At 40.4% G+C, this 72,089-nt stretch overlaps 6 protein-coding genes across 7 annotated transcripts; 3 read left to right on the forward strand and 3 right to left on the reverse strand.

Annotated features, from left to right (window-relative positions):
• The first annotated feature begins 3,984 nt into the window (after positions 1-3,984).
• LOC110939521 lies at positions 3,985-5,055 on the forward strand. Its single transcript, XM_022181081.1, has one exon. It carries the CDS (start codon positions 3,985-3,987, stop codon positions 5,053-5,055), a length of 1,071 nt encoding a protein of 356 aa, XP_022036773.1.
• A 2,122-nt stretch (positions 5,056-7,177) lies between these two features.
• LOC110939522 lies at positions 7,178-7,636 on the forward strand. The gene has a single exon (XM_022181082.1). It carries the CDS (start codon positions 7,178-7,180, stop codon positions 7,634-7,636), a length of 459 nt encoding a protein of 152 aa, XP_022036774.1.
• A 1,060-nt stretch (positions 7,637-8,696) lies between these two features.
• LOC110938388 (glutathione S-transferase T3-like) lies at positions 8,697-10,247 on the reverse strand. The gene is made up of 2 exons (XM_022180753.2): positions 9,634-10,247; positions 8,697-9,509 (listed from the first exon to the last, which is right to left on the reverse strand). The coding sequence occupies exons 1-2, from the start codon at positions 10,118-10,120 to the stop codon at positions 8,728-8,730; spliced, it is 1,269 nt and encodes a 422-aa protein (XP_022036445.1). The 5' UTR covers positions 10,121-10,247; the 3' UTR covers positions 8,697-8,727.
• Positions 10,248-15,879: 5,632 nt separating this feature from the next.
• LOC110939569 (ACT domain-containing protein ACR4) lies at positions 15,880-18,048 on the forward strand. The gene is made up of 6 exons (XM_022181125.2): positions 15,880-16,125; positions 16,220-16,265; positions 16,378-16,492; positions 16,583-16,650; positions 16,867-17,466; positions 17,548-18,048. The coding sequence occupies exons 1-6, from the start codon at positions 16,052-16,054 to the stop codon at positions 18,007-18,009; spliced, it is 1,365 nt and encodes a 454-aa protein (XP_022036817.1). The 5' UTR covers positions 15,880-16,051; the 3' UTR covers positions 18,010-18,048.
• Positions 18,049-33,805: 15,757 nt separating this feature from the next.
• On the reverse strand, positions 33,806-36,381 carry LOC110938389 (transcription factor GTE7). Of its 2 annotated transcripts, XM_035986733.1 has the most exons (3): positions 35,962-36,381; positions 34,134-35,123; positions 33,806-34,061 (listed from the first exon to the last, which is right to left on the reverse strand). In XM_035986733.1, the coding sequence occupies exons 2-3, from the start codon at positions 34,392-34,394 to the stop codon at positions 33,885-33,887; spliced, it is 438 nt and encodes a 145-aa protein (XP_035842626.1). In that variant the 5' UTR covers positions 34,395-35,123; positions 35,962-36,381; the 3' UTR covers positions 33,806-33,884. The 2 variants fall into 2 exon arrangements, with proteins under 2 accessions (XP_035842626.1, XP_022036446.1); XM_022180754.2 differs by having other exon boundaries at positions 34,134-36,381.
• A 2,428-nt stretch (positions 36,382-38,809) lies between these two features.
• LOC110939570 (photosynthetic NDH subunit of lumenal location 5, chloroplastic) lies at positions 38,810-41,060 on the reverse strand. The gene is made up of 7 exons (XM_022181126.2): positions 40,914-41,060; positions 40,643-40,846; positions 40,167-40,317; positions 39,970-40,058; positions 39,612-39,666; positions 39,288-39,373; positions 38,810-39,167 (listed from the first exon to the last, which is right to left on the reverse strand). Exons 1-7 carry the CDS (start codon positions 40,935-40,937, stop codon positions 39,015-39,017), a joined length of 762 nt encoding a protein of 253 aa, XP_022036818.1. The 5' UTR covers positions 40,938-41,060; the 3' UTR covers positions 38,810-39,014.
• Positions 41,061-72,089: the final 31,029 nt, after the last annotated feature.

Genomic DNA, 72,089 nt, shown 5'->3' on the forward strand with positions numbered 1-72,089 from the left:
CTAAAGATTGTCGAGTTGATCATGATAAAACATATTCTTATATTCATTATAAAGTTATTTTTGATGATCAAACTGATTGCATGTCATCTACATTACCATTTATGCCATATTTTGCAAAAACACTTCCTGTTGACTTTTTAAGAACAACTTTGACTCGACAAATAGCATGCTTAGAGTGGGAATCAGAGAATACCCTTTTGAGGGTTTGTTTCCCACATAAATACCAACTTATAAGTGGTTTCAATTTGAGAAATGACAGAGCCAAATTCGTTTAATCGAAAAGTCAAACTATATTTACTACGGATTGACTTTTGGCTAATAATCTATGATAGAACGAATTAGAGGAAGTTATGGATGCTTACAATAGTCCTAATGAAGCTTAGGAATCACTATGAGGCTGCCTTGTCGATCAGAATGCTCCTGGAAATGTCTTGTGAATTTTTGCAAGTTGTGGTGTTCTTGGTTACTACACAAGTGCCTCAAGAATGATGAATTTGATCTGATTTATGGAGGTTTCAGGTGTTGTAAGAAGCCCCCAGGTGTCCCAACATGCATGGCATTCGATTGGTGCAAAAGGGAGGTGCTGAAAGCTGTCAAGCACTCAAAATTCGGACCCAACAGCAGCTGGTCGCGAGTTCTGCATCCGGGCGCTGGGTCGCGGCCCGCGTAAGGCCTCAGGCGGGCGCCTGGGGTCTGCAGCTTCCAAACTTTGCTTAAAAGTTGCAGTTTTGGTCCCTGTTCTTCGTATACGATGTTTTTGCTGCTTATCTTGACTCGTAAACCCTAAATATTGGTTTTTAGGAACCTTGGGACATTTACCAACATGGTAAAGTCCTCGGTTAACTTTGCGCTCACCCGAAAAGCCATGAAATTCGACGTTGACGCTTTTAACCCCTCAAGTACGGTTTTGGCCATAACTTTCTCATACGATAACGAAATTTCATGAAATTTTTACCACATATTCTAGTGAGTATATTCTAGCATTACAAAGCTTCGGGGCTGCCAAAAGTTCACTCAAAGGTATAATTTCAACATGTTGACACTTTTAGTCCCTATAGTTTGTAATTCCTCACTTTCGTGCAATTTCCGCTTCGTATGATCCATGATCTATCCGTTTAGGGTTATAAACACCATGTAGGGTTATTATAGAGTCTATTTATCCATTGTTGACACTTTGGACCCTTACGTTCCATAGTTTTCATTGTTTGTCAACTTTAGTCCCTCTAAAGTATGTTTTCACATATCCAATGCCCATGACACGTGTCAATGCATTATTGGACGAAATTTTCGAGGTGTTACACATATATAATACCAAACATTACCTTAATAACATATTCTAATAAACTTATGATGTCAACATATGCACATGTGCATACCAATATATCACACAATACAACACGAATTCCAAATCAACAATATGCAAACGACGTAATATATATCATATAAAAAAAGTACAGACGATTTGTATAAACTTGCAAACGTGCTCGATTTACATGACAATATAAATGTTATAATGCACAAAGTATATATGTTACATTGCATAATATCTATGTTACAATGCACATTATCAATGATACACCACATATTCGGGAGATTGTATTGCGATTCCGATGGTTATTCCTTAATATACTGTCATATTGACTATTATTGTAATCACGTTGCCCTAATTAGTCCTAATTGCGAACGGATTATAAATCCACAGTGTTTACAATCACGTTCCCTAATTACGAATGTAAGAAAAAAAGTACGATCTGTGATTATGTTCGTAACAAAGTTTATACGACTAATTTTGTACAAAATTTTGGGAACTAACCTCGATTATATGACGAAATCTGAAATATATGCTTGTAAAATCTCAAATCTCCGATAAAATGTCAATCCAAATGCTTCGATATGGTGAATCGATTGTAATCGACGAACTAGTGATGGTGAAATGTTGAGAGATTCGTATGTAATCAGAATGAAATGCAGATAGATGGAGTGGAGAGATAGAGAGAATGTGTAGAGCCTGTGTATAGTTCGGACGTGAAAGGCTTTATTGATTATAATTGAATATATGATTGAAGTCCGACATCAGGTGCTTGTTTTAAAAATTGTTTGGATATTTGCAAAATTGCCCCATGTTCACATTGGTTCTCGTGGTTCTCGCATGAACCCTTATATATATATATATATATATATATATTTATATATATAACTCTTTTAGAACTTTAATACAATATTCACTCCTTGTTTTTCTGCAAAACTAGTAAAACCGAGAGGGACACGTACCACATTTGCGATTAGGGTTTTCCATCCGAAGATGTCGGGGAGAGACAGGTTTAAGCAGGATACTTGGTATGATGTTCCGTCCAAGAAGGGCAGGGGAAATCGGCATCAACACAACGAGAAGGAAAAGGATCCAGGGGTGAAGTTCTTCGTTTCCAATCTTCCTCAGGGGTGCGCGTCTGCTGATTTGGTTAGGGTTTTCAAAGAGTACGGTAACGTTCAAGGTACGTATATAGCCAGGAAGTATGATCGGTTAGGGAAACGGTTTGGCTTCGTTACGTTTGGTAAAGGTAGAAACATGGATGATTTAGAATTATCGCTTAAAGACGTCTGGATAGGGTCTTACAAACTATTTGTAGTACCGGCTAGATTTGTCGATGGTAAACAAATTCCAAGAAAGGAGGAGAAGGTGTGGCAACCGGTTAGGGGAGATGGTAGGAGCGAAGAGTTTCCGGAGGTGGTGAGTGATAACAATACGGCGCCTGCGGAAAATTTTATGCAGAATAGGAGGACTTTCAAAGATACTCTTTTAAACAAGGAGCCTGTGATTATTAATGAAGGGTTGGAGATTATTGTGGATAATAATATTGTGGCCTTTGGGGAATGGTTTGACCGTGGTATCATCGCTCACATGAAGAGTTTGCAAGCCTTAACGTCTCTGCGGTCTTGGCTGAAAAACATTGGTCATGATGTTGTAGAGATTAAGTACGTTGGTGGTCTTTGTGTGGTTTTGCTGTTTGATAATAGGGATGCAAAGAACGATTTTACGTCCAATAAAGATGCATGGGGAACTTACATTAATTATATTGAGGAGTGGTATGGGCAAGCGTTTAAGGTGAATAGGATTGCATGGATTAAAATCCATGGAGTTCCATTGAGCCTATCTTGTTCAGAGGTATTCGACGATGTTGCTTCAAGATTCGGTGAGGTTATTCAAACAGCTTTGTTTCCTGAGGAAGATGGCGACCTCTCTGTTGCATGTGTTGGCATACTTCGTTCAGAGATCGATAGGGTAAACCAGAAAGTTAAGCTTAAGTGGAAATCTTATAGTTTTGATGTGTTGGTAGAGGAAGAGATGGCTGACTGGATCCCGGATTGTTTGGTGGACATGGAGGAGGAGGAGGGTACGGAGGAAGAGGAAGTGGATCATGTAGACAATCTCGGTGTTGATGAGGGTTTCGACCTAAATGTGGAAAATACGGGAACTTTTACTGTCAATGAATCGGGGCTAGAGGTGCATGAGGAGAGAGATAAAAGTGACAACGGGAAGAAAGTCGGTAATGTCTCGAGTATAAAGAAAAGGAAAGGTTTTTGTAGGAAGAAAGGGTCTCGAAATAAATCGGTGTCACCGGGTGGGAATGATAGACCCAAAAAAAGACAACGTGATGGTGAGGATTTGTTCGATTTGGACCGGTTTATTTTTACAGTAAACGAAGGACAAAATGCTTTGGAGAAGGAGGCAAATACGGGGGCTCAAGATATTCTTCAACAGGGAGGTCGTTTTGAGCATGTTGTTGGGGTGGGCTTGGATGACGTTAGTGGTGTAGATAGCAATTCTAATGGGCCGCTTAATGGGTTGGGAGATCATATAGAGGTGATTAAAGAAACGGAAGCTACAGTGACCCTGGCTAACGATTTGGGTGTTAAAAATATGGTTAATTTTTCGGATAAGCTGGCTCAGGTGATTGTCAATGAAGGTTTTCAAGGCGTTGATCAATGAATTTCCTCTCTGTTAATATTCGTGGACTGGGTAGCGATGATAAAGGTACATGGATTCGTAAACTTAGAACTGCTAATGAGATTGGTTTTATAATGCTTCAGGAGACACAGTTTGCGTCTCTTGAAGGTTTTGATTTAGGTAAATTCTGGGGGCAAGGGGTTTTTGATTGTGATTGGGTTGACGCGACAGGCAGGTCGGGTGGGCTGGTTTCTTTATGGGATCCGAAAAGATTTTCGGTATCTCAAGTCATTAAGAACCGGCATTTTTTATGTATTCGTGGTGTTTCTAATGATGACGGGAAGGTTTTCTCAGTGGTTAATGTTTATGCCCCCCAAAGACTTAGAGATAAAAGGGTTGTGTGGGCTGATATTGAGGGTATCATCGCTCAAGACTCTGCTTTTTGGGTGATTGGTGGTGACTTTAATTGTGTTCGTGATCGGACCGAAAGAAGGAACTCTAAATTTAATGCTTTGGTTTCTAACGAATTTAATGAGTTCATTGATAAGGTGCAGATGCATGAGTTTTCTTTAAAAGGAAGGAAGTTCACCTATGTGTCTGGGAATAAGTGTAGTCGCATTGACCGCATGTTCGTGTCATGGAATTTTGTGAATGAATGGCCTAATGCGGAGTACCGGGCTCTTGCGAGGGAGGAATCGGATCATTGTCCGTTAGTGTTAAAAATTGAAGCTCGGAATTTTGGTCCTAAATCGTTTAGATTCTTTAACTCTTGGCTTCAAAGGGAAGGTCTAAGCGATTTGGTTGAGAAGGCGTGTTCGGAGGAGGTGGGTAATGCTACAGCTCAGATTGCTTTGATGCAGAAATTCCGTAAATTGAAGGCTAGTATTATTGATTGGAAAAAGGGTTGGACGAGTGTTGAGGAGGAAGAGGAAGTGAACTTGAAGGCAGAGATTCGTGATTTAGACGAGATAGTTGATGATAGGGATTTGACGGAAGCGCAATTGTGGGTCTTTGATGAAGCTAAGAATCGTGTTAGGGAGTTGGGAAATTTTAAAAAGAAAGATATGCAACAAAAATCTCGTATCCGATGGGCGCGGGAGGGGGGGTGAAAACACTAGTTTCTTTCATGGTTGTGTTAATATGAGAAGGGTGGTTAATAATATCCCGGGGTTAAACGTTGATGGCAAGTGGATTTTTAAGCCCTCCGAAGTGAAAAAAGAAGTTTATAAGTTTTTTAAGAATCGTTTCACTGAGGATACGGCCGTTCGGCCGATGTTGGAGGGTCACGGGATCAAAAGGTTGTCAGACCTTGAAGCCGAAAGCTTGGTGGAGGCGTTTAATGAAGCAGAGATTAAAGCGGCGGTGTTCGATTGCGGGAGCGATAAGGCTCCGGGTCCGGATGGTTTTAACTTCCGGTTTATAAAGAAGTTTTGGCCGCTTTTTGTTAATGATTTTGTTAAAGTTTTGCAGGAATTCTTTGATACAGGCCATATTAATCGTGGAGCGGGATCTTCTTTTATAACGCTTATTCCTAAAGTTAAAGATCCGGTGGGCCTGAACGAGTACCGACCTATCACCTTGATTGGAATGATTAGTAAAGTGATTTCTAAAGTCCTTGCTAATCGTCTAAAAAAGGTGATGGGTAATATTATTCACGAGACGCAATCGGCTTTTTTGTCTGGGAGGTTCATTCTTGACGGACCGCTTATTATTAATGAGGTTTATGCTTGGGCAAAAAAGACGGGGAAAGAGATATTCTTCTTCAAAATTGATTTCGAGAAAGCCTACGATAACGTTAACTGGGGGTTCTTGATTTCCGTTATGAAGCAAATGAACTTTCCGAATAGATGGTGTAATTGGATACAAGGCGTTCTTGGCTCGGCTCGTTCTTCGGTGCTTGTGAACGGGTCGCCTACCTTTGAGTTTAATTGCGAAAAAGGTATTAGACAAGGTGACCCCATATCTCCATTTCTTTTCTTGATTGTTATGGAGGGTTTGTCGTCTTTGATTAGAATGGCGTGCGAGAAAGGTCTGTTTCAAGGTGTGCGGTTGAATAATGATGGCAATATTATTTCTCACCTACTATACGCCGACGATGCTTTAGTAATGGATGAATGGTCTCAAGGAAATTTAAATGCTTTGAAGAGGATTCTCCGAATTTTTCATATGTGCTCGGGCCTTCGAATAAACTTGCACAAATCTAATTTGTTCGGGATTGGTAAAAGCACGGAGGACATTGATTTTGGCGCTAGGGGAATGGGTTGTAATCCGGGGGCCTTTCCATTTAGATATTTGGGCATTATCATTGGAGCAAACATGAATCGTATATCTAGTTGGGATGTGATTGTTGATACCTTTAAAAAGCGCTTGTCTTCGTGGAAGGCTACTGTGGTTTCGATGGCGGGTAGGGTGACTCTTATCAAGGCGGTATTGGAGAGTCTTCCGACGTATTATTTTTCTTTGTACAAGGCTCCGGTTACGGTCATTAACAAGTTAGAGATCATTATAAAGAGGTTTTTATGGGGTGGATGTGACGAAAAAAACAAAATACACTGGGTCGCTTGGGATAGAGTGACGAAGAGTATTAAAGATGGAGGGTTGGGGTTAGCTAAGTTGGAGGATAATAATTATGCGTTGTTGCTTAAGTGGTTATGGAGGTATCGCATGGAGGACGGAGCGTTGTGGAGAAAGGTGGTGGACGCTATACACGGGTCTAGCAGAAGATGGGAGACTATCCAATGTAATAACCGTTTTGCCGGTGCTTGGTCCAGGTTAGTCAGAGCTGGTTACAACCTTAGAGTTGACGGTAATGGGTTTGTTAATTCGATAAAAGGGGTGGTGGGTGACGGTTTGACTCTCAAATTCTGGATTGATCCATGGCTCACCACGGAGCCGTTAAAGTTCAGATTTCCTAGGCTGTTCCGTTTGGATGGCGATAAGCGTTGCACAGTTGCTGACCGTATTCCTGAAGGTATCGGTTCTGGCACGATAGGCTGGAACTGGAAGCGATATCCGAGTAGCGAGTTGGAAATTGAGGAGCTCATACAGTGCCACCGTTATCTCTCTAGTGTTGTGCTTAGTACCCGCGAGGATTATTGGGTGTGGTCTCATGATCCGGGAGAAGGTTACTCGGTTAAAGAGGCTCGGAGATGGATGAAATAGAGCAACCAATCCGTTAATAATCTGACATATAAATGGTGTACGTGGGTGCCGGGTAAATGTAATATTTTCATGTGGAGAGCTAGCTTGGATAGGCTTGCTACCAAGGAAGCTCTTCGGTATCGTAACATTAATGTTGGAGTTGGTGCGTGTGCCTTATGCAGCGAAGTAGAAGAGACGGTGGATCATTTGTTCTTCGGTTGTAGGGTTGCTTGTGGTGTGTGGGACGCTATCGGGTCATGGTGCAAGGTCCCTCGGTTCTTTGTTTTCTCGTTTTCTGATGTGTTACATGCTATTGACGATTTGCCTTACACAAACAAGAAGAAGGAGATTCTACGCGGCATCATTGCTATTGCTTGTTGGCAAATTTGGAAGGCTAGGAACGAAAAGGTTTTTAACGGTTTAGATATTAACGTGGTGCATATTGTCTCGGATGTCAAGTCTTTGGCGTATCTTTGGTTTAAGAGTAGACATAAGGGGGGTTCGATAGCTTGGAGAAATTGGTGTATGTTTGATTTTCCGTTGATGTAATCTTTTCCGCGGCTTTCCGATCTCGTTCTTAGAGATCGGTGGCGCGGGTTTGTGTTTTAATGAAATTCGCCTTTCAAAAAAAAGATAAGGCTTTGGGACCTTTAGGTTCTGAGTTCGATTTCCACAAGAGGGTTTTTTTCAGATTGGGTTTCCTCCTAAATTGATGTATATGCGTTATGTCTAGTGGAGATGGATACGATCGGATGGTTCCGCTGATGACACGATTATACTCTAGTGGTCCGTCAGTGATCCAAATTTACCGTTAAAAAAAAAGATTGTGTTGGTTCAAATACATTTTGATACATGAATGTAGCACGAAATATGATATGTAAATCATGCTTTTTATCATAAGCAACACTCGATGTAGGTCTTTTGTCATCATGTCATTAAGGAAAGTGTGTATATGTGTGTTCAATAATAGTTAGTCGTGTTGACAATCAACGTGATATACCTATCTCAAAGATGCATCCCATCACATGATTGGCATGTTTGATGGATAGTATATAACGTTATAGCCTTACTATAACTAAACCCCTCCAAATTATATAGGTTGTTGATAACATGAGTTTGTTTTGTCACAAAGATAATATTGAAATTGTTGTTTTAGCTGCTTTATTTATAATAATAAAGAATCTGAATTTGTTAAATGTTATTGTTATTGTCATCTATTAAACAAATATACCATGACTGTAATCATTAATGCTCACAACAAATAAGTAAAAGAACTTACATGATGAACATTGGTATAAAAATAAGGCTGGAAGGTATGGTTTGGCTCATCCCCACGGGGATGAGCCTCCACGTAGGCGCCACGTAGGCGGCTAGCATGGGATGAGCCAAAATGAAGATGGAGGGGGATGGAGGATGGGGCCCCACCACATATTTTTTATTGTTTAATTTAATAACCAAGTTAATAAACTTTATAAAATTTAAAAAACACAACATAAAAAAACATAAATAATTTCATTTCATAACATAAAAAAAAATTACATTCCCTAAAAAAAAGAAACCGAAAATAAAAAAATAAAAAAAATTACATTTCCTAAAAAAAAAAAAGAAACCGAATATAAAAAATAAAAAAATTACGTTTCCTAAAACCTACGACGTCCATTTTTTTTCACCTCTTCTTTCATCCTCCGATAAACCTCGCGTTCATCCTCCGGAACCGAGTCGAGATCCAATCGCATAATCCTAAAATCTTCCGCTCGAGCATAGTCGGACGACACGTTTTTCTTGTGAGAATACTTTTCGGCCGCGAACTGTTTGAACGAACGGAATTCGCTTATCAAGTCGTCCATTTTTGACGATGCCTTTTCGCCCCTACCTCCACTCGAGCCGCCACCTCCACTCGAGCCGCCACCTCCACTCGAGCCGGCCACTTTTCGCTTTGCGGCCGCTTCTTTTTTTGCTTTGTCCCTCCCGGGGGGACGTTCCGACTCGTGAACGGGCAAGACATCCTCGTCATCTTCCGGGTCGTCGTTTATGTCGATTTGACATCGAGCGGTGGAGCCTCCCGCACTATAACTTCCGGACTCGGAAGTTTTAGTGCGTTTGGCCGTTGCGACCTCATTTGGAATCGGCTTCCATTTTTGTTCTTTACTTACAACTTTCCATGCTCGGAAGTGCGGGAAAGGCGTTGAATTTTCAGAGTCCCACTTGGCGATAGCAAGGTTAAGAATGTCCGCCTCGTTACTCCCGCTTGGAGGATTAAGGTAAATTTGGTTATAAATTTGATTAAAGGCGTTGACGACCTTGATCATTTTTCGCCACTTGGCCGAGACGGATTCGATATCACGAGCCGGACCATGCTCCATAATCGCGTTAAACCTCGCCGTTGTCTTCCTCCAAAAACTAGTACCCGATTGGTTGTTTCCTAAATTTTAAAAAAAATAGTGCATTAGTAAAAAAAAAGAAACCGAAAATAAAAATAAAAAAAAATAAACCGAAAATAAAAATAAAAAAATAGAAACCGAAAATAAAAATAAAAAAAATTATACCGACTATCGGGCAAGTAGAAGCCTTAACATACGCCATAGCTAGCGCCTCCTCTTCTACTTTCGTCCAAGGTCTCCCACTTCGTTTCGGTTTTTCCGCGGTTTCGGGTTCAACAACCTTCTTTCCCTTCCCCTTGTTTTTTTTACGCGTGAGCTCTTGCGGTGGTGATTCGGGGACGACTTCTTCATCATCATCTTCAAGTTGAACCGGGGGTTGCGATTGCGATTGGAGTTGTTCAAACGTGTTGCGTTGCATGAATTGTTGGAGCGCTTGATATTGTTGAAGTTGTTGAAGTTGAGACATTTGTGAGAAGGCGTTGGGTGTTTGTTGAACTTGTTGGAAACCCGAAAACGGAAATTGCGAAGTCCCCCACGAAGGATCCATAGTCGGAGTGTAAGCGGGACTCGAAAAAAAATTAGGTTGGTTCGGATTGGGATTATTCGGGTTGGGGTTGTTTGGGTTGGGGTTGTTTGGGTTGAATGGATTCATGTTTGGTAGAGAATGGTATAAAAAATATAGAGTATTTTTTATAAAAAAGGATGAGAAATGGAGAAGAATGGGAGTAGAATGAGAGAAAATGGTATAAAATGGATTGGGATTATGGTATTTATTAAAATGGAAATTGAATTTTTTTTTTTTTTAAAATCTAGCCGTTACCCAACGGTTGTTTTTTGGAGAAGTGGGGCGGCACACCCGGCTGGAGCTCGCCGGTTGTGATGCTTGCCGGGCCAGGGGGGCGGTGTGGGGGTCCGGCGCCGGGCCAAGCCGGCCCCCATACCTTCTAGTCTAATAGATTTAGTGGGTATTTAAGTTAGTCGTTAAAAATACGTTAATATATAATTTATTTTAAGTAGCTGGTGAACCATTTATTAGTTAAAATTAATATTAAGCATCTTGTATTATATATATATTTTTTTTCAAAAGTACTCACCTCATGTATTTTTTTTCGAAACTAGAAGATTCATTCGTGCGCGTTGCGCCGCGGCCAACGAAATTGACATGCTGTTGATCAGATTTACATTTACAATATGTTAAAGATGTTTTTATCGGTTAAGTCTGTATTATTATCTTATACAAATAAGTAATTCACCAAATAAGCTCAATACAATTAATGGTATCATAATTACTATGTTACATGACTTGTATCCATATAAATAACCTATTGTATTAAGCTCCCCGCATTGTGGCGGGGGCGTAAAACCGTGACAAATAGCACCAATGCCACACTATAGCCAACGATCACCAACATTGAAGTGGAAAAATCAGACCAACATATAAAACATAGAAAGTAATAACTAACTCGATTTAGGACTCGCGCATTATGACAAACTTATTAAACGGGAAAAAAAATAGACGACGTAAACACACTGAACCACACACGTACGTTGTCACATGTTAACTCGCAAAATTTAGAACGAAACGTATAACAAAACGTAAAATCGTTGAACCACACACACACACATGTGTCGTGTTAAGTCGCAAAATTTAGATCTAAACGTAAAACGGAAAATTTTGCAAAATATAAAGTTGAAAGTAAAAAGGTTGTGAGGTTAAATTGGAAAAACTAAAAACTTTTGGTTTAAAACTACAAAATCAAGTAGTTTTGGGTTTAAAGTGAAACATCATTTTTTTGAAAAACCCGCAAAACATGGGACAATGCATTAACTTGTTGTAAATTTATATTTATATTATGTAAAATTTTGAACAAACTGGATTAGAACAAAAAACCACTAAAGCAATATGTATAACTCATATATGCACAATCTTGTTGCAAAATAATAGTATATAAATGCTTGAAAATCGATTAATACCAAGTAAATTTCAACTACATAGATAGATGTATATAATTAATAATTTTATATTCATACAATGTTCGTTAATAACTTAACTAGTGGGGATTTCCAGAGCTATCGTGGCGGGTTTTCAATCGGTGTCAGTTCGGTTTGTTACACTGTCGGTATGATACAGACACTCGGTATACTATCAACACGTGTTTTACACTAATCGAAAACCTTAAAACCCCGCACCGGTACTAATATTTCCAAGCGCTATTGGTTCGTTTCGTCATGGTATCAATATCGATATGGGTACCCGTATAATAATCAACACGTGTTTTACATCAATCGAAAACCATAAAAGCGAACACCAATAATGCTATTCATATATCGTCGCAGACAAGATTCTATAAATAAGACACTATCAAAACCAGAAACCATAAAAATGAATACGAGCACTGATACCGACATTACTAAAAGATAAAATAAATACTTAACAAAAGTTATCTACTATTCATCGTTGTCGCGGACAGAGTTGTATAAATAAGGTACTATCAAAATCGAAAACCATAAAATAAATACTTAAAAACAGTTTTCTATTGTTCATCACAAATTCATTTAATATGTATAACTAGCAAGATTCTAACGTGCTTCGCGGCGGGTGCCGCTATCGTACCAAACCGTATCGAAACCGACTGAACATCATCTATATTGGTACCTGTATTTTTTTTATTGATTTTGTTTTCGATAAACTGACACTGTATCGCTATCATACCATACAGTACAAACCAAACAACATCGTTACTTGTATGTATTCTTTTTACGGTTTTCTGTTTAATAGCGGATATCGTGCCGTTACCGTAGTAAACTAAGTGAACAACATTGGTTTAGTTAACAATAATTTTTTTTCTTTTGATAAACTGACACCATATCGCTACCATACCAAACAACATGCATGCCAGTACTTTTATTCATTTTTGTGGTTTCCGGATTTCAAAAAAAAACATTAATACAAGTCTGTCTGCAACAATAAATGAATATCGGTACAAGTATCGTGATAATCTAAACCGATTGATCAATCAATGTCGGTACCGATGTTCGTCTTCATTGTTTTTTACTAATGTAAATCACGTGTTGATTTCTATAAAGAGCGTATGTATCGTATCGGTATTGTAACGAACCGAATCAATACAACGCCCGCGGTAACGCATCGTCACAACACACGGCCAAATAACTTGGAATGTTAAAAAATAAATAAGCTTAGATACGAATTAAATATTTTAAAAGAACGCAAGATATTACTAAAAACAAAATGAATAATAAATAATAATAGTTAAAAACAAATACTTAAATATTAGCAACTATTATTTATCACTAAAAAAACAAATTATATAATAAAATTAATTACTACAAATAATAAAAAATAATAAAAAACTATTAATTAAGAGTTTATTTTCATATGTATAATATTTTTTTGTGGTTTCTGGATTTTTAAAAAAAATCATCTATACAACTCTGTCCACAACAATAAACGAATATCAGTACAAGTATCGTGATAATCTGAACCGATTGATCCATCGGTGTCGGTATCGATGTTCGTCTTTATCTTTTTCGACTAATGTAAATCACATGTTGATTTCTATACATAGTGCATGTATCGTATCAGTATTGTAACGAACCGAATCGATACAATGTCCACGGTAACGCATCGTCACAACACACGACCAAATAACTTGGAATGTTAAAAAATAAATAAGCATAGATACGGTTTTATATATTTTAAAAAGTTAAAGAACGTAAGTTATTACTAAAAAACAAATTTTAAAACAAACAATAATTTAAAAAAAACAAATACTTAAATATTAGCAACTATTATTTATCACTAAAAAACAAATTATATAATAAAATTTATTACTACAAATAAAAAACAAATAATAAAAAATTATAAAGTACTATTCATGTGGAGTTTATTTATCACCAAAAAACAAATTATATAATAAAATTTATTACTACAAATAAAAAACAAATAATAAAAATTTGTAAAGAACTATTCATCAAGAATTTTTTTTCACTAGAAAACAAATTATACAATCAAATTTATTACTACAAATAAAAACAAATAATAAATATTTGTAAAGTAGTACTATTCATCAAGAGTTTATTTTTATATGTATCATAATGTTGTATTATATATTATCAATATTTAGTATTTAGTATATAGAAATGTAATAAAATATTTCAGTTTACAGATAGTTTTTTTTTCTTTTAAAAAATTCAATTGAATTTCATAAAAACTTACATTAAATTGTGTATGAATTTCAAACAAAGTATAAATATTATATATATATATATATATATATATATATATATATATATATATATATATATATAGATATAGATATTAACCTAACACAAAATTCCAGTCCAAAACACAATGACATTTAGCTAAAATGTATTTCTGAAATATTTCAGTTCACATATAGTTTTTTTCTTTACAAATATTCAATTGAATTTCATAAAATCTTACAATAAATAGGGTATGAATTTCTAAAAAAGTATGAATATATATGAACCTAACACAAAATTCCAAATGGTCTTCTTAGGACAACCTGAATGATTAACCATTTTAATCCACTGAATTTTATAAATGTAAAACTTTATTAATTATGCTAGTATTTATAAATTAATTATAAATTTGTTGTTTATAAATGTAAAACTTTATTAATTATGCTAGTATTTTTTTTTTTTTTGAATAGCCAACCAAACCTTTATTAAAAACCAAACAAACCGAAACATACAAAAAACAAACCCAGCCAGGAGCTGAGCTGGACCAACAGTACAAAAAAAGATACAGGGAAAAAACGAGACTGACTCGAAACAGAAAATAAAAACAAACCGTCTGCACCCTTAGGCCACTTTTATATTAAAATTCCACCATTCTCGCCTTGATATTGAGTGAAGTACATTTGTTGTTGAATATCTTACACCAATATTTTTAATAAGAAAATTCTGTATATCAAAAACCATACGTCAACAAAACAATAGATGTCTGCTTTGTTTGGGTTTCCTCATTTATGTTGCCATTCTTTTTTAAAATAAACCAACTTCATACAAATTATACGTTTTAGTCTATGGAAACCCCCCACATCCTTGTTTGTTTGACTTGTTTCTGGCAAAAACTACCCGTAAAACTTTGTTCTCTGTAATAAACCTAATTTGGGTTTATGTTTAAAAAATGCATGTTAATACTCTAAGTTGAAATATGTATATTATAAAAGTAGATCATTATGTGTCAATCATAGCAATTTTAAATAAAATATTTGTGTTCCTGTTACTGTTACGATTTCAGTAATTATGATAATGTTTGCTATACTGTTAAACTTTTGAAGTGTAAATAATTGCATGATAGCAAACATACATTCATTAAAAAAAACAGAAATTAATAGATATATTTTAAAACATTAAACATACATGCTTGGTACTTCCATTTTCATATTTATTCTGTCAATAAGATGGTGGTGGAATGATAAGGAAAAGATTTGGTGTTCTAAGGGACCCAGCCCTCAGGTTTGATTCCTGCTCTCCTCATTGATTGTTAATTCGATCCTTGAACTGAGCGGATTTTACCTCACCGCACTGTCATGTCTTCAGGCGAGTGTTCACGGACTTCGGCCTTAGGTGAGAGTTTTCTCCGGTTCGAAGGCGAATGTATCCCGATGCGGTGAATTTCGCCAGTAACCCATTTGAAGAATTTGTTGGCCATTCAAAAAAATATTATGATTTATTCTTCTAGTTTTTTAATCAATGTAACTAGTGTAACACATTTTCAATCAAAACTCATCCATAACAACCAACCAATAATCAAGCGTCACGTCATTTCAATAAAAACAACCAAAATCCATCCTAAATCAATTATGAAGGTGTGCAAATTAGTAACGGGGCCAAAGTCAACCAGATATCAATTTCCATGACAACTTTTGGCCTTCTTTAATGATGAGTCCGGGTTCATGAACCAAAATTTCCATTCCAAATCTCATCCTCATATATTATGGGAACGATGATTTCGATACCAATCCATCCCAATCCCATCCAGAGTCATTTGTCCATTATTGAATAAAAAAAATGTTAGATTTATAACAAACATCTTAAATCAATACCCCTAAAAATTACATGATCAAACGTGTAAAAGTGAATATAGCAATATAAGCACATGGTATTATAGTTTAATAAGATAAGGCTTAAAAACAATTAGGTACTGGATAAAAGAAAAAAATATTGCATCATAACCAAGTCAAAATATTATATGCACAACGGAATACCAAAATATCTGCTTTTGAACAAAAAAAAAATCTTAAAACTTTAATTTAATGGTAAAAAAACATGTTGAAAATAGTAATCCAATAAAAACACATTAATTATTTTCTCAATATGTTCCTTATTATTATTAATATCACATCTTAAAATATTTGATTAATGGACCAACCAGTTCAGAGGCAGTGCAGTCAGTAGTCCTCAAATTCCCATACACTCGGCATCCTCTTTCTGCTTGCTTGTGTTCTTGTTTGTATCTATCTATCTATCTATCCCACCTACCCTTTCATTTCACCAACATATACAATTCCCATCTCAAACCTAATTCAACATTATGGAATCTTGGTCTCCTTCTTTAGATGTTCATCAAGAATTTGCCAAACTTGTTAACCGTATGCATCCCCCCAGGTATTATAATTATAATAATTTTATATCTATTTCTTTTTTTTTTTAGTTAATATTTATGAATCTCTCTGTTTTAATTTGGTTTTTGTGTTTGTAGGGTTACTGTTGATAACATCACATACAGAAAAGTCACTTTAATTAAGGTAGTATAACTTTAATTTTTTTATTTTTTTAAGAATTATAAAAATGTATTTAATTATTTGGTTCAGATTCAATCATTCAAACTGTTTAAGGTTTATTTAATGATGTTGGCAGGTTGACAGTGCCAACAAAAGAGGAAGTTTGTTAGAAGTTGTTCAGGTTTTAACTGATCTCAACATACAAATTAAAAGAGCTTACATTTCTTCAGATGGGGAATGGTTTATGGATGGTAAAATTATATACATTTATATACATATATTTTCAATCATTGTAGTCGAATTGCCGCTAAACATCGCCTTATTCGATTCATGTTTGACAGTATTTCATGTCACTGATCAGTATGGCAACAAGCTCTCCGAGGATAATGTCGCTGACCGTATCCAACAGGTCCGTGGCGAATCCAGAATTTTTTTTAATGTGTTCCTTTAGATGGATTATCACTATTTTTTCCACTATTTTTTTCCAAACTGACTGGGTTCCTAGGAACCCACAAAATGTGGCTAAATCCGCCGCTGTTTATACTAAATCTGCATGTCGTTATCATCGTTATAGTTATCGTTATCGTTATTGTTATAGCTGAATAAACTATGTTATGTGTTATAGTCACTTGGACCTAGAGGTTGCAGTTTCAGATCATTAAGGGGTTCAGTTGGGGTCCAGTCAGCTATGCAACACACAACGATCGAGTTAACCGGGCGTGACCGGCCCGGTTTACTATCCGAGGTTTTCGCAGTCCTCGCGAACCTCAAATGCAATGTTGTGTCTGCCGAAATCTGGACTCATAACTCAAGAATTGCTTCAATTGTTTATATAACCGACGATGAAACCGGACTCCCAATAGAAGACCCTGATCGACTCGCCAAGATCAAACATCTTCTCCTTTTTATTCTCAAAGGGGGTAGAGATCGACGCAGGGCTCAAACCGCAGTCTCCAGGGGATTTACGCATACGCAAAGGAGACTGCATCAGTTGATGTATGCAGATCGGGATTATGATACCGGAGAATATAATCGGTTGGAGAATTCCAGAAGCGTAAAACCGTTAGTGACGGTTGAGAATTGCAGTGAGAAAGGGTATACCGTTGTGAATTTGCGGTGTCCCGATCGGCCTAAGTTGTTGTTTGATACAGTTTGTACACTTACTGATATGCAATATGTGGTATATCATGCCACTATTATTGCTGAAGGAGTTGAAGCTTCTCAGGTATTAATTTAATTGTCTAACAGTTTTGCTGTTGGTGGGATTTTACCGAGTATAATAATGTTATATTTGTGTTGTTTTAAGGAATTTTACATCCGTCATACAGACGGATGTCCAATCAGCTCAGAAGCCGAGAGGGAACGTGTAATCCGTTGCCTTGAGGCAGCGATCAAGAGGCAAGTTCCCGAGGGTGTAAAGCTGGAGCTATGCGGGGAAGACAGGGTCGGGTTGTTATCAGATGTGACTCGGATATTTAGAGAGAACGGGCTTTCGATCACGAGGGCGGAGGTGACTACGAGAGGATTGAAGGCAGTTAACACGTTCTACGTGACGGATTCATCCGGAGATCAGGTGAAAAGCGGAATGATTGAAGCGGTTCGTGATGCGATCGGCAAGAGTGTGCTCACGTGGAAGGAAGACAATGTGTTGAAGACGGGGAACTCGCAGCCGACGACGAGGTTTTCTTTGAGTGGATTGTTTCGATCTAGATCGGAAAAGTTTTTGTACAACTTGGGATTAATTAGTTCTTGTTCCGAAGTAATCTAATCAAAATTCATTGTGCGTCTAGTGGTATGTTGTTTGCCCCGCAAAAGTAAAGTGGGTTCAAATGAAACAATATGTTGGGTAAAAATACTATGTTTTAAAAAGAATATAATGAGAAATGTAGTATTTGTTGACGTTCTAAAAAGTTAGTATGATGTTACTAGAAATTGAAAAGTACGGGTCGTGGACCGTCACAGATGACCATGAGCGATCGTTTTCCCGCTAGTGTAAAGTTGGTGTGGCACTGTGTGATTAGGCAGTAGAAAAGGGACAGAATTTAAAAAGAGGGATGACTTTATGGCAGTCGCAGCTTTTGTGGGAAGACCGTGAAGAAGGGTCACGTGAATAGAATCATGTATTGTATGTCTGTATCTTCCTTGATCATTGTGCACACTAAGTATCTCGGAGGTATCTAGAAAAAGAGATTTTCTTTAAATTATAAGACTGAGAGGTGTGTATCGGGAGAGGGCATCGGGAGGGTGGGGTGGACAACCTCCCCGACCGGAACACCGCACCGCCCCCCCCCCCCCAATCTATCTTCGGCGCATTTGGTGAATTTCTCCCGATCGTCCCGAGAAGAATTGTTGCCTTTTTTTGACCGTTAAAACCCAACGGTTCAATTTCAAAATAAAAAAAAAACTTTATATTTATTTTCTATTTAAAGGAACCTAAACCAATTTTCTACGATTCTCTAAACATATTTACACCCATTCAAACAAAAAAACTCATGGATCCGAGCCGATCAAACCCACGTCCTTTCTTTCCGAACACACCCGCTACTCCTTCCACTCAATCTCCAGTTGTGTACCCCACGACACCGATGGATCCATTTTCGTTTGGTGGTTTTAGCCAAAATCCAAATGCTTGGCAACTTCAATACCAACATCAACAACAACAAATGCAAATGCAAATGCAAATGTCGGCCTCAACCGTCGAGTCAACCCGCAACCGAGCATGACTACGTTTCTTTAGCCGTAAATGACGATGTTATACCCGAAACGCAACCACAAATGACAAGTGCAAAAAAAGGGAAAAAACGCAACCACAAATGACAAGAGCATGCCTAATGAGATGGGGTAAATTTTTCACCCACCCAATCATATTGTGTCATGTCATTTCTCCTCCCATTCTCCCCTCTTGCCGGTGGTTTCTCCTAAACCATTTAAAAAAAACAAAACATGTAATTGGTTGATATAACTCTGGGCTCCACCACTTACCCTCTCCCTCTTCTTTGCCGCAGGCGGCATTCTTTCCCCGCAAACTCCTCTCCATCATCTTTGCCGATCGGTAACTCCTTGTTGGCGGTGGACATGTCGTGCGGCATATGCATTTGTCGATGCATTTGCCTAACCCACCCCGTATACCCTAAGCCCATCCGTGTTAGGGGTTATATAGCGTTATATTGGGCTGTGACGCCCCATAGCGCCCCGGAACACCATCCCATCCAGCATTATGAGTCGGGTTATGTGTCAGTCGCGATATCTATAATGGGAAGAGGGGGGTTATGGTTTTTGTTTCTCTCACACACATATATATACATACATATATATATATCTATAATTTCTCTCACTTCTATATACATACATGTTATATAACTCATCTTTCCACTACACACTCAAGTTATATAACCCACTTCTCTTACTTTTTTTTACAATTTGTCACATAATCCCCCTTATGGGGCTTGACCACTACACATGGACTAATACGATACAGTGTGTGGGGGCGTGGAACACGCGTGGAGGTCTTAACCACACCGTTACTCCACCTTGTGTATGGCGTTGATGTTGGCGTGGGAGAGGGGCCGCTCCGATTTTCACCAGCGTGGAGGGCAAATGGGTGGTGACGTGTCGGCTGAAGACTCAAGAACCAGTTGACACGACCTGGTCAGAGTAGAGCTTCAGATGACCCGGCAAGAAACCTGCAAGATCACAAGAGACAAAGCACACCGTTAGCCTCGTCACAGGGAGGGGGGCCTCTCTGTGACCAAGCTCGGGCGTGAGAATAAGTATTTGCGAGGAGGAAATAGGTCAGGGAGAGAGAGAGAGGAGAGTTTAGAGAGAGAAGTAGCGATTACCCCTTGCTGGAAGTCTTGGCGGGGTATTTATAGCTTTTGGGTGTGCTGATGTGGCAAGTTAGTTAGAGTCGGATCAGTCGCTATCATGGCGGTTATGGAGGTGGGACCCAGTTAGTTATGTCGCACCATCGTATATGTCCGATCCGTCTTATGGTGCAAGGTCCGGTCCGACCTTAGTACGCCGTGATTCGGTTCTATTTATGACGATGATTCGGTCCGGTCAGGGACGTATCCTCATCAAGTCCCCCTAGTTCGTAGTGTTTCTTAGATAACAGCTTCGAACTACGACGGCGCAATTTTGGCGGTCTAAGTCTCTGATTTGCCGTTTCGTAAAAAATTTTTGAATTTTAAATTTCTAGGCGGTGACCTTAGTTGGGTAACCGACAGTCACTTTATGTTTCCCGTCTGATGTGACGGTTGGTGTGCGTCAGCTGTCATGACGTGTCACCGTCTGATTGGTGGTTTTAAGTCGGTTCTATATCCCTATAAAAAGGGGGAGAAAATAATCTTCCGATTTTACTTTTCACTTTTCACTTTCCACTCTTCATCTTCTTCATTCCTTCTTCACTGAAAACAGGCGATCTGCAAAACAGGTCAGTTTCTTCCTTACATGGCGACGAAAAACAACCTGTCCGGTTGCTTTAACGCTTTGAATAAAAATGGTTTAGCTTGGTATGTTGAAAGATATGCAATCCCTGCATCTCTGCACCCTGTTCTCCCCAAAAAGGATACGCCTATTTATCCGTTTCCTCCGGGAAAAATAGGGGTTTACACCCGTTTATTCGATTATTGTAACTATCGTCTCCCTCTGACGAAGTTCTTGATCGGAGTTCTTACGTTCCACGAGGTTCACATTTCTCAAATGAACCCCTTCGGCCTTGCCAAGGTGTGTCATTTTGAGCTGGCGTGTCGTGGTTTGGGGTCCGACCCGGACTTGGATGTGTTCCGGGCTTTTTACAAATTGAATCGGTCCGGCAACTGGTACACCTTTGAGGTCAGAGATAAGAATTCCTGCTGCTATACATGGATTACCACTAGCATAAAGGACTGGAAAGAACGATTTTTCTATGTTGACGACCGGTGCGTTCCGGAGTTTATGGTCTGGAGAACCAAGAAGATGAAGCTCCCGTCTTCTCTTCCTGAGGACTTTGAATTTAATAGGGACTTATACGCAAACTTGATTAAGGAAGCAGTTCGCATACAAAGTTATCCGGAACACATTCTTGCTATGGGACGGATCAGCACGATTTGGTCCGAGCTGGCGTGGTACCCTACCCTTAGGTGGAACGGAGAGGGTTAGTCATGCCTTTTACTTTTGACATGATGCTCGTCGTGTCACTCGCATGATTATTTTACTTCTACTTTTATTTTTTCTTTTATTATACCGGACTTCAGATACTACTTGCTTACTTTTTTGCAGTTATGGGTTTGAGGGAAGCTTTAAGATTGAAGTCCTTCGACTCCAAGGAGCTTGAGATTCGGGCCACAAGGACATCGAAAGATGACCCTCCGTATTTAAACGTGGTGCAGGAGAATTTTTATCAGATCCGAGAACCGGAAGTTCCGAATGATCAAGGAGGTTTAGCCGGTCAAGGGGGTTCAGGCCCAAATCCTTCGGTACAAACAGCGAACGTCGCTCCGGCTCAAATTGTGACGGCGACCAGCAGTGGTAAGGGTAAGGGTAAGGGGACTGGTTCGATTGGGTCGAAAGGATCCGGCTCCAATTTTGTGATCGAAGATGAGGGTGTCCACCTATCTGTGGGAGACGAAGACGAACGTGCTGAAAATTTAAAGGAGGGTGGTGATGATGGTGATGAGGAGGAGGAGGAGAATGAAGATGAGCAGCCTCAGACTAGCTTGAAGAGGAAAAAGGCTCCGTCTAAGTCTGGTCCGAAACCTAGACAAAAGAAGATAAAGACGGATTTTAAGACTATTACTCTGGATGACGATGATGACCAAGCTACTGGATTCTCTACTGCTGGAGGCGTGTTAGAAAACTTAAATGCTCATCTTCATGGGGGTCGTACCCCAAGGGACCATCCAAAAAACATTTCATCGAGTCCATTGTCCTTCGGGGGAGGGGCCACCAAGGTTGTTGCTGATGTTCTTACTTCCGATCCTAAGAAGATCGAACCTTCTCCTTCGGGTAAGTTCACCACGGGGGTTGCTTCTAATGTGTCAAGGCCGAGTCCCAAGCCTGTTGACGGTGGGGACAGTGCCTCTTCGTCCCCTTTATGGTTTAACACTGAAGCTATTTTCTTATCACGGGAGTTAGGTTTGGGCGGCATTGAGGATATGGATTCGACCCGAGCATTGGAGAAGTATGTTCCGGAGTGGTCGTTGACGAACAAGGATCGGATAGTGGATGCTTTGTCGGCAAAAATGGCGTTATTTCATTTGGGGACTCCGACGGAGCACTATCATTATCGGAAGATGAGTGGCCCGGAGCTTGGAAATGCCCTTATGATAAACCAAGCCCAATCTAATTCATTGGTGGTGGAGTCGTATAAACGTTGGATCGAGTCGGAATCAGCTTGTAACAAACTCCGACGCGAAATCGCCAGCTTGGAAAAAGAAGATAATGTTCGCTCGAAGACGAAACAAGAACTGAGCTCTCTTCGATCTCAGATTGATCGTTTAAAAGAGCAAAAATAAGAAGCAGAGGAGGTTAACAAATCGACCCAAGCTTCGGCTGCGGTCGCTTATGAGGCTCGAGATAGAGCTCTTCAAGATTTGAAAATTTTTAAGTCCAAATTTGCTGACTTGGAGAAAAAGTTATCTGGTGTGGAGAAGAAGCATGCGGCCGAACTGAAGGAAATGCAGACATCTCACGATCAACTTCTGGCTGATTATCACCGCCTGGTTGATGGTACGTTCATAATCCACTTATTTGTTACTGCTTCCCTTTCCGGCTCATTGAATCTTGTTTCTCTGTAGTTAAAGACGAATTAGAGAGAGCTCGCGACAGGGAGATCGAGTCACATAAAGCAACGATCGACGATGCGAAAGGGATGTTGGTTCGGTGTGAGCGCGATATGATTGAATCGTATGCCCAGCTGTCGGAGCTTAAACTCACCAAGCAATGGTTCTTACCAGATGGGGTCGCGTGGGTTGTCAAACTGGTGCATCAAAGCCCGGAATTGGAGAGAGTTGTTGCGGATTTGGTGAATAGTGTTAATGCGGTTGGAGCGAACGAAGGTATTAAGCATGGCTTTGAAGCCGCGAAGGGCCCTGCTCGATCCTTCGAGGAAGTTCCAGGGTATGATGGAGATGCTCAAGACAAATTAAATGCTGCGGTGAAAGCTTTCGAAGATTTCAACATCTCCGTACTTGGGAAAGTTGCTGATTTGGTAGACAAGCCTTTGTCCGTCATCAAGCAACAAAGTGAACTTCCCATAGTGAAAGAAGACTTGGAAGCTTGAGACTCGATCTTTCTCACCATATAACTTTTGGCTTTTGTTTGCTATTGTAACCGTACAATTTTAAACATATATTTTCTTTGGCATGTAACTAATACAACTTTCGCTTGAAATATTCAACTGGCATGCTTTGTACGGAATCAGACCTTGTCATTGGTTGTTTACTCCTGGCTACTTAGTCTTTAGTTTGCGTCCAAACTTAGCTGTTCGACCAGGTTTTTGGTTCGGTCATCATAGGTGACCGAAGCCTAATAGGAAATCCTTTGATTTCTTTGCTCTTAGTTGATTGGTTGTAGTCGGACCGTTTTAAGTACGGACCGTTTTGCTCAATAGATTTTATGATTTCTTAAACTACTTGAGCCTTCTCGATCGGCGCGAGGCATGGGTCGAGGCCCGTTTGTGCACGTTTTGAAAAATTGTTCGAACTTATAAATATGCTATTTTATACTTATAAAAGTACAGATCGCTTTATTCATTAATTTGCAAGTTGTTGGTCCGGGGAAAAACCCTCCCGGTTACAAAGAGAACGGAAAAATATCGGGGCATTACCCTCCCGGATTACATACGGAAATTGGAAAATAAAAAACAAAAGATAGCGATCTTCTTAAGCCGTGGCAGGCCGCTCACATGAAGCATTTCTTTAAATGCACCCCGTTCCACGTCTGGGGCACTGGCGTTCCATCAATCTTTTCCAACACATACGAGCCCTTATCGCTAGCTTCTTTTACTCGGTACGGTCCCTCCCATTTTGGGGCTAGCTTGCCGGGAGCTTCGACGCGGCTCGCATCGTTGTTTCGGAGCACGTAATCTCCGACCTTGAATTTGTAGAGTTTAGCCCGGGTGTTATAGTATTTCTCAATCTTCTTCTTGTATCGGGCTTCCTTGATAGCCGCGATGTTCCGGCGCTCTTCTAACAAGTCAAGGTTGGATCGGAGTTCATGTTCATTTTCCTTCCAATCTTTGCACCTCTGGTTTGGGAGTCCGATCTCAGCGGGAATTACTGCTTCGGTGCCGTAGGTAAGACTAAACGGCGTTTCTCCGTTGCTTGTTTTGTGCAATGTTGGGTGTGCCCATAAAACGTTTGGCAACTCGTCCGCCCAGCCTTTTCCCTCGTAACCTAGCCTCCTCTTTATCCCATCGACGATTCGTCGATTTATCTGTTCGTCCTGCCCGTTGCCCTGAGGGTGAGCAACCGAGGAAAAGACTTGGTTGATTTTTAGATTTTCACACCAGCGTTTGAATGGGTTCTCTGCAAACTGCTTTGCATTGTCACTTATGATGTAGAGTGGAAGGCCGAATCGGCATACTATTTGTTCCCAGAAAAAACGTGTCACATTGTAGCCAGAGATGACTGTAAATGGTCGAGCTTCCACCCATTTGGTGAAATAATCCACCGCGACTAACAGATATTGAGCGCTTCCGTTTGATCTTGGAAAAGGCCCGACGATATCAACGCCCCACTTTTGGAAGGGCCATGCAGCGGTTACTGATATCATTTCGTTCTTGGCTCGGAGGCTGATTGGTGCGTGCCTTTGGCACTCGTCACACTGTTGGAGCTCTTTTACGGCGCTTTCATGCATCCCGGGCCAGTAATACCCTGCGTTTTTGACTTTCGTCACAATCATCTTAGGTCCGGCATGGATACCACAGATGCCGTAGTGTATTTCCCTGATGATATAACTAGCTTGCTCCGGGTCCAGACACTTTAGCAGTGGTCCGAGAAAGGTCTTTCGGTATAAGCCTCCTTCCTGCATCTGATACTGGAGAGAGTTGACTTGGATCTTTCTTGCTTCCGCTTTATCGGTCGGCAAAACGTCATGCACCAAATAGTTAATTATTGGCGTCATCCACGTTTGCGATGGTGCTTCGACCTGCATTACTTGCGGAGCTGCGATTGAAGGCGTAGTTAAAACTTCCACTCTCACTTCCTTGGCTAAGTGACTGAACGATACCGATGCCAACTTGCTCAGAGCATCAGCCTTCTTGTTCTTGCTACGGGGAATATGTTCGACCTTACATGCTTCAAATGATGCCATTGCTTGCTTTACTTGTTCGAGATATTCAACCATGTTTGCTTCCCTCGCCTCATATTCTCCATTTACCATATTTGCTACGAGCAACGAATCCACATGGGCTATGACATTTTTTGCTCCGACTCTCAGCGCTAGGCGTAGGCCAGCTAAGAGGGCTTCGTACTCAGCTTCGTTATTTGAACTCTTGAATTCTAGCCGGAGTGCATACGTTATATCCGTTCCGTCTGGATCGGTGAGAATTAGGCCCGCTCCTGCTCCTTCGGCACTGGAAGCTCCGTCGGTGTACAAGGACCATGGCTTTTCCGGAGCTTTTTCTACCTCTTCCATTCCTTTATCTTCCGGTATTTCGACTAAGAAATCCGCTATTACCTGTCCTTTCAACGGACCTTTAGTTCGGAAGGTGATGTTGAATGCGCCCAATTCAATCGCCCATTTTTCCATTCGACCCGAGACCTCAGATCGTCGGAGAACATGTTGGATCCTTTGGTCTGTTCGTACCTCAATTGGATGGGCCTGAAAGTATCGGCGAAGTCTTCTTGAAGCATGGACTAGGGCCAGGGCTAATTTTTCCAAGTTTGAATATCTTGTTTCGTAATCTTTTAGCGTTCAGCTTACGTAATAAATGGGGATTTGTTTCCCAGTACGGTGAGCGACTAACACTGCACTGATAGCTCCGAACGATGCGGCTAAGTATACCGTTAATACCTCATCTTCTTCCGGTACGGTGAGAGTTGGCAAGGTGCCCAAACACGTTTTAAGCTCTTCGAAAGCTCGTGCGGCCTCTTCCGTCCATTTGAACTCCGATCTAAAGCTTTTTCTGAGAACATCCATGAACGGGAGCGACCAGTCTGCTGCTTTTGACAAGAACCGATGGAGAGCAGCCAATCGTCCGTTTAAGGACTGAATTTTTTAACCGACGCCGGAGGCTTCATTATAAGAACAGCATCAATCTTATCGGGGTTGGCACGTAAGCCTTTCGACCCGACCATGACTCCCAGAAACTTACCCTCCTCTACCCCGAACGTACATTTTTTTGGATTTAGCTTCATGTTGATGCTTCGGAGTCGGGTAAACGTTTCGAGTATGTCTTCTAGCATGGCGACCTCGTCGTGACTTTTGATCACGATGTCATCAACGTATACCTCTACGTTTCGCTCGATCTGATCCTTAAAAGCTTTGTTCATCAGACGCTGGTACGTAGCACCGGCGTTTTTCAAACCGAACGGCATTTTAGTAAAGCAATACACTCCTTCATTGGTGACAAAGGCCGTCTTATCCTCATCTTCGACCGCCATTTGTATTTGATGATATCCCTTGTAAGCATCCAGAAAACACTTTAACTGAACATAGCGACGGAGTCAATCTTCTCATCAATCTCCGGTAGAGGAAAACAATCTTTCGGGCACGCATTGTTTAAATCGGTGAAATCGATGCACATTCTCCACGAATTATCTTTCTTCCGTACCATGACGGGGTTTAATACCCATGTTTGATACCGAACCTCTCGAATGATTCCTGTGTCTAGGAGGCTTTTAACATCTTTTGCAATGGCTTTGGCTCGATCCGGCGCCATTTGCCTTTTCCTTTGTGCTATTGGTTTGATTGATTCTCTTACGTTCAGGTGATGTTGTGCCATAGATCTGGGGACTCCTTGCATATTGGAGTGCTTCCATGCGAAGACGTCTATCGAGTTGCTTAACAACTCCCATAAAAGCTTCTTCGTTCGTTTTGGGAGCTGGGCACCAATAGCTACTTGTTGTTCGGGAAAATCCGGGTTGATTGCCCAAAGTTCCGTAGGTACTTCGGACTTTTTGGAGTTCGTTTCCGCTGCGTGTCTTACTTCGGCGACAAACGAATTCGACTCTGAGCAGATAGTGGCAACTCCGGCCTCGGTAGGGAATTTAATAGCTCCGTGTATTGTCGAACTGATTGCTCCGAGAGCTCGCAATCCGGGTCGCCCAAGTATTATGTTGTGTGAAGAATGAGTTCGAACAACCAAGAAAGTTAGCGGTACTGTTCTGCTCTTGTTACCGTCTTTGAATGTGGTCGGGAGAGTAATCTGTCCTATCGGACGGACTACCTCTCCTGATAAACTTATCAAAGGGGTAGATACCTCGATCAACTTCCTTTTTGTTTGGGGATTCAGCTGTTGGAAACATTGGATATACATGATCTCAAAGGCGCTTCCTCCGTCCACATAAATTCGTCGGACCAGGTGTCCGGCGACAACAGCTGAAATTGTAATCGGTCCGTCCCGGGCATCATCGGGATCGACCGGAGGGAAGTACGTTGGTTGGTGCATCCATGCCGCCATATGCTGGTTCGACCGCTTTACCCCTCTTGGTACGGCTGACCGGATCATATTGATTCCGGGCTCGGTGTTCGGATTATCAACTGCTGTTGCTGGCTTCTTTCCATCTTTTACTTCTTTTACAAGGTGTGAGAGTTTACCGGATCGAACGACCTTTTCGATTTCTTGCTTTAGAGCCCAACATTCATCAGTTGTATGGCCTTTGTCTCGGTGATATTCACAATATTTCTTGGAGTGCTTATCCGAGGTGGGTCGTTGCTTCGATGGCGTAGGGAAACGAGTAGTTTCCGTGCTGAGGATTTCGCTTGGCGACTTTGTTAACTCGGAGAAACTGTTGAATCGTACGTTTCCTGTCCGAAAACTGCTTCGATCGGTCTTTTGATACGGGCCACGGTTTCTGTTCCAGTTATTGTTCCTATCTTTTGGCGGTGATGCGTTCCGTCTCCATGATGTGGTTCGTGCTTTGGAATTCCTGGCAGTTGTTTCATTCGGTTGGCCGCAAGCACTCTTCCCTCGAACAAAAGCTCGAGCCCTTTCCATGAGTGTCTCCATGGTTTTGGGGAGATCTTCGTGAAGTTTTTCCACCAACTGATTGTTCCGTACCCCGTGACAGAATCCCGACACTCGGAGCTGATCAACCGCCCCGCTTATCTGCATGCTTTCTCGGTTGAAACGGTCTATGAAATCTTCCACAGATTCTCCATCGCGGCGCTTTATATGGTGTACTTCGGTAATATCTTTTTTGCAGCGATGCTGCTGACAAAAGTTTTGCAAGAATATACGTCGGAAATCCTCAAAGTGGTCGATCGACCCCTCTGGAAACCCATCGAACCAAACTCTAGCCGATCCGGTGAGAGTTTGGGCGAACATAAGACACCAAGCCGGCATTGGCCACTGCTCGACCTTAGCCGCTCCGGCAAACGCGAACATGTGGTCGTCCGGGTCAGACGTACCATCGTAAAATTTCAACATGGGGGCATCTTTAGCTTAGCTGGGAGTGGGGCATTGACAATCCGTAATGTAAACTTTGATTGTGAAGTCATAGACGTGGGATGGTATGGCATGAGTAGCTCTTGGTCCTGGGGGTTTAAACCCAAAGATCCCTGGAGATACAGGTCGTTTAGACCGTTATTCATCGGAGCGCTTGTTACCGTGGAAAATTGTGTAACGTGTGGTATAGGAGTAGAGATCATAGAACTTACCAGAGATCCGGAAACGAAAGGTCCGCCGGAGACAGGGTTTCCTCCTGAGTAGGCATGGTAAACAAGTTTGTTCGGAGACTTTGCAGCATCTCATCTCGCTGTTGCTGCTGCTGTAACTGACGCAACAGATCGGCGTTCCTCAAAAGAAAAGCGTTGTCGAAACTAGGTAACGGCGTGACAACTGGGGCAGTAACAGACAGCGTGGTGACAGAACTTCCACCTACAGGATTTGCAGCTGGAGGAACCGACGCAGAGCCTATCGAGGCTGCTGAGGTGACAACTGCTGCTGGAGCAATTGTGGAGTTAGCGTTTCCTTCCCATATATCATTGTAAGATGGGAAAGTACTGGTGGAGACTGCTATTGTTAATTCTGCCATAACTTCGAAAAAAGAACGAGAAACACGGAAACGAATTATGTGAATTCGAGGGGATGGCGCCACTGAAGACTCAAGAACCAGTTGACACGACCTGGTCAGAGTAGAGCTTCAGATGACCCGGCAAGAAACCTGCAAGATCACAAGAGACAAAGCACACCGTTAGCCTCGTCACAGGGAGGGGGGCCTCTCTATGACCAAGCTCGGGCGTGAGAATAAGTATTTGCGAGGAGGAAATAGGTCAGGGAGAGAGAGAGGAGAGTTTAGAGAGAGAAGTAGCGATTACCCCTTGCTGGAAGTCTTGGCGGGGTATTTATAGCTTTTGGGTGTGCTGATGTGGCAAGTTAGTTAGAGTCGGATCAGTCGCTATCATGGCGGTTATGGAGGTGGGACCCAGTTAGTTATGTCGCACCATCGTATATGTCCGATCCGTCTTATGGTGCAAGGTCCGGTCCGACCTTAGTGCGCCGTGATTCGGTTCTATTTATGACGATGATTCGGTCCGGTCAGGGACGTATCCTCATCATCGGCATTTATTAGTGAGTGGATTTTGGTAAGTTTTGCTTTGTTATTATTTATCTATTTTATTTTTTTTTAAACATCCACTTTCACGCTCCTCCATCTCTGTTTATTTTTACCACGCTTTCTTACTGATGTGGCTGTCACTTAGCGATTAATGCCCACTTTTCATGCCCTCCCGCAATGTATAGTCCAAGAATTAGTGGTAGATCCGTTGTGATATACGGTGCGTGTTATGATGGATGGGAACTCGGTTTGATTAGGTGCAGCCTGTAAGAAAGAAAATAGATAACTCTAAGACAATAGTCGGACCAACATATGTTCAATTTATTGGTTTTTTCTTAATTTTGAGTTTTAGTTCGATAATAAAAGGGAAACCTATTTCAATATATATATATATATATATATATATATATATATATATATATATAGGGTAAGGTTCATGCGAGAACCACCCTTATTGCGAGAACCGCGAGAACCAATGTGAACATGGGGCAATTTTGTAAATACCAAATAACTTTAAAAAACCCTCTTACCTGCTTCCGTTTACTACCGGACTTCAAACAAAAGTTAAATTACATTTAATACAATTTTTCACGTCCACTCTCATTACATCAAAGTATCTCAGCATTTCTCAAACCGTATCTATCAAGAATTCGTCGATTACAATCGATTTCATCATCATCTCGAATACATCATCACTTCACCATCATCAGTTCACCATATTGAAGCATCTGGATTGAGATTTTATCTTAGATTTGAAATTTTACCACCAGATATTTCATATTTCATCATATAATCGAGGTTAGTTCCCAAAATTCATCCAGTTATTATAAGAATAGATGATTCAATGAGTGTGTCACTACGACGGTATCGCCGGAATTAGTCGCCGTCGGAATCACCGCCGCCAACCGAACCGTTGACGGATTTGTAATATAGATATTTTCAAATTAATCGACCGTGATAATTCTGGTTACGTTAAGGTAATTCTTATGTAATATGTGATTATGCACATGTGCATAGATTGTAATAATATGATAGATAATTTTGTCGATTCAAAATTCGTTTTGTATTGTGTGATATATAGCTATGCACATGTGCATATTTTGTCATCATAGGTTTAACAGAATTGGATATTAAGGTAATTCTTATGTAATATGTGATTATGCACATGTGCATAGATTGTAATAATAAGTCAATATGCACATGTGCATAGTGTGCAATAACATGTGAGGATACTGAACTTCAGCTATTGGGTGAAGCAAATCTGGAACAAAATAATGAAGTAATTGATGACGTATCACCTGAGCAGAACCAGATAGTAGAAGTTAACTTGGGTGACATACAAATTCAAGAACAAAATGAGGCGGGTCAAGTGTCAGACCGTGATAATTCTGGTTACGTTAACTTAGAGCAAACTCAAACGAAGAAGAATCCCGAGCTTTTGCAGCTTGAAGAATCTCCTGGTTCGAATCCCGTATTACACGGAAATGGAAAACGGGATTTGGACTAGATCACAGTTGAAGACGGTTTTAAAGAAAGATGCATTAGGAGGTAGCTCAGAGTTAACAGACTCTCTAGGTTATGCAAATATGTCAAAAGATAAGCCCGACATTGTTGGACATTGTTGAATATTTGTTGAACGAAAAACAACAGGCAATGGAGATTATCGAAGTGAAGAGCGCGGTTGATATCGAACCACTACAGATATCAAGAAGTACAAGTTTGGATAAGCCGATGATAGAATTCTTAAAGCCAACGTCTTCGAAGGTGATTTACCGGTTTCCTGATGATGAAACGACCGCTGCTCCAAGTGCAACAGAAGTGCAGGATCCGATTAGTTTTCAGCAAGATCAGCAGCCAGAAATGCTACCGCTTGTTGATGAACGGAAATACAAACGTCGTGGTATGCATCCGAATCATATGGAATCTGAGATATCAAAAGTCAAAAGTCAACAGTCACCTAATAAGTTGATTACTCAGTTTTCTGATGATGAACCGACCACTGCTCCAAGTTCAACAGAAGCGCAGGACTCGATTAGTTCTCAGCAAGATTAGCAGACAGAAAAGCTACCGATTGATGATAAACACATGTACAAGCATCGTGGTAGGCGTCTGAAGCCTATGGAATCTGAGAAGTCAAAAGCTAAGGGTCAACAGTCAGGTAAGAAGTTGATTCCCGAGTTTCCTGCTGATGAACCAACTGCTGCTCCAAGTTCAATAGAAGTGCAGGATCCGATTGGATACCAGCAAGATCAGCAGCTAGAAAAGGTACCGCTTGACGATAAACCCAAGCACAAACGTCGTGGTAGGCCTCCAAAGCGTATGCAACCTGAGAAGTCAAAATTTAAAAGTCAACAGGTAGATAAGAAGTGCAAAGCTGGAAAGAAAAAGGGTCAACCTAAGAACAAGGGCCATGTCAAGCATAAGATGACTAGGCGGAGCAACAGAGAGCCAAGTTAATAGGCTAAAAGAGACCGAATCTTGAGTTTAATGTAGACAATGATTGATTGAAGAACCATTAGATGCAACACAGAGTGTAACTGTTGATAAGTTATCTCATGTTAATGCATATGTGCATAGCTATAGTTATGCACATGTGCATAGCTATAGTTATGCACATGTGCATAGCTATAGTTATGCACATGTGCATAGCTATAGTTATGCACATATGCATATTTTGATAGATATGTTTACACGGAACAGGATAATAAGGTAACGTTGTGATCTACATAGATATGCACATGTGCATATTTTCTGACAGAACAGGCTTACACAGAACATGTTGATTATGTATAATTGTGTGATACATAGTTATGCACATGTGCATAGGATAATAAGGTAATGTTGTGATCTATATAGATATGCACATGTGCATATGTTCTGACAGAACAGGATTACACAGAACATGTTGATTAGGTATAATTGTGTGATACATACTTATGCACATGTGCATAGCTTGACATAATATGATTAAACATAACAGGATAATAAACTAAATTTGTGATCTATATAGTTATGCGCATGTGCATAAATTGTTATAATAGGTTAATATGCACGTGTGCATAGTTTGCAATAATAATTTGACAAGGTAGATGATGTTGATGCATATGACTTCGAATAGGAATCTCACCTATGCATCAATGATTTGTAATCGGTATTTAGTTTTATGTAGGTGTTTTTTTGGTGTGTTATACAGTTATGAGAACGTGTATTTCATATTGGATTATGTTAATAAGGTATAGTTGTGTGATATATAGTTATGCACATGTGCATAGATTGTTATAATAGGTTAATATGCACGTGTGCATAGTTTGTCAACATAGGTTATTAAGGTATTTAATGTTTATTCACATGTATATAATGATGCATGTGTGCATATCTTATATGTCGATCATAAATTAATGTTGATACACATGCTCATTGTAGATCATCGATGGAACAAAATACATGGATTGACAGATGAAACAGTTAAGCAGATGTTAGAAGAAGAGGCGTTGAAGCAATAGGAATGATGGGGTGTGCTCAACAACTGGGAAAAGTAACAGATAATATGATGTTATGGATGTTATATGTGAATGATTCAAGGACATGAAACACGTAGTGTTTTTTTTTTTTTTTTTTTGGGCAGTAGTAAGCGGCTAACTGATGTGCTGTGTGTATATTTGGTTGACAGTAGTTGTATAGGATAAATTATGTATGGATGCACATGTGCATTATTCAAAATTAGTAAGCATATGTCGATGTATTATGTATATCAAAGGATGTATTATGTATATTAAAGCAATGTATATACGTATCAAAGCGTGCTAGTTTGTTATTAAAAAATGTGTATGGGTGCACATTAGCATTATTATAACACGTATATTGCGCGTGTGCATATTTTTATTCCGTATCAAATAACCATGTTAAGTTAAACATAAAACATGTATGCACATGTCCATTATTATGGTACGTTGGAGCTGCTGTTTGCATTCTCATTTCCATGACCTGCAGCTTGACCCTGACCACCACCATCATCTTTCTCAATCTCCACATGTGGGAAGCTGCTCTCCAGCATCTCATCGCCAATATCGACATCTTCTTCCCCTGATTCCTTATTGTTTTTCTTCATTCCCTCAACCTGAATTCAACACAACCATTCAAATTAAAAAACAAGAAAGTCTTCCAGATTTCTAACAATTGAAAAGCTTACATCATCAATGTCGACCGTTGCGATGTTTACTAAAAGTGCTTGCCTTTTCGTCTTGCTCACTAGTTTCTTCCAGTTGGTGACAAACCGATCGAGCTCCCAGAGCATTTCTGTGTCCAAAGCCTCTATGTCAAGCTCTATTTCATCACCCTCTTGCGCCAACTGATCGTTCCTCTTACATACGATCTGCAACAAATGTCGTATCTTATCTGGTGGCATACTTTGCAGCCCTAACCCCAATTTATGTTTATCTTCCATGTTCATGTCCCTCTTGTTCAGATCCTTGGCTCTGGGCTTGGGCAGCTTCGGCACAGTTCCTTGTGTTATAGTTGATGACGATTTGATCTGTTCTGGTTATGGTTCTGCAGCCTGCATTGGCATGGCGTCCGCTTTGGCGGCTGAACAACAGGTGGGATGATCGGTTTAGATGCAGTCGAGTGATTTTGCTTGTTTAAAACAGGAGCAACCGGGTCACTAAATTTCGGCTTCTTGGATCTATCAGGCGTCTGTATATCGTCACACGAACTTCCATCGAATTCATCTACAGCAGAAACCAATTCACACGCTGATTAGTAGGCAATTTCGCCTGAATCGGTCTAAAAAGCATCTCGAAATAGGACAGCAGCTGATGAGCCATTCCATGAACCTCATCCGTCTTGGGGTTATAAAGCATCGCATTCTCAAACACCAACCGAACATCGGAGGCAAAATCAAGTGGACTAGAATACATATTCTTGGACAAATTCAACTTAACCAAACCCAAGTCCAGTAGTATAGGTTTATCTGTAAAAGTCGACTTATTTTTCCGAGTGCCAACCCCACCCATATTGACCCGTCTTCATTCTGGTGTCTCTCAGCAGTGCCAAAAGCTGCGTAAACTCCACCCATGAATCCCCGGTTGTCGACTAGTTATTCCATTTGCAATCCCACATAGTCAACTCCCCTATTTTTTTGTAGTTATCCGCCACCCAAGACCCTTTGTTTGCTGCCATTCTGTACATAATTGGATAGTTATCTATAAGGCACTTGTTCAGAATACATACATCAATGATATATTCTAATTTTCAACATAATGCACATGTGCATATAATTTAATACAATATCATTTACAATCAATATAATGCACATGTGCATATAATTTAATACAAGATCATTTACAGTAAATATAATGCATATGTGCATATCATTTAATATAATATTTACAGAGTATCTACAACATGCAAATTAAAAAGATATATCGACAAAGATCTTAACCAGTACATGATCTCATCTTATACGCCAGAATACCACAAAATTACTTACAGATGAAGAACTAAAAGATTATAGAATAGTCTTTTCAATAGTTATTTTTCAGTAGATACTTAAAAGTTTAAAACCTTGGTAAACACAAATCCAGGAAGATCACCATATGCAATTAGCTAAAAGCTACAAAACGAAAAAATATATCGACAACAATCTTATTAAGTCCATGAACTCATCGTCTCTGCTAGAATACCACAAGACTACTTGCAGATGTAGAACTAAAAGATTATATAACAGTCTTCTCCATACCTAACTATCAGTACGTTCTTAAAAACCTCGGTTAACACAAATACTGGCAGATCACCATACGAAATCGGCTACCCAAGCAAGCTTCAACTGGCTCCTATTTCATTCTACTTTACTTTTACCTACCTTACACTCATGGAAACTCATAAGAACAACTTAGATCATGACCAATTCATAGCTTGTTCCTAACGCATACACACGAAAAGTAGAACTCAAATTTAACCCTAGGACACAAACCAGATCACAATTTAGAACAGCATCAGATGTATATGAGGAGGATTACCAGAGAATGTATGAGGAGGAACATCATATGTGTGAGAATCGACACTTGATGAATCAGATGATGCCATGAAGATATGAGGAGGATTATCATAAAATGTATGAGGAGGAACATCAGATGTGTGATAATTGACACTTGATGAATCAGAGGCTGCCATGTAGAGGGTGTAAATGGTGGGTTGTCGTTGTGAATGCCGCTGGAAACACCGTGACCGGATGCCACCGTCGTGAACTCCGGTGAGTTATGTGAACGTCGTCGGCCACCGTCGTCGATGTATACAAAGTTCTGATCTGTTGAATGAAACCCTAACTACTGATCGTGAACAGAGTTATGAAACAGAGGGGCGCGTGTTTTATAATAAGTACCACATAATTACAATTTTGCCAAGTGTTCACACTGGTTCTCGCGGTTCTCGCAATAAGGGGTGGTTCCTAACGGATATTTGTCCTATATATATATATATATATATATATATATATATATAGGGGAAGGATGTATAGAAAACCCACTTTAATTTAGAAAACCCGGGAAACTCAAAGCTCCCGATGTTTTTTGGTTTTGAAAAAATTTACACATGTTATATGCATGTTTTTAAGGGTTTTGGGCAAAAAAAATCAAAAAAGCGCCGAGTAGATATTTTTTAAAAAAATAAAAAAGTTTTGGTGTAACACATGTTACATTCATCTGACATATTTGTAACATGTGTTACACCAAAACTTGTTTATTTTTTTAAAAAATAACTACTTGGCGCTTTTTTTATTTTTTTTTTTGCCCAAAACCCTTAAAAACATGTATATAACATGTGTAATTTTTTTCAAAAGAAAAAAACATCGGGAGCTTTGAGTTTCCCGGGTTTTCTAAATTAAAGTGGGTTTTCTATAGATACTTACATTATATATATATATATAGTGTGAGGTTCATTGGGGAACACTTAAAAAGTGGGGAACAGCGGGGAACCGACTCAAACGAACTCCGATTGGACTCATTCCAGCGGCGTTGGAACCGTCTCGTCGAACCCTAACTAGGATCTTTTAACCCTAAACCCTAAATCATAACCCCTAAACCCTAAATATATTAGGGTTTGGCTTTTAGGGTTTAGCTTTAGGGTTTAGCCTTAGGGTTTAGCTTTAACGTTTAGCTTTAGGGTTTAGAGTTTAGCTTTAGGGTTTAGGGTTTAGCTTTAGGGTTTAGCTATAGGGTTTAGCTTTAGGTTTAGCCTTTAGGGTTTAGCTTTTAAGGTTTATAGTTTAGATTTTACGGTTTAGCTTAGGTTTTAGCCTTATTTTTTAGCTTTAGAGTTTAGAGTTTAGGAGTTAGGATTTAGGGTTTAGGGTTAAGAGAACTTAGTTAGGGTTCGACGAGCCGGTTCCAACGCCGCTGGAATGAGTCCAATCGGAGTTCGTTTGAGCTGGTTCCCCGCTGTTCCCCACTTTTTAAGTGTTCCCCAATGAACCTTCCCCTATATATATATATATATATATATATATATATATATATATTAAAATTTCGATAGTTAAATTTAATCAAGTGAAATAGTAAAAAAGAAGAAAAAAAAAGAAGGGGGTACAGGGTAGAACCGAGAGAAAATAAGGGGGAGAAGCAGCACCTAGACTTGAACCCGAAACCTCTTAAACAGTCAAGCTTTAACTTCCAACCTCTAACCATCCGGCAAAGCCATCACTCTGGTTATTAAAAACAAACACTCGTGTATATATAAGCAGAGGCTGACATTGTTCATGCCGACCAACGCGTGTTGGAAGAGACAATTATTTGGTTGGTTTGGGTGCACTCGTTATATGAGACGAAAGAGAACCCAAAATATATAGTTGTAGTATGCCCAAGATGGTATTGACGCATGTTCGTTTAACGGGTTTTTTTTTTTTTTTTAATTTTGGTTACATAATAAAAGAGGAAAACTTATAAAAGGTTATTAAGGATTATCCCTTAAAGTGTCCTTTGATCTCCAACAGGCTGGAGTTGATTTGAATAGGGAGATGAGGGCAGTTTGTGGGTCAAACATTTTATTTTGGTTGGAGGCCTGGACTGGTCCAGATCCCTTGGCTTTGTTCTTTCTATCTCTTTTTCATTAGGAGGCTGACAAAGCCTGCTATGTTGCAGACTGGATACACATGGGTTTATCTGGATGAGTTGGTAAATTGGGCTTGGATAAGAACACTGGTGTCTGGGACAAAATTGGAAGATTTCAAGCAGTTGTTGGCTTAGCTGTAGATTGTATCATTATCTGGTGTCCTGGACCGATGGTTGTGGGGTCTTGAGCATTCCGGGTTGTTTTCAGTTAGGAGCCTCCTGCACTCAGCGAATCGGGTTCGGTCAGGACTACATTTTTTAGTGGAATTCTTGGGTCCCAAAGAAGGCAGACATTGTAGCTTGGAAAGCTGTAAAAGAAAGACTTTTGACGATGACTTTGCTGGTTAGAAGCAATATCCATGTGCAATATGAATCATGCGTCTTTTGTGGTGAATGCAGTGAAATGGTAGGCCAGATCACCTTGGTGCAAGTTTCCTGCTTTTTTTGTGTTTGGGGTTAGGTACAATATAGTCATTGCTCAGAGAAAAGGAAGAGAGTGTTTCACGCAATTGTTCAAATGTCGGTTTGGTGTATGTGGAAATCGAGGAACGAATTGGTTTTCAACGAGAAACCGGGCTGCTTATGGATTATAAGCAGGTCCAAGGAGCATTCTATCAAATGTCTGCGCCCATAACAATGGTTAAACTTGGATATTTTTCTGTATTTGATGATTGATAGTTGTTTTGTGTTTTGGTGGGCTCAGATGCGATGTAATCTGTTTCCTGTATTTTGAAAACCAAACACATTATGAACGAAATTCAGATTCCATCGAACTCTGAACCAGATGTGATCCACTCTTTATTTCAATGAAACCGGTTCATGAAACAGTCGGTATTAATACCACACAAACTCTCGTTTCTCAAACCACCTACCTCTTCATGTGGGAAATAATCTGCCCGAAAAGGCTACAACATAACTCATACAAAATGGACACTCACAAGACGCAACCACCTACCCGCCTTGCTTTTCTAGACCAATGGAAGCTCGCCACATTCATTGATAACGACTCTCTTTGTTGGGCGGTCACCTCTGTCTGTGACTTGGGACTCGATCAGCTTAACGACATCCATGCCCTCAAGAACTTGCCCGAACACCACATGCCTTTGATCCAACCATGGAGTCTGCTCACCACACAGACATAAAAAAAACATGTCAACAGTTTAAACCTTGATCATGCTATCAGATAATCTACAGAAGAGAGCATGATGCCCCCTTGAAACATTTTTCAAACCAAATCATACCTTGACTGTGCATATAAAGAATTGACTTCCATTAGTATTGGGCCCGGCATTTGCCATGCTTACGATTCCAGGTCCAGTGTGAGTTACTGCAATTGTAACATATATCGAGAGATGTGTCAGGACAGAATATGGTCCTTGTTAGCTTAATTTTGACCAAAGTTGCTTATTTTTTTATACAGTTACTTGTTAGCTTTTCATTAACAAATGTGGTCCTTATGTCGCTCCTTAAATAAGTTTTGGTTTATTTGCTTCCTAAAAGATGCTATCAATTAACTACATTATATAACATGATTGATGATCCATGAAGAGGGTTGGCTAACTCACGTTTGAAGTTTTCGTCCTTGAATGTCCGGCCATATATGCTCTTGCCACCAGTGCCCTGGCATAATAGTTAGAAAAAAGCGAACAAATTACTTTTTATGTCCAACTGAAAGACTATTACAAGTTCTGCAGAATAATCAAGGCATAAAACATCAACATAATCAAGTATCACTAGGGCAGAAGCTGAAGATGTGGTTATCAAGTTCTGTGCATTATCTTCTTTAATTCCTAGAGATGTAAGTGTGCTGAATAAGTGCGCAGAAGCTAACAGACAAGTTCACTAGGACACTGTAAAGTACATATCGTAACATATGTATCAACAAATGGAAGAAAGTATGAAGACAGGAGAAACAAGACCTACATTTCCCTTGTCAAAGTCCCCTCCTTGAATCATGAAATCCTTAATGACACGATGAAACGCAGAACCCTTGTAGCCAAAACCTTTCTCTCCTGAAAGAGATGCATGCCAAAACGCCAGATTACCCATAAGTTCATCGCATATGTGTATCAAAACTAAATAAAAATCACTCAACAAAACATATGAATGTAATATTTAACCTGTACACAGAGCACGGAAATTTTCAGCAGTTTGGGGCACATCATCACCAAAGAGCCCAATAACAATGCGTCCTACGTTACTACCGACAGGGTTTCCAATGCTTATGTCAAAGTAGACTTTGTTAGTTACTTTAGCCTGTGTAGCTACCTCCTGAATGAAAAGAAAACCATGTATATAAGCTACTAAAAAAACTCGGTAAACCGTAAACCCTCATATCCTAATAACTTGACTCACAGAAACAACAACCTCTGTATGTTTCACCAATTCAACTAAACTTTTTCCTCAATTTTCATAAATTTCATATCTGCAAATCACTATCTATAACCATATATTCAGTATCATTTTAATGCAATTCAGCTCACATGTAACACTTAACTACTTGAGTTTATCATATTAAAGTAGCAATACGGATACCTAGATGTAGCAAAATTCACCAACAAATACGAGTACAAATGCATAAAAACGAACAATATACCTGAGCACTAGCCCTAACGGAAAAGCATCGGGACTTGTGCTGAACCCTAGGGTTTGTTGAAGACTGCAGCCGCAGCGAGCCGGATGAAAAGTTCGATGATGCTGATAACGTAGATTTAGCGAGCTTGTTAGATCTGAAACACGAATTTTGAACGGTTTTCACCGGCGATAAGGTTCGGGAAGCGGAGAGTGAACCGACGTTTGACTGAAACAACAAAGTGAAAGATATTAAAGCAAGTGGAAGATAGAATATGTAAGTTAATGATACAAACCATAGATGTGAATGAGAGCGCCATTGATTAATGGTTAGGTGGAGGATAATCCAGAAAGTGGTGTGTGTTTTGGGGGGTAGGGAAAATGGATATCGGTGATGACGAGTGAGTGGCACATTGGTATATTCGTGGGGAAAGTTACAGAAATGGGGATGGAGTTTATGATATTTACTTTTGAGACCCTTGATTTTTGAACTCTAGTTGATTTTAGTGTTTAACTGGTATAAGGGCTCACGTTTTGCGGCGGGACCGTTAAGCCAAACAAAAAGTAAAGGTAAATTGAGGAATCATGAACACATGTTACAGCGTGTTAACTCGCAAAAAATCGATTGAAAAAGTAAAACATAAAAAAGAATATCTAAGTCAGCTCAGGACTCGCGAGTTTCGACAAAGCTGTTAAACCGTAAGAAAATGTTCAACCACATGCACGTGTTGCAGCATTTAACTCACAAAATTTAGAATGTATTGCAAAATGATAAATTTGTAAAAGATGTAAAGTATATGGATCAAAGTTGAAAGTGAAATGGTGTTGAGGTTAAAAATAGAAAAAGTTTGTACCAAATATATAAAAGATTAAAACTATGGGTGAAAAGTGTAAAAAATGAAAACTATAAAAATTATGTAAAAGATGAAAACTATAATGGACATTTAAAAGATTAAAAAAATCAAAAGAGTTAAAAGTAAAAAAAAAAAAATTAAAGAGAAGTAATTAATATATATGTTAGAAGTAATTAGAAATGATTTTTTTGGGTTCAACTTTGTCGTTTAACAGTGGATTTTATTATAAGCAACAGAAATGATATATGTGCATTATGACTTGTATCTTGTGTTTGGAGAGTGTTTTAAAAAATATATTTGATTTTTCACTTTTAACCCAAATGTTTCATATTTTACATTTTAACCCTTTTTCATTTTTTTACTTTTAACCCAAAGTTTTCCATTTTTTATAATTTAACACAACACTTTATTATTTACAACTTTCATCCCCCATACTTTTTATCTTTCGCATGTTTTTCATTTTACATTTCGTTCTAAATTTTCCGAGTTAACATGTCGTAGCGTGCATGTGAAGTTTAACGTTTTTGCTCTATTTTTTCATATTTGACAGAACCGTCTCAACGCGTCCATTTTTCCTTTTTTGAAAAGTTCGCCGCAACAGGCAGGTCGTAGATCGACTAAGTTATTATTTTCTACGTTTTACGTTCTGGTTAATTTCTTCACATTAAGACACTGTAACGACTGTGTGTGGTTCAACGATTTTAGTCTGCTTTTCGTTCAGTGTAATTTTTACCATTTATCTATGTAATTTTTACAATGTTGAGAGTCGGTGTGGTTGTGGCATTGGTGCTACTTGGCACGGTTTTACGAACCTTTTTAACCTATTAAATTTTTTACTAATATTTTGTTTCGGTTTACCCCTATACTTCTTTACTTAAAAACTATTTTTTAGGTGCATATTTTAAGTACGGATATGTATAAATATGATTTGTTCTACATTTTTTTATATAGACGAGTCAGGTTAAATATAATACGTTTTCGTTTAAAGAAACCATTTTTACGTGCATATTTTTTGTATGTGTTGGTATAAATTCAAGTTGTTCAACGTTTCGACGTAAACTTTTTTGGGAAATGATTCAGGTCAAATATAGTATGTTTTCGTGTTTATTTTATGTATGTTTCGAAAAGTTTGTTTCGAACCGAGTGGAGTCAAATTATGGTCTCTTTTTCTCCCATTTTTTCGAAAGCTCTAATTAATCTCTTTCAATTACATGCGCATATTTTCCTTTATACACGTTACGTTTTCTATGTACGAGTTGGGTCACATATAATACGTTATGATTGTTCGATATGAATTCCATTTACTCTACTCTACGTTTGATCCAATCACAATGCTTATAAAGGTTACACTGAGTTCAACTGGATACGTCGAAATGTGCGTATTCATATGGTTAATGCATCATATAACATTTGGACTAATCCATTCAATGTTTACGATGTACTCGCGTCGCAACACGGGCAAGTCTTAAGCCTAGTTGATAGCTATTTTTGAAGAATATTTAAATATATTTATATAACTAGTAAAATGTGTTGTCAGTGCTCTTACATGAAGGTATTTGTAACACCCCAGTGTTTCGAAAGTCAAAGTCAAGATTGAAGTCAAAGGAAGAAAAGATCGCTAATTGCGATCTGTCACTCCTTGCTCAATCCCTGTTTTGACTTCTTTGACTGTAGTTAGTCTATTTTATGTTTTACGTTAGTTGTGTTATGTGGAGTAATTAATTACAATCGAAGTAATCGAATATTTATCGCTACGAACCGCCTTACGACTGTGAATAATAGGAAGTAACAATGCGATAAAGTCAATTGAACGCTAATCGAACTAATCTAATCAACATCGCGCTCGCAACTCGAATACCGCATTTTTTGGTAATTGTTATACGTGCGTGTGTGCCTTATGTGTTACTTGTGCATGTTTATTTATGTTATATGTGGTACTCAATCGAATCGCAATCGAACTCAACCGCAATCAAATCGCAATCGCAAAACGAATACGAATAAGGATGATTGTATGTTGATATAGTATGATAATTAGTGGCGAAGAGACAGCGCGAGATATGAGTGGTTGGGATTAAAAGTAATTTGAATAGTAAACTTTATCGCATTCGCATCGCTCGCAATAGCAAAACTCGTCGCACTGAATACTCGAATCAGGCAACTGATCGATCAGGCTACCAGCCGATCGACCAGCCGGCCGATCGGACTGCTGTCCGATCGGACAGGCTGTCCGATCGAGCTGCCTGGCCGATCGGCCAGCCCTTTCCTCTTTGGGTAACCCTATAAATACCCCTTATCACTCTCCAACTTACTACTTTTGGCAAGTGACGTCCGACCAGCTCGTGTTCCTCACTTTTCTTCAGATTTCTCACGATTCCGGTAAGATCTCATCCTAAATCTTGTACTTTCTTGATCTACACCCACTCCTAAACCTTTCTATCTTTTGAATCTTAATTTTTAACCGTGAAATCATCAAGATTCAAGGTGTTATAGGATGACGTCATCATGTGTTCTTGAAGAACTTCATGTTTTGGCTTCAATCCACCAAGAACAACTTAGATCTAACCGATTTCCACATAAATTAACAAAGATCTTTCATAGATCTAAACATATTCGCAATGAAAAGGATTGAAAGATGGTTTTCTCACTTTCTTCCAACTCCTTTACACTAAATACCCTCAAAACCGATAGAAACGGAGCTTATGCCGACTTACTAATCATTCTGATTGTTGTGTGGCCAAGATCCGGATTCTATCCACGAGGTTCACCGATTTCGGGTTGAACGAGAAACACCGTCCTGAACCGTTCACTAATCGGATTTGGGTGATTCCTGTCCGATCAGGAGAACCAAGTAATGACATGGTTCCTGACGTTTAACTCGTTATCAAAATACCTCGATAGAACGACAAACAATCAAAACAACCAAGTGTGAGACGAACAGGACGATCGGACTGATGTCCGATCGGACTGTTGTCCGATCCGACAGCCAGCCAAACGGACAGTCAGCCGAACGACTGGTCATCCGAACGACTTGCACTATGGGTCCCACACTTTACCCACTTTAACTGAAGTTGAGTATTGAACGGATTGCTAACCGATCGGACTGCCATCCGATCGGATTACTATTCGGATCATGAGATACTTGACCTTAACACTTAATCGATTTTTCAACATGTTCAATGCACTAGGAATGCCACCCGATCGAACTGTCGTCCGATCGAGTGACATCCTGCTGAGAACTTATTCTCGTTGAAGTACCGACCGTTCGGGTTGCCAGCCGATCGAACGACCATCTGATCGACCGACCTGAAAGGTAAGGATACTTCAATGTTTTCAAAATACTACAACGAAAACCTCAAAAGTCAAACCATCATACACAGACACATCATTCCACAAAGGAAGAAACAATCCACTCGAACGGCCATCCGATCAGACAGCCGTCCGAACGGATTGTCACCCGTACGGTCAGCCATCCGATCGGACTGCCATCCGATCGACCAGCTGTCCGACCCATCAACACTTGTTTCTATTTTATGCGCCTCTTATCGTTATGCTATCGTTCTGATCAGGCTAATCTTACTCTCTAAGCGCTCCCTTCAATCCATCAACCGCTGTGAGTATACTCGATCCCTTTTTACTTTATGCACTTTTGGGTGTTACATACGTTACTTATACAAAATCACAATCAAACACACTACGCAATACTTTAAACGCTAACCGTTACCGCATGTTATACGTGACTTAATGAATGCTTGTTTGTTATGTTTACACATGGAATGCTATCTGCCTGCCTTAACGACGATAGTACTATAGTTTGGACTCAGCACCCGCTCATGCGGGGGTTGTTAAGGACAATTATTTACATGGATTACAGTGGTGATCATGTATTACGAACTGCCTCGGGTAGTCAACCTGCAGTCATTGGTATCGATAGGTTCATGTCGATAACTAACATGCATCGTTTTCCTCTGTGTACGTGCTGTTATGCGTAAACTATTTCGAACTCTATATGCTATTATCAAACTTGTATACTCGCCTTTACACTATGTGTATTGACTTTATTTTAACGTATGTGACATGTGTTTAGGATGCTTATCTGCTAGGAAACTGAGGCTAGAATAAGGCTCTAGAGTCCAACAAATAGTTGTCTGTACAAATGAAATCAAGGATCTCTAGAAGCATATAAACAATTGGGCTATTTGAAAAATCTGAGCTGTCGGAATAAAACTATTTGCCTAGATTTTGTCTGTAATAATTTGTTTACTGTTTGAGACATGGTATGGGACATGTTATTTTAAATTGAATGGTAATGATAATTGTTATGGAAACTTCTGGACAATCTGTTTCGCTCATTGCCGCGCCCCGATGATTCCGGCATCGGTTGGGGTGTGATAGTATTATCCACCAAAAGTACAAATACTGAAGCATTTAGTATTAAGAGTATACTGCAGTTCAGTGTTATTATGCCACACGTATAGATTGCTTACAACATTTCAGACACAAGGATCCGCATATTCAGGGTCACCACCAAGAAGAAAGAAATAAATAGAGAGGGAGCAAGAGATATAGAGAATGGGAGAGGGAAAAACAAACGTGACAATGGGGAATAGGGCGGCGACCAACACAAGAATCCACGTCCTCTACTCCCGATCTCAACCACAATGGCGAATGTGGGTTTTGCTATGGAAGTCATGGCTACCGACGATACATAACCGTGTAAATCTAAAAATATTAACCATTATTTTAATTATAAGTAAAAGCTTTATAGTTTTACAAATACTTGATAGTAAAAAAGTACAACTCTAAATAACTTTCATAGGTATCAATTGCATTGCTTATGAGCCGAGTCAAGGTCAAATTCTAAATTCACGCTTGAAAATTTACAAGTTAGCTCACCTGGGCTTAATATTTACTATTAAACAATATATTAAGCTTAAACTCAGCGTCGTTTATTTGAGCTTGTCGATGAAGATAGGCTACATCTTTGGCACATTAAACTATTGATGGTGGCGTGACTTGGGCTTCCGAATGGGTGGGCGGTGGGCTTTTTTTCTTACCTGGGCTTCTTTAGTAGAGTATCACTAGACATGTGTTTTCTAATTTGATAGTGTCGAAACCGGTTTGTCGTTTATACCAACTAGCGCGTGTTGTCTCGGTTCGAAAAGTAGTATACCAACAAACTCGACTTGCCTACAAATACAGATGCTAATTTCAAACAACATGTTTTTAAGTTACTTTCGGCAATCTTCAAGTCACCAATGTTAGAAACGGAACAACGGTATCGAGATTTCGAACAAGTGAACACACGGATTTTGTGAGGCGGACAATCCTCACGACGGCCTTTTCTTTTATTATCAATGAAACTGTAAAACGAAATTACAAGACTCGATGTATTCTAATCTCTCTATTTGACCCTCTGCCTATCGATCTATATATAAGGGTATAACCTTGGGATACAAGTACCTTGGGATACAAGTTCCTAATTTGACTCTAACTCAAACATTCTTTTATAATTATCCCACCTAACAAATAGGAATAAAATATAACTAATCCTAACCGACTTAGATTAATAAAATAAAGATTAATAAACTTCATTCACCCCCTTAATCTTTGTTCGTTCCACCAAGGTCCATCATGCCAAGTAACTTTCGTATTTCTTCAAACTTTACTCGGGGTAAGGCTTTAGTTAGTATGTCGGCTCGTTGCTCGTTTCCATCAATATGCTAAACACGAATCTCACCCTTTTCAACACTTTCTCTAATGAAGTGAAACCTCATGTTTATGTGTTTGCTTCTACCATGAAACACCGGGTTTTTAATTAGAGAAATAGCCGATTTATTGTCTACTCGTAGTAACACCGTTTCTTCTTTACGACCTGTTAAGTCACTAAGCAATCCTCTTAACCACAACGCTTGACACGCCGTTGTGGCCGCCGCCAAAAACTCTGATTCGCACGAAGAAAGCGCCACAGTTTGTTGCTTTTGAGAGTTCCATGATATTAATGCTTCACCGAGATAAAATACCATGCCGGTTGTACTTCTTCCATCAACTTGATCTATTGCATGTGAACTATCACAATAACCTCTTAGTTCCATCCTACCACTTCTTTCATAGCTTAACCCATAATCAACGGTTCCTTGTATGTAACGTAAAATATGTTTTACCACCTTTAAATGTGATAATTTTGGCTCTTGCATGAATCGGCTAGCTAAACCAACCGCAAAGCTTATATCGGGCCTTGTATGTGTCAAATACCGTAAGCTCCCAATTAATTTTCGAGAATCAGTGCATTTATCTCTTCGCCACTTTCGTCTCGATCTAGCTGTAACTGATGCTCCATAGGATAACGAGTAGGATTACAATCAGACACCAAGTTCCAAAATTTTCTTCGCATACGACGCTTGTTTTAATGTAATTCGATCATGCTCTTGTGAAACTTCAAGGCCCAAATAATAAGTAAGTAAACCGAGATCTTGCATACTAAACTTACCTTTCATTTGCTCCTTGAAGCTATTAATTTCCGTAAGACTTGAACCCGTCACGATCAAGTCATCAACATAAATACCAACGATGGTTAGCTCGCCTTTAGCAACTCTTTTATAAACCGCTGGTTCACGTGCACACTTAATGAAACTATAAGACTTCAAAGTTGCATCCAACTTATCATTCCAAGCTCTCGGAGCTTGTCGTAATCCGTACAATGCCTTCTTTAATCGATAGACCATGTGTTCTTTACGCGAAATAATAAAACCTTCGGGTTGCTTTACGAAAACCGTCTCCTTCAAATCTCCATTTAAAAATGCCGATTTGACATCTAAATGGAATACGCGCCAACTATTACGAGCCGCCAAAGCTAGAATTAAACGAATTGTCTCCATTCTCGCGACTGGAGCGAACACATCTTCGTAGTCTACACCGTGTTCTTGAACATACCCCTTCGCTACTAATCTAGCTTTATTTTTATTATATCGCCATTCGCGTCCCGCTTAATTTTAAATACCCATTTAACGCCGATAGCCTTCGAATTTTTTGGTAAATTGCATAAAAACCAAGTCTTGTTTTCTTTAATAGACTTTAGCTCGCTTTTCATCGCTTCTTGCCAAACGATTTTGTCTTTAGCATCGTTGAACCTTGCGGGTTCATCATCGACTGCAATAGGCTCTTGTTCTTGTAACATAATATAATTCTCAAAGTGTTTTGGTAAAACCGTTGTAACACCTCGAAATTTTGTGTCCAATAAATAAATGACACGTGTCGCATACGACAAAAGTATTGTAAACCTGGATTTAATTAAAGATATGCGGTAGGATTTTCGAATATGTCGACATGTAAATTTTATACCTCTGAGCGACTTCGTCATTTTAAATCCCAAGACCCTAAGCAAAAATTAATAAGCATCTAATATATCTTAATCCGGTAATTACTAATAATAATGGATGCCCAAGTTTACTAATTTGGATCCTAAGAAAAATAATACAACTCAAATAATTGTTATAAACCCCATCCTTGTGCAAGCCCATAATACATTGTGATATCTGACCAAGTATGGGTTAAAGGCAAGCCTCAGAAATTAGATAATGCAAGTTGACCATTCAATCCTTGAAAGGTTAATTTTTTTGCCACTGTTAAGCGCTTACGGACCGTAAGGGTCCTGCCTTACGGACCGTAAAGGGGTGAAGGGGTAAAAATGTTTCCGCCATAGGCTTACGGACCGCAAGGGCCATGCCATACGGTCCGTAAGCGACGCCCAGCGATAGAAAGTTGGCTGTTGGCTGTTGTAAACGGTAAAACATTAATGTGAGGATCTTTCCAAAGATATGGGCGACCCCTAATCATCTCCTAGCACTATGGGACAATTGTTGATCATCAAGGAGCCCTTGTAGACCTTGTTGTGATGATCTTAATGACCCTCATTGCCTATAAAAGGCCACATTATGCAACAAGTATTCCTCACACCTTCATCTGCATTTGAGGACCACTTCTGGAGCTCAACTTCCTCTCAAGTGTTCCCTAATCAAGCTTAGGACTTCAGTAAGTGTTCTAATCCTTTCTCAATTGAGTCTAGCTTAGTTATTTAGCTAGAAATCAAACCGTCGTAATTACGGTTTGACTTCGAGATTAGTCAACAATGGCTCAGTCATATCTCGAACTAAAAGTAGTTATAAGTTGGTATTTATGTGGGTAATAAACCCTTAAAAGGGTTCCCCCTGATCAACACTCTAACTAGGTCAAAAGTCGAGTCAAACGTGTACTTATAACCTGTTTAATCATTAATATAACTTGGTAATTAGTGTAAGGACATGTCTAAACATGTTCAGCTCGACAATTTACTATAAGGACCCGGTTCGGAACCGAAAGTCACATAGTTTGACTTTCACTTGGACTTTCAGTTCTGACCCGTTGTGGTATGTTTCAAAAATACCGTAGAGCCTTATTTGGGCCAGATTACATGCTAGTATAACCCTCTGTGATTATACACCTCGGATCATTAGTTATCCAATTAAAATGCATGATTCTGTTAATTACCCATATGTTGACCATTATGCCCTTATTGCCTTAAAACGTGATTTTTGGAAATGTAAAAGAGTAGAAACTTTAATTACTGGTATATAAACGTGTATGCAAAGTTTTACATCAATTTGAATTGTAGATTAAGAGTTATGCTCATTATCGCAAAATAAATGCTTTATGTTAATAAAATGGCGTAATTAGCGTATAGCCTAGTTAAGCCTACTTTTTGGTATCAAACTTAATACCCACTGATGTAATATATTATTTTGGGATTTTTAAATATTTTTAATTAATTTTAGACTGAGCATAACTAGTAATCGTAGGCTTAATCCGATAATTGTCGGTTTTGCCCTTACGAACCATAAAATGAGTTTTACATATCTAAACAACTTCAAACCTTTTGCTACAAATCACATATGATAAATAGATTGTTTTAAGCCTTCTAGAAATATAAAAGTATCAGATTTAAGTATAGAACCCAGAATTGGCCTTAAATCGCTTTATTAAGCATTTTTAACGCAAAGTATGTGACAAAATTATTTTGGACATACCCGGGTTGATACCTACTGATATAAGAAGCAAATTATAATATTTTAACAGTAAGCAAAGGTTGATAAACTCAGACTCTAGTTTTGAGCTTTTCGGCTTATGTGAAATTACCAAAATACCCCTACGGGGCCTAGTTGGTGTTTAAACACGTTTCGGGCATAATGAAAGGCATCTTACTGATGTCACAACATATTTGAGGCATAATTAACTTAGGAGACCTGTCTATAGCTCTCATGAATACCCGTCACGCTTATTACGCGTACGATTCGGGTTATGTAACAAGTTTACGTAAATTAGCCGAGACGGGTCAAACCTTAACGGTTTTATCTAAAAATACAGAATGTGAGTAATAAACCCATATTGAACAAGTCTTCAAACTTGTCAGGTCTAAATCGCATTCTATCCGGTCTTCGCTTAATCGTGCGTACGAACCGTATCTTTGAAACTAGCCGGTCTAAGCTTAAGCTTAATTAAAGACCTGTTAGGATTCTAATAGGTTAATTTAAACCTTCGTTCCAGATTAGGAGACCAGTAAAAGCTATCTGCAATTTATTTCGATTAAGGATTTATACTTGCAAAGGTAAATACTTTTAACTTATTTTCCGTTATACGGGCTTGGGTTACGGTACTTAAACCGCTTGGTCGGGCAATTGACCCCAACTCGTTAGTAGTTGGGTATTATCAATGTGACCCGTTTAAAAATTGGTTTTGTTGGCTTTACGCCTTTGGGGGCTTAATGACCATGTCCCGGATATCCTTGGCAGCATTTTACGAAATGGCCACGACCCTGACATCCGGGTGTAGGCGTACACCCGGCATTATGTCCATGACTATAAAGGTATAGCCGTTGGTTTTCCCGCCACGGTTTTATACTATGTGGTGTATCTATTAAACTTTAACCCGGCACGACCCGGGCGACCAAACGCATAGTAAACATGTAATTCTTTACAAGATTTAATTATAAATTATCCCAAGTTATAAAGAGTTTGTGCCTTGTGCATTCAAACAAATTTTATTAAGCATTTTACCAAAGTGTCGGTTGAATGTATTTACCAGTGTAAACTGACGTATTTTCCTAAAAAGATTAAATGCAGGTACTAAACATAATTGGCTGGCTATGTCTCCTTAGCATCTTAAAGAGTCTCGCAAGCTTAAGGATGCCTTCATCTGTTGAACAATACTTTCATTATTATTACTGATCCCCTGTGGATTTTATTTCAACAATGGTGATACTTTGATATTACAAATAAAGTTGAAATATATTTATCTTTATGCTTCCGCTGTGCATTCATATATTGTGTGGTTTGACTATATTGTTGCCAACTACGTCACGATAATCCCCCACCGGGCCCACCGGTGAGACACGTGGAAATCGGGGTGTGACAGGTTGGTATCAGAGCCAACACTGAGTGAATTAAACACTAGCCTTTGTGTTTAATCTCAGTTACACAATTGCACATACTTGAGTCTAGACAAGAACATAAGACAAATTCGAATTGTTATTCCAGTTTGTCTTTTTATTGTTTATTGTTATTTAAAGTTTTGAAAGCAGGAAATATGCCACCAGCAATCAGACGAGGAAGAGGAGGAAGAGGCAAAGGAACGATCATTACTCACAATGATCACGAAGCTGGACCTTCGAACATGCGAGCTCCTTCCAGTACGAGGAGTGAAGAACCACAGAGACGAAGAAGAAACCTTTTTGAACCTGCGAGACATTCTACCTTGCATAGCTCAACACCCTCATACCGCCATTCATTTGGACCAGATTCGGAAAATAATCCCAATAACCCTCAACCATCCTTTATACCTCTCCAGCGATCTGCTTCGCACCGTTCTTATGGCAATCCTTCACCTTTCTTCATAGGACAGTTTAACCCGGCGGATTAGGTCCAAGAGCCAATAGGGTATAACCCTTTAGGACCAGAGGATCACTTTTCTGAAGATAATGCAGTGGATATGGACGAGGATACAGATCCCGTCGAGCCTGCAAGGGGTACTCCCAATCATCCAATCGAGATCTCGGATGGGTCATCCTTCCATGGAACGCCCTATCAAGGTCCCGACAGCTACCAGGCGAGGTTCGACCAATGTAATTGGTACTTTACACCTTCACATCACTTCTCGCCTCATGAACAACAGCAACAACAGGATCCTTCTGAGGATTCGCGGTTTGTGGCAGTTACGCCACCGCCACCGCCACCGGTTCAACCAGTAATTCCAGATCCGCCAAGGCGTAGAAGATCAGGAGCACGGATGTCTACCCGAGGAGGGGAATTTCATTTCAGCACCCCTCACCACTCGAGTGCTAGTCACTTTCCGTCAGTACCTGAAGAAGAACCACAATTAGGGGAACCTTCTGGTCACCCTGCAGAGGTGAATTCAGCACTAGTTGCACCACCTCCGCCACCTTTCGGATATGACAATCCGATACCAGCGTACGGCGCTTCCACGGCGTACAATCCGTTTGAGCAGCCGACTCACACGCACTACAACTATAACTATGATGCCGATCCATATGTGGTAGCGGCTAATTATAATGCCCTCCACGGAACCTCTTGGAGACCAGATTACTCAGCTCATGGGTATCCAATACCTCCTAGACCTCCGGTTCAGCAACCGTCGCAACAGCCACGTTTTTCTCCACCGGAGCAAGAAGAGATACTCCACCGTTTAAATCGAGTGGAACGAGACTTCGAACAAGAACGCAAGAGTAATCGTGGATTTCTCAAGGGCCTAGCAAACCTACTAAAAGGGAGGAAGAAACGAGATCATTAGTCTTCTTATGTATTGTTGTATTACAATTTAGTCCCTACGTGGACATTTATCGTACTTCAGTCCCTACGCGGACTTATCTTTTAGTCCCTACGCGGACATCTATCTTTTTTGGTCCCTGCGTGGATATGTTTTGCTATAAACCTCTGCGTAGGTAATTATTTATTTAAAAAGTCCCGTTTAGGGCAGCGTGTAATCGTATTTGAAATTTTGGAATGTTATGTTATAAATTTCATTTTTATTGTTATTTATGAAACAAATCAAAAATCAATCCTTTTAAATTTAAATCTGCCTAAATAAAGAATCTTAAGAGTGAAACCTAGCCAGGTGTCTTTATAAGATCCGGCCAAGATGGTAAGACCTGATTAAAAGATTCAGATTCCAAGTTAACCTCTATAATCATGTTAACATTCATGGTAGATGTGATTCGTTAAAAATTGCACACGTCATTCTTATATAAGAATCCTTCTAATGATTCCAAAGCCCAAATAAATGATTTATAAATCATGGGTTAAATCATCAATAAAGATGATTATTTATTAAACATCCGTTAGTGATGTAGTGCCTACGGGCCAAACTTATTAAACATCCGTTAGTGATGTAGTGCCTACGGGCCAAACTTATTAAACATCCATTAGTGATGTAGTGCCTACGGGCCAAATTATAAAACATCCATTAGTGATGTCGTGCCTATGGGCCATAATTATTGTCATATAAGACAAAAGACAGTGGTGGTCTATGACTCCCTGTCAGAAAAGGTAAAAGGACTACGGTTCAAACCTTCATGCCTTGATTCTCTGTAATCCCGGCTAATATTATAAAAACGTCCTCGTGACTAGGCTTGTATGCCACTAGCAATATTGTTTGTAATTAGGATAAGTTATATTCAAATCCTAAATAAAACTGAGTAACAAATTAACCAGATATGGTCTCTGTTTACCATGGTTAATGAATTGCCATAAAAGACAATTCCATAATAAACTCCTAAATAAAATTTTCGTTATTTTCTGTAACAGATTCAAGTTACCATGGCTGATCCTAGTGGGGAAAATAGCCACTCGAAAGAAGACGAATATGATAACGCCCAGGTTAATTTGACGGGCGCAGAATTGAAAGCTCTTGTCGACAATGCTGTTAAGGCAGCTGTGGATCGACAATATGAGGAATATACTGAATCCCGGAGCAGAACCATATCCAAACCACCTTCAAAGCCGAAAACCCACTCAAAATCTCACAGTAAACCACCGTCTAAGCCTAAAAAGGACGATGATAATCACTCGTCCAATGAAAACAGTGTCCGTCAAGAAAGAGTGTATACTGATGCATCTCGCGACAGAGGCTGCACCTACAAGTACTTTGTATCATGCAAACCCCGAGACTTCACTGGGGAGAAAGGAGCGGTCGATTGTATGACGTGGCTTGACGAGATGGACACCGTGGTGGACATCAGCGGCTGTGCAGAAAGAGACGTGGTAAAGTATGTGTCACAATCATTCAAGGGCGAGGCCCTGGCTTGGTGGAGGTCGTTGGTTCAGGCCCCGGGAAAGGCTGTTCTATACAGCATGACATGGGAGGAATTCATTTCTCCCATCAAAGAGAATTACTGCCCTCAACATGAGGTTGAAAAGATAGAGACTGACTTCCTGTCATTGGTAATGACGAACCTTGACTGTCAAGTTTACCTCACGAGCTTCAACACGATGTCCCGGTTGGTTCCATATCTGGTAACCCCGGAGCCAAAGAGGATAGCTCGTTTTATCGGTGGGTTGGCCCCCGAAATAAAGGCAAGCGTGAAGGCCTCTCGGCCAGCGACCTTTCGATCTGTAGCCGACATATCTTTGTCCCTTACTATGGATGCGGTCCGACAAAGATCGCTGAGGAACAAAGAAGCTGAAAAGAGAAAGCGTGAAGATGATACTTCACGGAGGTCGGGCAAGAAGCACCGTGGAAACGGTGATAACAAGAGAGGGTCGGAGTCAAGGAAGGATGGGCAACAGTCTTGTGAGAAGCCCAAGTGCAAGAACTGCAAGAGACATCACTTTGGAAAGTGTAGACTCGAATCAAACTCGCAGACTCAATAGAAGTCATCTGCTTGCGGGTTATGCAAATCCAAGGACCACAAGACCGTGGATTGCAAAAAAGATAAAAGATGCAACTTGCTATAACTGCAACGAGAAGGGGCACATTAAAACCAACTGCCCTAAATATGCCAAGAAGCGTGAAGAAGCCAAGAAGACCAATGCAAGAGTCTTCAGGATGGAGGCGAAAGAAGCAGTGCTAGACGATAACGTGATCACAGGTACTTTTCTCGTAAATTATATCTTTGCAAGAGTACTTTTTCATTCGGGCGCTCATAAGTCTTTCGTAGATCATAAATTTTGCAAATTGCTGAATATGCCTGTCAAAACCTTAAATGTGAATTACGAGGTAGAGCTAGCAGATGGCACCATAGAAACCGTCTCCACTATGTTAGATGGATGTGAGATATCCATTAAGAACCATTCTTTTCCTCTATCTCTACTTCCCTTTAATTTGGCCGGTTTTGACATAGTATTGGGTATGGACTGGTTAGCTCACAACCAGGCCCAAATCGTCTGCAACAGAAAACAAGTGGTGATAAAGACTCCGTCTGGTGACTCGCTTACCATTCGGGGAGATACCCAGTACGGATTGCCTGAGCAAGTGACTATGCTCAAGGCTTCAAAATTTCTAAAGAAGGGTTGTGTCATCTACATGGCACAGGTGATTATTGAAGAGCCTAAACCGAAGATAGAAGACATTCCCGTCATTTCGGAATATCTAGAAGTTTTCCCTGAAGATCTACCTGGTTTGCCACCAGATAGGCAAGTGGAATTCAGGATCGATATCATCCCTGGAGCAGCACCTATTGCTAGAGCACCTTACAGGCTAGCACCAACCGAAATGAAGGAGTTGAGGACCCAACTGGATGAACTGCTAGCTAAAGGTTTCATCAAACCTAGTTCGTCTCCCTGGGGAGCACCTGTCCTGTTTGTTAAGAAGAAGGACGGATCGATGCGTCTGTGCATCGATTATCGCGAGCTTAATAAGGTCACGATAAAGAATAGATATCCCTTGCCGAGGATCGACGATTTGTTCGATCAGTTACAAGGGGCAAGTTATTTTTCGAAGATTGACTTGAGGTCAGGCTACCATCAACTGAAAGTCAGAGATGAAGACGTACATAAAACCGCATTTAGGACTCGTTACGGTCAGTACGAGTTCCTAGTGATGCCTTTTGGGCTCACTAATGCACCGGCTGCGTTCATGAATCTCATGAATCGCGTCTGCAAACCGTACTTAGACAAATTCGTCATCGTTTTCATCGACGACATTCTTATCTACTCGAAGAACCGAGCTGACCATGAGAAACACCTTCGTTATATTCTCAAACTCCTGCATCATGAGAAACTCTATGCCAAATTCTCCAAGTGCGAATTCTGGCTACGAGAAGTCCAATTTCTAGGACACGTTGTCAGCGAGCGTGGTATCCAGGTGGATCCCGCTAAAGTAGAAGCTGTCATGAATTGGCAAGAGCCAAAGACGCCTACAGAGATTCGTAGTTTCCTGGGGTTAGCAGGATATTACAGGCGATTCATTGAAAATTTTTCAAGGATTGTTGCGCCCTTAACTTCCCTGACCAAGAAGAAAGTAAAGTTCGTTTGGGGCCCTAAGCAGCAAGAGTCCTTTGATATTCTGAAGCAAAAGTTGAGCAACGCTCCTGTGCTGACATTACCTGAAGGTACCGAAGAGTTCGTAATTTACTGCGATGCATCACACACTGGCATGGGGTGTGTGCTCATGCAGAAGGGCAAGGTTATTGCCTATGCTTCGAGACAGTTAAAGGTGCACGAGAAGAATTACACCACCCATGACTTGGAGCTGGGTGCCGTTGTGTTCGCACTAAAACTGTGGAGACATTATCTGTATGGTATCAAGTTTGTAATCTACTCGGATCATAAGAGCCTTCAACATCTATTTAATCAAAAGGAATTGAACATGAGGCAACGCCGTTGGATGGAGACTTTAAATGATTATGATTGTGAAATCAGATATCATCCCGGCAAGGAGAATGTAGTCGCTGATGCCTTGAGTAGAAAGGAAAGGGTGAAACCCATCCGAATCAATGCCAAGAGCATTGAAGTGAAGAATAACTTGATTGAAAGGTTGTCAGCTGCACATCGAGAAGCTGTGTTGGAAGCTAACTATCCTAAGGAAAAGTTAGGAGTAACTGAGGAGCAGTTAACTCTTAGCAAGGACGGGATTTTACGATTGAATGGACGAATATGGGTTCAAATTTATGGAGGACTACGAGATGTTATCCTCCAGGAAGCCCATAGTTCCAAATATTCTGTTCACCCGGGAGCTGATAAGATGTATCAGGATCTAAAGGCAAACTATTGGTGGATAGGCTTGAAAAAGTCTGTAGCCGCTTATGTAGCCAAATGCTTGACTTGTGCGCAAGTCAAAGCTGAGCATCAAAAGCCGTCTGGCTTGCTACAATAGCCTGAACTTCCTGAATGGAAGTGGGAATGTGTAACTATGGATTTTATTACCAAGTTACCCAAGACGAGGAAAGGAAATGACACGATATGGGTTATAGTCGATAGACTGACTAAGTCCGCTCATTTCTTACCCATCAAGGAGACTTATAGCTCCGACATGTTGGCCCAGTTATACGTTGATAAGATTGTAGCCCTACATGGCATACCTGTGTCTATTATCTCCGATAGAGATACTAGATACACGTCTCATTTCTGGAAAAGCTTCCAGCAATCTTTGGGCACACGTTTGAATTTTAGTACGGCTTACCATCCTCAGACAGACGGTCAGAGTGAGCGTATTATTCAAACGTTGGAAGACATGTTGCGTGCATGTGCTATCGATTTGGGTGGTAGTTGGGATAAGAACCTACCACTAATCGAATTCTCCTACAACAATAGCTACCATACCAGCATTAAGGTTGCGCCTTTCGAGGCATTATATGGTAGAAAGTGTAGATCGCCTGTTTGTTGGGCGGAAGTTGGAGATGTCCAATTATCAGGACCAGAGATAGTCTTTGAGACGACGGACAAGATCGTCCAGATTCGAGACCGTCTCAAGGCTGCCCGAGATAGGCAGAAGAGTTACGCAGATCCAAAGCGTAAAGATTTTCACTTCGAAGTAGGTGAAAAAGTGTTACTTAAAGTATCACCCTGGAAGGGGGTGATGCGTTTCGGCCAGAAAGGCAAACTAAGCCCGAAATACATAGGACCTTTCGAGGTTATCGAACGTGTCGGGTCCGTTGCCTATAAGTTAAACTTGCCAGAAGAGCTCAATGTAATTCACAATGTGTTCCACATCTGCAATCTAAAGAAGTGCTTCGCGGATGAATCACTGGTAATACCACATACAGATGTGCATATAGATGAGAGCTTAAAACTTGTGGAAAAACCTTTGTCGATTGAAGATCGACAGGTAAAGAAGCTTCGAAGGAAGCATGTACCAATTGTTAAGGTCAAGTGGGATGCCCGTAGAGGTCCCGAATTCACGTGGGAGGTTGAATCCACGATGAAAGAAAAATACCCTTATTTGTTTCAGTAAATCTCAGGTCGAGATTTATTTTAAGAGGGTGAGGATGTAACACCTCGAAATTTTGTGTTCAATAAATAAATGACACGTGTCGCATACGACAAAAGTATTGTAAACCCGGATTTAATTAAAGATATGCGGTAGGATTTTTGAATATGTCGACATGTAAATTTTATACCTCTGAGCGACTTCGTCATTTTAAATCCCAAGACCCTAAGCAAAAATTAATAAGCATCTAATATATCTTAATCTGGTAATTACTAATAATAATGGATGCCCAAGTTTACTAATTTGGATCCTAAGAAAAATAATACAACTCAAATAATTGTTATAAACCCCATCCTTGTGCAAGCCCACAATACATTATGATATCTGACCAAGTATGGGTTAAAGGCAAGCCTCAGAAATTAGATAATACAAGTTGACCATTCAATCCTTGAAAGGTTAATTTTTTTGCCACTGTTAAGCGCTTACGGACCGTAAGGGTCCTGCCTTACGGACCGTAAAGGGGTGAGGGGTAAAAATGTTTTCGCCATAGGCTTACGGACCGCAAGGGCCATGCCATATGGTCCGTAAGCGACGCCCAGCGACAGAAAGTTGGCTGTTGGCTGTTGTAAACGGTAAAACATTAATGTGAGGATCTTTCCAAAGATATGAGCGACCACTAATCATCTCCTAGCACTATGGGACAGTTGTTGATCATCAAGGAGCCCTTGTAGACCTTGTTGTGATGATCTTAATGATCCTCATTGCCTATAAAAGGCCACATTGTGCAACAAGTATTCCTCACACCTTCATCGGCATTTGAGGACCACTTCTGGAGCTCAACTTCCTCTCAAGTGTTCCCTAATCAAGCTTAGGACTTCAGTAAGTGTTCTAATCCTTTCTCAATTGAGTCTAGCTTAGTTAGTTAGCTAGAAATCAAACCGTCGTAATTACGGTTTGACTTCGAGATTAGGCAACAATGGCTCAGTCATATCTCGAACTAAAAGTAGTTATAAGTTGGTATTTATGTGGGTAATAAACCCTTAAAAGGGTTCCCCCTGATCACCACTCTAACTAGGTCAAAAGTCGAGTCAAACGTGTACTTATAACCTGTTTAATCATTAATATAACTTGGTAATTAGTGTAAGGACATGTCTAAACATGTTCAGCTCGACAATTTACTATAAGGACCCGGTTCGGAACCGAAAGTCACATAGTTTGACTTTCACTTGGACTTTCAGTTCTGACCCGTTGTGGTATGTTTCAAAAATACCGTAGAGCCTTATTTGGGCCAGATTACATGCTAGTATAACCCTCTGTGATTATACACCTCGGATCATTAGTTATCCAATTAAAATGCATGATTCCGTTAATTACCCATATGTTGACCATTATGCCCTTATTGCCTTAAAACGTGATTTTTGGAAATGTAAAAGAGTAGAAACTTTAATTACTGGTATATAAACGTGTATGCAAAGTTTTACATCAATTTGAATTGTAGATTAAGAGTTATGCTCATTATCGCAAAATAAATGCTTTATGTTAATAAAATGGCGTAATTAGCGTATAGCCTAGTTAAGCCTACTTTTTGGTATCAAACTTAATACCCACTGATGTAATATATTATTTTGGGATTTTTAAATATTTTTAATTAATTTTAGACTGAGCATAACTAGTAATCGTAGGCTTAATCCGATAATTGTCGGTTTTGCCCTTACGGACCATAAAATGAGTTTTACATATCTAAACAACTTCAAACCTTTTGCTACAAATCACATATGATAAATAGATTGTTTTAAGCCTTCTGGAAATATAAAAGTATCAGATTTAAGTATAGAACCCGGAATTGGCCTTAAATCGCTTTATTAAGCATTTTTAACGCAAAGTATGTGACAAAATTATTTTGGACATACCCGGGTTGATACCTACTGATATAAGAAGTAAATTATAATATTTTAACAGTAAGCAAAGGTTGATAAACTCAGACTCCAGTTTTGAGCTTTTCGGCTTATGTGAAATTACCAAAATACCCCTACGGGGCCTAGTTGGTGTTTAAACACGTTTCGGGCATAATGAAAGGCATCTTACTGATGTCACAACATATTTGAGGCATAATTAACTTAGGAGACCTGTCTATAGCTCTCATGAATACCCGTCACGCTTATTACGCGTACGATTCGGGTTATGTAACAAGTTTACGTAAATTAGCCGAGACGGGTCAAACCTTAACGGTTTTATCTAAAAATCCAGAATGTGAGTAATAAACCCATATTGAACAAGTCTTCAAACTTTTCGGGTCTAAATCGCATTCTATCCGGTCTTTGCTTAATCGTGCGTACGAACCGTATCTTTGAAACTAGCCGGTCTAAGCTTAAGCTTAATTAAAGACCCGTTAGGATTCTAATAGGTTAATTTAAACCTTCGTTCCAGATTAGGAGACCAGTAAAAGCTATCTGCAATTTATTTCGATTAAGGATTTATACTTGCAAAGGTAAATACTTTTAACTTATTTTCCGTTATACGGGCTTGGGTTACGGTATTTAAAATACCGCTTGGTCGGGCAATTGATCCCAACTCGTTAGTAGTTGGGTATTATCAATGTGACCCGTTTAAAAATTGGTTTTGTTGGCTTTACGCCTTTGGGGGCTTAATGACCATGTCCCGGATATCCTTGGCAGCATTTTACGAAATGGCCATGACCCTGACATCCGGGTGTAGGCGTACACCCGGCATTATGTCCATGACTATAAAGGTATAGCCGTTGGTTTTCCCGCCACGGTTTTATACTATGTGGTGTGTCTATTAAACTTTAACCCGTCACGACCTGGGCGACCAAACGCATAGTGAACATGTAATTCTTTACAAGATTTAATTATAAATTATCCCAAGTTATAAAGAGTTTGTGCCTTGTGCATTCAAACAAATTTTATTAAACATTTTACCAAAGTGTCGGTTGAATGTATTTACCAGTGTAAACTAACGTATTTTCCTAAAAAGATTAAATGCAGGTACTAAACGTAATTGGCTGGCTATGTCTCCTTAGCATCTTAAAGAGTCTCGCAAGCTTAAGGATGCCTTCATCTGTTGAACAATACTTTCATTATTATTACTGATCCCCTGTGGATTTTATTTCAACAATGGTGATACTTTGATATTACAAATAAAGTTGAAATATATTTATCTTTATGCTTCCGCTGTGCATTCATATATTGTGTGGTTTGACTATATTGTTGCCAACTACGTCACGATAATCCCCCACCGGGCCCACCGGTGAGACACGTGGAAATCGGGGTGTGACAGGTTGGTATCAGAGCCAACACTGAGTGAATTAAACACTAGCCTTTGTGTTTAATCTTAGTTACACAATTGCACATACTTGAGTCTAGACAAGAACATAGGACAAATTCGAATTGTTATTCCAGTTTGTCTTTTTATTGTTTATTGTTATTTAAAGTTTTGAAAGCAGGAAATATGCCACCAACAATCAGACGACGAAGAGGAGGAAGAGGCAAAGGAACGATCATTACTCACAATGATCACGAAGCTGGACCTTCGAACATGCGAGCTCCTTCCAGTACGAGGAGTGAAGAACCACAGAGACGAAGAAGAAACCATTTTGAACCTGCGAGACATTCTACCTCGCATAGCTCAACACCTCATACCGCCATTCATTTGGACCAGATTCGGAAAATAATCCCAATAACCCTCAACCATCCTTTATACCTCTCCAGCGATCTGCTTCGCACCGTTCTTATGGCAATCCTTCACCTCTCTTCATAGGACAGTTTAACCCGGCGGATTATGTCCAAGAGCCAATAGGGTATAACCCTTTAGGACCAGAGGATCACTTTTCTGAAGATAATGCAGTGGATATGGACGAGGATACAGATCCCGTCGAGCCTGCAAGGGGTACTCTCAATCATCCAATCGAGATCTCGGATGGGTCATCCTTCCATGGAACGCCCTATCAAGGTCCCGACAGCTACCAGGCGAGGTTCGACCAATGTAATTGGTACTTTACACCTTCACATCACTTCTCGCCTCATGAACAACAGCAACAACAGGATCCTTCTTAGGATTCGCGGTTTGTGGCAGTTACGCCACCGCCACCGCCACCGGTTCAACCAGTAATTCCAGATCCGCTAAGACGTAGAAGATCAGGAGCACGGATGTCTACCCGAGGAGGGGAATTTCATTTCAGCACCCCTCGCCACTCGAGTGCTAGTCACTTTCCGTCAGTACCTGAAGAAGAACCACAATTAGGGGAACCTTCTGGTCACCCTGCAGAGGTGAATTCAGCACCAGTTGCACCACCTCCGCCACCTTTCGGATATGACAATCCGATACCAGCGTACGGCGCTTCCACGGCGTACAATCCATTTGAGCAGCCGACTCACACGCACTACAACTATAACTATGATGCGTATCCATATGTGGTAGCGGCTAATTATAATGCCCTCCATGGAACCTCTTGGAGACCAGATTACTCAGCTCATGGGTATCCAATACCTCCTAGACCTCCGGTTCAGCAACCGTCGCAACAGCCACGTTTTTCTCCACCGGAGCAAGAAGAGATACTCCACCGTTTAAATCGAGTGGAACGAGACTTCGAACAAGAACGCAAGAGTAATCGTGGATTTCTCAAGGGCCTAGCAAACCTACTAAAAGGGAGGAAGAAATGAGATCATTAGTCTTCTTATGTATTGTTGTATTACAATTTAGTCCCTGCGTGGACATTTATCGTACTTCAGTCCCTACGCGGACTTATCTGTTAGTCCCTACGCGGACATCTATCTTATTTGGTCCCTGCGTGGATATGTTTTGCTATAAACCTCTGCGTAGGTAATTATTTATTTAAAAAGTCCCGTTTAGGGCAGCGTGTAATCGTATTTGAAATTTTGGAATGTTATGTTATAAATTTCATTTTTATTGTTATTTATGAAACAAATCAAAAATCATTCCTTTTAAATTTAATTCTGCCTAAATAAAGAATCTTAAGAGTGAAACCTAGCCAGGTGTCTTTATAAGATCCGGCCAAGATGGTAAGACCTGATTAAAAGATTCAGATTCCAAGTTAACCTCTGTAATCATGTTAACATTCATGGCAGATGTGATTCGTTAAAAATCGCACAGGTCATTCTTATATAAGAATCCTTCTAATGATTCCAAAGCCCAAATAAATGATTTATAAATCATGGGTTAAATCATCAATAAAGATGATTATTTATTAAACATCCGTTAGTGATGTAGTGCCTACGGGCCAAACTTATTAAACATCCGTTAGTGATGTAGTGCCTACGGGCCAAAATTATTAAACATCCATTAGTGATGTAGTGCCTACGGGCCAAATTATAAAACATCCATTAGTGATGTCGTGCCTATGGGCCATAATTATTGTCATATAAGACAAAAGACAGTGGTGGTCTATGACTCCCTGTCAGAAAAGGTAAAAGGACTACGGTTCAAACCTTCATGCCTTGATTCTCTGTAATCCCGGCTAATATTATAAAAACGTCCTCGTGACTAGGCTTGTATGCCACTAGCAATATTGTTTGTAATTAGGATAAGTTATATTCAAATCCTAAATAAAAGTGAGTAACAAATTAACCAGATATGGTCTTTGTTTACCATGGTTAATGAATTGCCATAAAAGACAATTCCATAATAAACTCCTAAATAAAATTTTCGTTATCTTCTGTAACAGATTCAAGTTACCATGGCTGATCCTAGTGGGGAAAATAGCCACTCGAAAGAAGATGAATATGATAACGCCCAAGTTCATTTGACGGGCGCAGAATTGAAAGATCTTGTCGACAATGCTGCCACAGCCATGCTCGTTCATTTATGGAGGATAAAAAACATACCGGGGATCCAAAACGAAGAGAGATTTTGTATAGTCGGTTCGGTGCTCGCGGGACTTTCACTAGAACTCTTCGATCTTCTTCATACACCCATAAGTGGTTATTCTCCATCCAAACTTTGTTTCTGTTTTCTGTCATTTGTCCAAGACTTAGAATGTTGCTTTGTAACTCTGGAATGAAATACACTTCGTTAACTATCCTTTGTTCCCCGTTCTTGAAATTGAATACAATAGATCCTTTTCCACAAATTTTAACTTTCGAGCCCTCGCCAAATTTTACAAGACCACTTATACTTCTATCAAGTTCTGTGAAAATTGATTCCAAACCCGTCATATGGTTTGAAGCCCCATTATCCAAATACCAAACCGAATCATCTTTCGGTTCATTCGCGTATGCATTCGGGTGCACCTTTTCTTCATTTAGCATGATTTCCGGGTTAGAAATCGATGCCATCATAAGTGTTGGCCCATTATTACCCAATTGATTATCGACTTGATTTAAGTTTGCCTCCGGTTGAGCTTGTCGGGTACATTCCCACGAATAGTGACCAAGATTGTTACATGAGTAACAAGTTATGTTTCTTTTGTCTCGACCTCTCTCGTTCCCGTTTTCACCTCCACGATTACCTCGATTATCATTGTTTCCACGAGCTTGATTGTTGCGATTGTCACTGTTTTGTTGATTCCAACCACGTCCTCGACCACCCCCTTGGCCTCGACCACGAGAGTAGTTATTACCACGTCCTCTACCGGATTGGTTTCTTCGATCTTGATCGTTTTTTCGTTGAAATTGAGAATCAACATTAGAAAGCATTAACTTTCCCATTAGTTCGGCCGCAACTTCTCGTCCCTTTATTCGTTCTTCGGATGCCTTAAGCCTACCAATAAATCTTCAACCGTCATAGTCCCGAGATCAGCCACTTGCTTGATGGTAGGCACTATAGCAATAAATTTATCGGGCATACTATCAAGAAGTTTTTTAACTTGATCCTTGTCATCCAGCGTGGCTCCCAAACTTCTGAATTTGTTGCTAATTTCCCATATTTTTCCAGCAAATTCTTCAACGGTTTCGGTCTCCTTCATCTTTAATTGATTAAATTCCCGCTTCAAAGATTGTAAACGGGCTTGTTAAACGCGATTAGCTCCTAGAAATCGCACCCGGAGTGCTTCCCAAATATCCCTTGCACTTCGGGTTGTAGCAACCTGTGACAAAATATTTTCCGGAAGTGCCGAATATATTATGGCTCGTGCAACTTTGTATTTCTTCTCATCGACGGCGTCTCCGGTCACCGGATCCACCGCTTCCCACAAATTTTGGGCATCGAGTATCGCCTCCATCATCACCGTCCACATGTTATAATTGGTGTTTGTTAACTTCGGACACACAAGATTTGACGAACCAGTTCTCTCGTGAATCACCATGGCGTTATTTGGTGGCGCTCCTTCTCCATCAGCCATTGCACTGCTGGAACAATTTTGTGATTACTAGAAACAAGTTTCTAATCACAATCGGGCTTCAACAACCTTGTGATATCACTTCAGCCGCTGGTTTCTTTGACTACAGTTCACGATCAGACTTCAACCTATGCAAGGCAGCCTCGTGATATTCCCTCTTGAAAACGCAGCAGTCCCTCGGTCTTCACGGCAGCAATATCGAGCCTCGAATCAGTGAGGCTCTGATACCAAATGTTAGAAACGGGACAACGGTATCGAGATTTCGAACAAGCGAACACACGGATTTTGTGAGGCGGACAATCCTCACGACTGCCTTTTCTTTTATTATCAATGAAACTGTAAAACGAAATTACAAGGCTCGATGTATTCTAATCTCTCTATTTGACCCTCTGCCTATCGATCTATATATAAGGGTATAGCCTTGGGATACAAGTACCTTAGGATACAAGTACCTTGGGATACAAGTTCCTAATTTGACTCTAACTCAAACATTCTTTTATAATTATCCCACCAAACAAATAGGAATAAAATATAACTAATCCTAACCGACTTAGATTAATAAAATAAAGATTAATAAACTTCATTCACCCCCTTAATCTTTGTTCGCTCCATCAAGGTCCATCATGCCAAGTAACTTTCGTATTTCTTCAAACTTTACTCGGGGTAAGGCTTTAGTTAGTATGTCGGCTCGTTGCTCGTTTCGATCAATATGCTCAACACGAATCTCACCCTTTTCAACAACCAATTATTTGAAAAATACTAGTTACAACTTTGCTGAAACAAGCCATTAAAAGTTTCATGTTCAGAGACATATTGTAAAACATAGACTAATAAGAAGAATAACTCATGGCATTATAGGCTACTAGGCTAGTGACATCTTGTGTGTGGAATAAAAGCTTAGGGACCCTTAGGTCGTTTGATTCCCACAAGGTGGGTTTTTTTCAGATTCATTGGGTTTCCTCCTAATGTATAGGCATTATACCTAGTGGAGATGGATATAATCGGGTGATTTCGCTGGTGGTACCATACTTCAGTGGTCTGTCAGTGATCCAAATTTGTCATTAAAAAGGTTATATATATAAGAGCAAAAAGAATTGAGATATTCATATCATTGTTCTTCGTGAACTTGAACCCTCAACCTCTTGTGGAAGGATATCAATACATCTGGTTGCCGCTAGGCCAGAATCCGTTTGGTTTATATCATTTAATATTTGTTGTTTAGATTTTTTAGTATGCTAGAGTCAAAACACAAAGTTCCCAATTAGAAAGAGACGAAAAGAGAAAGAAACGGCCGTTTGGTTTATATCATTTAATATTTGTTGTTTAGGTTTTTTAGTATGCTAGAGTCAAAACCCAAAGTTCCCAATTAGAAAGAAACGAAAAGAGAAAGAAACGAAAAAAAAACGAGAGGAAAGTTGAACGTTGAAAAAGAAAGAAACGAAAAAAATGGTGGCTTGGTGGGCTAGGGGCTCCGTACGTGCAGGTTGAGCTGTCATGAGACTACCTTTCAACCAATAGGTGCCGCGTACGAAGTATCCGGCGTTTCTTAAGTTGGACGTTAAAAAAGAAAGAAACGAAAGTCACTCTTCACTTTTACCCATTTTCATTAAATAAAAGTACCCAAATCATTTGGGGTAGTGTTAAAGAAGTACCCAATTTACTTTACCAATGTTTACCTCACTTTTTAGGCATTCTTCACTGGATACAACAACAACAACAACCATACCCAGTAAATCCCACAAATAGCAAAGCTACTTATAGGGTCTGGGAGGGTGGGATGTAGGCAGACCGTGCCTCTATCCATAGGGATAGAGAGGCTGCTTCCGGAGAGACCCTCGGCTCGAAAACGAACAACAAACCAACACACCACATCAAAGCATATAGAAATAAGAAGTCCCTCGTATCAAGAAATTGATCCGAGTGACACAATATAATGTAAATCATGTGTAATAGCAAGCATACAACATCATTTGGGCATAAACACAAGAAGGCAATCAGCGGAAAAGTCCCTTAAAGAGTAAGAAAAACCTATCTCCTTAAAATACACCTAAGACCTTACTGCAATATCTTCTAGAAGTCCTTAACCCTAATCCTACGCCTCCACGAAGTCCTATCTTGGACCATGTCCTCAGAGAGATGCAACTCTACTAAATCATGCCTAATCTGCTCATCCCATGTCAGTTTTGGTCAGCCTCTTCCTCTCCTCCCCTCGACAGTAAGAGTTTCCACTACTCTAACTGGTGCCGTCGTTTCCCTCCGCTTCACATGCCCAAACCATCTCAATCTCCCCTCCTTAATCTTCTCCGATATACTAGCCACTCCTAATCTTTCTCTAAAAACCTCATTTCTTATCCGATCTAACCTCGTGTGTCCACACATCCACCTCAGCATCCTCATCTCTGCTACCTCCATCTTGCGCGCTTGTGTCTCTTGATAGCCAAACAGTCTGTTCCATGTAGCATAGCGGGCCTGACTGCTACCCTATAAAATTTCCCCTTTAATTTAGTTGGGAACCTCCTATCGCACAATACCCCACTGGCTGCCCTCCATCTACACCAGCCAGCCTGTATGCGATGGGTTACATCACTATCTATGTCACCATCTCTTTGTACAAACGACATTCTTCACTGGATAGTAGAACCCAAAATCACAAACCGAATAAATGGCGACGATGTTGCCTATAAAATAAAACTGAGAACCTGATTGACGAAATTTAAATGTACCCGAGTACCCTAATTGATGAAACAATGGTTAACCGGGCAGGGTTAACTCACTGATCTCGTCAAGAAGGGTTAATCCCTTCCTCTCGAGGATCGCTGGCTAGATCACCGGTGGGTTGATCTCCTGCACAAGGAGGATGGGGTGGGGGTGCTCCTTGTTACCACTCTCCAGCGTGAGAATCAGTAATCTGCTTGGGAAGCAAAGTATGATAGTAGTAGTGGTGAGAGAGTTGTCAAGAGATACCTCAAACCTGGTTTGGGGTTGGTATTTATAGCCGAGGAGTGAAGGAGGAGGAGGATGGACAGACTGACGTCGTGCTGCACCTTTGCAGGTGTGTCAGGCTTGTCGGGTGTGGAGGTTACGCCACGTTAGTCTGTTACTTACGTAGCCCTGACAGATGACTGTCATTGGTGCTACTTGCACTGTGGTGTCAGTCCCACTTGTTGGGCGTATAGGATGCGGTGCGAGCCGCATCGCTGCCTGCGGTAACATCTGATGTTACCGCGTCCCTTGCTTGTGATCAAGAAATACGCGAGATGCGGTGCCAGCCGCATCGTCGCCTGTGGTGACTGTTGCTGTTGTCCAGCTTCCTTGTATTGATAGAAGTGTTCACTGGACGCGGTGCCAGGCCGCATCGCTGTGAATACTTCCGTTTTCATACACCAGATGTGATGCTATGCCGCATCACTCTACCGCTCTCATATCCCAGGTAAGTCCTCCTCTATCAATGGGCAGTTTGGATTCAACCCTTGTGTCTGTGCGTTCCCGCATGGACATAGGTGGATTGTTAGCTAGTGGGGGTTTTGATAAGGGTAATGGTCACTCGCGGTCATCCTGACGCGAGATCTGGGACCATACCCCTTCAAGTCCCGCCAGTCTAGTGTTGCTGCCATATGCAAGTTGCATGTGGGAGGAGTGCTGGACTATGGTGTCTAGAAGGTAGTTTGAAGTCTGGAGGAGATTCTAGACCATGTAGATGGTCTTTGCGTTTCGTAAATCAAGCTGGGGATCTGGAAGAGTCATGCGAAGCCTCTTCCGTACCGGTGAGAAGATTTCGTCTGATGCGAAATTCTCAGCCTCAAGTTTTGATCCGGTAGTATGGTCTACCGTTTCTGACGTCTTCCGGGTTGGGTGCCACCTGTTGGTGTGTCGAACCAACCTCTGAGATCGAGCTGGAAGTGTCCACAAACTTCGATCCAACCTCTGAGATGGTGGTTGAAGTTGTCCTGCACAAACTTCGAACCAACCTCTGAGGTGAATGAAGAAGAGAGTGGTCGTCAGCCGTAATTGGACATGAAATGATGATCCCTTTTGTGGGGTTTTCATGTTCTTTTGATTAGCTCTCAAGTAACCGCACGTCCTTTGCGGTTACCTCGTTGCTGGACATTGTTGGCCACGAACGTGGGAACAATGTTGGGTGTTTGTGTCATTGTTGGCCATGTTTGGTCGAACAATGCGAATCTGGATAATGGTCAAATAAACATGGTCATAGGCATGGGAATGCCCACCATTGTTTATTTTATACGGCGTACAAGTAGGGTAACAAAGTCATAAGCAGACTTGTTACCGCTGTTCGGCCGCTTGTTGTTCGACAAGATCTCGTATGATAATTGGGGATGGTGGGTTACCGGTGTTGAAATGGTCGAGGGGTGGTTTTCAGAACTTAATGACCACCGTACAAATGGCTGATGATTGGAAAGCCACTTACCCACAAGAGGGGGACACCGGTGCCGATGCTCCGGCCGGTTATATTACCTTGTGGCAAGATTTTTTCACCGAAGGCAACCTTTGGTTGCCGGTGACGGTTTTTGTTGCAGAGGTGTTGGAGTACTATCATCTCCATATCTCCCAACTTAGTCCATTTGGGATGTTCCGAATCAGGAACTTTGAGTATACCTTTCGTGCCCATGGCTTGGCCCTCACTGTTGAGAATTTCCGGCGGTTTTACCAGTTGACGGTGAACACCGGTTTTTTTTCTTTTACTCAACGTCATGGGAGTTTAAGGTTGATGACACCTCCCAAGGGTGTGACCCATTGGAAGATGAAATTCTTTTACGTTAAAGCCTGCGCGGTATACGCCAATATGACTTTCCGGGATGTCAATATTGGTGTCACTGATGAGGATATTCCTGTTGCCACTGCGAAGACTGTGGACTGGTTCTCTAGGCTGCGGCCTATTGAACTCAAGAAGTTAAACAACAACCAGCTGTGGGTGTTGCGGATGATGCTTACTAGGCCGGACAGGAAGGCAAGGCCCGTTCTGCGGGAAAAGAGTGGTGGTAAGCCTGTTATTCTTTATTGTTTTCCTTGCTTCATTATCCTTGTAGTAATATGCATGTGTTGTACCAGAGACTGCGGTTGGTCTGTGGAGGATGTTTGAGCCCGATTTCGAGGGCAAAGTTGAGCTGATTCCGGTTGAGCTACAGGAAGGTTTTAATCTAGAGATTGTTGGCAACTTCCGCGTACCCAAACGTATTTTCTAAGTTGTACTTGTTTTCCAAGTTCACCCTTGTAATTTGTTTGCTTGATTTCTCCAATGCAGCTGTCCTTGCGGACTTGGGGAAGTTTGAAAAGCGCATCCCCAAAAAACATGTGGAGAGGAAGCAGGTGAAGAAAACCACGCGGGGTCGTGGTAAGGAGAAGACTGAGGGTTCAGTGGTCCCTCCTCCGGTGTCTCAGGCCGCATGTGCCTATCGATCTTGTTATCGCAGATATACCGATTACGTGGTCGTATCTGATACCCTTGAGGGTTTGGGTGTTCTAGATAGTGGTGCGGCTGCAGGTGGAACCGCTGCGGGCCCCCCCGTTGTTGGTAAGAAGAGAGAACCAGAGCAAAAGGCTGCTGGTGGTGGTTAATTGAAGCGTCGGAAGCTGCAGTCTAAAAGGGCTGCTCCGGCGCAAAAGAAACCTGCGGTTGCTGCTGGTGAGTATAACTTTTGTTTTTTTTAGTGTTTTGCATGCACAACTTGTTGACTAATAGTTATTGCTTTCTTTGCATTGCAGAACCACAAGATGCAGGATTTTCTTTCTTTGATGCTCCTTTGTCTCCCTCGCATACCGCAGCTGTGGATGCGGGGGTGCTAAAGGAGCCTGCGGCACCTTTTGTTGAGGTGATTCCTGATCCGACCATGCAGGTGGAGAAGACGGTGGAGAAGACTGCTTCCCAGATTTTTGAT

This window comes from Helianthus annuus, chromosome 17 (genome assembly GCF_002127325.2).
Source record: "Helianthus annuus cultivar XRQ/B chromosome 17, HanXRQr2.0-SUNRISE, whole genome shotgun sequence".
NCBI classification, from domain to species: domain Eukaryota; kingdom Viridiplantae; phylum Streptophyta; class Magnoliopsida; order Asterales; family Asteraceae; genus Helianthus; species Helianthus annuus.

Coding starts and splice junctions, on each gene's coding strand:
- LOC110939522 (XM_022181082.1), top strand. CDS start 7,178: ATGTGGAGAGCTAGCTTGGATAGGCTTGCTACCAAGGAAGCTCTTCGG.
- LOC110939521 (XM_022181081.1), top strand. CDS start 3,985: ATGAATTTCCTCTCTGTTAATATTCGTGGACTGGGTAGCGATGATAAA.
- LOC110938389 (XM_035986733.1), bottom strand. CDS start 34,394: ATGAACATGGAAGATAAACATAAATTGGGGTTAGGGCTGCAAAGTATG. Junction 34,062..34,133: donor CAACGGTCGACATTGATGAT/GTAAGCTTTTCA, acceptor TGTTGAATTCAG/GTTGAGGGAATGAAGAAAAA.
- LOC110939569 (XM_022181125.2), top strand. CDS start 16,052: ATGGAATCTTGGTCTCCTTCTTTAGATGTTCATCAAGAATTTGCCAAA. Junction 16,493..16,582: donor TGGGGAATGGTTTATGGATG/GTAAAATTATAT, acceptor CATGTTTGACAG/TATTTCATGTCACTGATCAG. Junction 17,467..17,547: donor AAGGAGTTGAAGCTTCTCAG/GTATTAATTTAA, acceptor TGTTGTTTTAAG/GAATTTTACATCCGTCATAC.
- LOC110939570 (XM_022181126.2), bottom strand. CDS start 40,937: ATGGCGCTCTCATTCACATCTATG. Junction 40,847..40,913: donor CGCTCTCATTCACATCTATG/GTTTGTATCATT, acceptor TTGTTGTTTCAG/TCAAACGTCGGTTCACTCTC. Junction 39,374..39,611: donor CAAGGACGAAAACTTCAAAC/GTGAGTTAGCCA, acceptor TTACAATTGCAG/TAACTCACACTGGACCTGGA.
- LOC110938388 (XM_022180753.2), bottom strand. CDS start 10,120: ATGAATCCATTCAACCCAAACAACCCCAACCCAAACAACCCCAACCCG. Junction 9,510..9,633: donor TTCTACTTGCCCGATAGTCG/GTATAATTTTTT, acceptor TTTAAAATTTAG/GAAACAACCAATCGGGTACT.